At 31.9% G+C, this 60,948-nt stretch overlaps 5 protein-coding genes across 5 annotated transcripts; 1 reads left to right on the forward strand and 4 right to left on the reverse strand.

The window, feature by feature from the left end:
• Nucleotides 1–4,717: 4,717 nt before the first annotated feature.
• LOC123214674 (actin-histidine N-methyltransferase) lies at nt 4,718–8,232 on the reverse strand. The gene is made up of 5 exons (XM_044634612.1): nt 7,859–8,232; nt 6,871–7,037; nt 6,282–6,581; nt 5,915–6,178; nt 4,718–5,229 (listed from the first exon to the last, which is right to left on the reverse strand). Exons 1-5 carry the CDS (start codon nt 8,184–8,186, stop codon nt 4,852–4,854), a joined length of 1,437 nt encoding a protein of 478 aa, XP_044490547.1. The 5' UTR covers nt 8,187–8,232; the 3' UTR covers nt 4,718–4,851.
• Nucleotides 8,233–24,277: 16,045 nt separating this feature from the next.
• On the reverse strand, nt 24,278–25,179 carry LOC123213050 (probable calcium-binding protein CML25). The gene has a single exon (XM_044632381.1). It carries the CDS (start codon nt 25,038–25,040, stop codon nt 24,438–24,440), a length of 603 nt encoding a protein of 200 aa, XP_044488316.1. The 5' UTR covers nt 25,041–25,179; the 3' UTR covers nt 24,278–24,437.
• A 9,528-nt stretch (nt 25,180–34,707) lies between these two features.
• Nucleotides 34,708–38,997, forward strand: LOC123212747 (ankyrin repeat-containing protein At2g01680). Its single transcript, XM_044631925.1, has 3 exons — nt 34,708–35,333; nt 36,648–37,057; nt 37,904–38,997. The coding sequence occupies exons 1-3, from the start codon at nt 35,021–35,023 to the stop codon at nt 38,777–38,779; spliced, it is 1,599 nt and encodes a 532-aa protein (XP_044487860.1). The 5' UTR covers nt 34,708–35,020; the 3' UTR covers nt 38,780–38,997.
• A 685-nt stretch (nt 38,998–39,682) lies between these two features.
• Nucleotides 39,683–46,835, reverse strand: LOC123212745 (protein VAC14 homolog). Its single transcript, XM_044631924.1, has 20 exons — nt 46,471–46,835; nt 46,251–46,364; nt 45,817–45,882; nt 45,218–45,307; nt 45,005–45,124; nt 44,873–44,901; nt 44,603–44,745; nt 44,404–44,498; nt 44,076–44,162; nt 43,809–43,916; nt 43,616–43,707; nt 43,428–43,509; nt 43,017–43,082; nt 42,704–42,819; nt 42,489–42,609; nt 42,153–42,314; nt 41,888–42,016; nt 41,222–41,290; nt 40,672–40,953; nt 39,683–40,158 (listed from the first exon to the last, which is right to left on the reverse strand). Exons 1-20 carry the CDS (start codon nt 46,552–46,554, stop codon nt 40,063–40,065), a joined length of 2,151 nt encoding a protein of 716 aa, XP_044487859.1. The 5' UTR covers nt 46,555–46,835; the 3' UTR covers nt 39,683–40,062.
• A 2,311-nt stretch (nt 46,836–49,146) lies between these two features.
• LOC123213749 (nuclear pore complex protein NUP155) lies at nt 49,147–60,363 on the reverse strand. Its single transcript, XM_044633263.1, has 13 exons — nt 59,992–60,363; nt 59,370–59,539; nt 58,637–58,763; nt 57,054–57,316; nt 55,149–56,817; nt 54,853–55,065; nt 54,432–54,676; nt 53,921–54,335; nt 53,532–53,728; nt 52,490–52,847; nt 50,832–51,050; nt 50,296–50,621; nt 49,147–49,439 (listed from the first exon to the last, which is right to left on the reverse strand). Exons 1-13 carry the CDS (start codon nt 60,148–60,150, stop codon nt 49,322–49,324), a joined length of 4,479 nt encoding a protein of 1,492 aa, XP_044489198.1. The 5' UTR covers nt 60,151–60,363; the 3' UTR covers nt 49,147–49,321.
• Between the last annotated feature and the right edge of the window lie 585 nt (nt 60,364–60,948).

The following is a 60,948-nucleotide window of genomic DNA, read 5'->3' on the forward strand; positions in this document are numbered from 1 at the left end:
CATTTTGAAGCGTTTTATCTAACTTCTTATGACTTTGTTTGCATGTTGAAATTTCCAACATCTAGAACAAAAATTATATCTATTTTGTTACATCATGTTCTTTTATTCGTAAGTTGTTTCTTCTAGAATCATCTTTTTAAGAAAATTTGTCCAAACATCTTCGATAGGGACTAAATGCATCATTTGTCTATCATGCATGGATGAATCTTTCATCTTGTAACAAATATGTCCAAAATCTTTCAAAATGATTTTTCCCCGTTCATTGATTCATGGATTTTGACTTTTGTTTAGGGTTAGACCAAAAAAAATGAATTTTTGATTTATTCTTGTCCCACTAATTATTTCTTGAAAGTTTTTTTTTTTTTTTTTTAATTATCAAATGGGTAAGGACATCAAATTGTGAAGATCCTTCTTGTAGGGTTATGATTGCTTCTAATAACACGTTATCACTCATGTATTATTGTCAACTAGTTGTCGGTAAATCTATTACTACTTAACTCTCTCGCATCCACCAACTTTGAGAAACTTTGTTGCCCACATGAGCTCAAACGCATTCAACTTCATTGGTTCCCCTAGGCATTTTTTCGGTGGCCAAAAAATTTTGATGGAAATGTTATTTCAACAAAGTTTAGGTGAAAAAATATTATTTGAGAAATAAACTAAACAATTAAATTATCTTATCGAATAATAATATATTACTACATTGGTTGTACTTATTAATACCCGTAATATGATTCTTAATAAAATTATTGTGTACATAATTTTAAATATATAAATTAGATATAGAGATGATGTGTCATCATGTGATTAAATAATTTTAAATTAAAGATAAAATAACACTCAATCATATAATAATGTATAATCTGAATAACACGTTATCACCCATGTATTATTGTCAACTAGTTGTCGGTAAATCTATTACTACTTAACTCTCTCGCATCCACCAACTTTGAGAAACTTTGTTGCCTACATGAGCTCAAACGCATTCAACTTCATTGGTTCCCCTAGGCATTTTTTCGGTGGCCAAAAAAATTTTATGGAAATGTTATTTCAACAAAGTTTAGGTGAAAAAATATTATTTGAGAAATAAACTAAACAATTAAATTATCTTATCGAATAATAATATATTACTACATTGGTTGTACTTATTAATACTCGTAATATGATTCTTAATAAAATTATTGTGTACATAATTTTAAATATACAAATTAGATATAGAGATGATGTGTCATCATGTGATTAAATAATTTTAAATTAAAGATAAAATAACACTCAATCATATAATAATGTATAATCTGAATACTCAATTGTATACTTAAAACTACGTGCACGTTGCTATTTGACTTTTATATACTAAATTAAATTAAAAATAAAACAATACTTAATCGCATGAGTATATATTATATATATACTTAATTTTATTTATATATATATATATATATATATATATATATATATGTATGTATGGAGTCGCGTCTAACTCTAGCAAAACATGTGATACCTTACCAAGGCGTTAGGAATCAGAATTCCTTTCCGTCAAATGTTTCATGTGTACAAGCAAGACTAATCAATTAGTTGGATTTGTGCCTAAATCTAAATTGGCTTATATCTTTGAACGTTGAAATTCTAGACAAGAAGGAACACATAAAAGGAATCAAATCTATATAATATATCTACATATAATTGAATACACAGATACTTAAATACACAATTAGATAATCAGATAATTGAGTTATTTTAAATTAGAATAAAATAATATTCAATCAGACGATGATATACATTTTATATACCTAATCATATATTCAAAAGTTTATACACATAATTTTATTGTAATATTTATAGTCATTACTATTAATGTTCTTTGACGATGATGAAAGGAGAGGGAAAAGGGAGAAACCGACTGAGGGAGAAGAAGAGATTTGGAAAGGTCAGTTGATGGCTGAAAAAGAGATGATCATCAGAGAGAGAAAAAAAAAACCTTAAGGGGAAAATGAGTATTTTTTAAACTTTGGATGAGAAAAAATTATTAGATTTTCAAATCGAAAGAGGAAAATATAATAAAATTTTAGTTTTTTAAATTTTTTTGTTAAATAACATTTTATCCTTAATCATAATTATGAATTTTAACAGAAAAGTAGATATTTGAGTTTTTAAAATTTTACGAATGAGAGTTTAAGAATACCTTAAATTTTTAAGGATGACCCTTGAGAATACCCTAAATTTTTTATGGGAATAAGTCTTTGGGCTAAAATAAATTTAGATTTTCCTGTAAATTGTAATTAACTTGTTCCACGGTAACTATATTTTTTAACCAAATTTTATAATTAAAACTCAGTCTTCTCAAAGTTGTAACTTGACCAATAAACCAAGTCCAATTTTTACCTTTCCCATTTTTTTACTCTAACTTGTGCTCCACATTAGAAAAAAAAAAATGACATACCATAAGAAAAGATGTGACAATTAATAATATTATTCATATAATAATTAAAAATAATAATATAAGAAGTGGGGGCAGACTAGTCAAAAGGAATCTTCCAATGTAACCAAGAGACCAGTCAAATTAAGGTGTTTTCCTTCCTCCAAGAGCAGAAAAAATTTGGCAAAAGCCAGCCACCTATCTTTATCTCAGCAACGACCTCGGTCAGCCTAGCCATCAATTTAAAAAATATATATTCGAATTATTAAGTGAATTTTATTAGTTTGGAAATTTTATCTTTTTCTTTCAAAAATAGAAATAAATTACAAACTACACTAAAAAATCTTAAAAAAAATTTGTTACCGTGAAATTTTAAAGAAAAAAATAAAGAATATATAACCCTAAATGAATTATTAAGTAAAATAATTGAAAAAATTAGTAAGAATTATAAAAGATTACAGCCTAATAACATTACTAATATTGTCATCTCTCATCTTCGTCTTGGATGAGTCGACAGAGGAAGAGAAGAGACTGTCAGAGAAAGAGAAAACGTCGAAAAAAAGAGGCTGTTGACGATGGATCCAGAGATTAAAAACTAAACCTTAGAAGATAAAATATTATTTTTTAAAATTTAACCTAAAAAATAATTTTTAATTTTTAAGGTTTAAATAGGAAACGAAATAAAATTCTAAAATTAATGTATTCGATTAACTTTAATATGATAGATAAAAGAATTTTTTAAACTTAAAAAATAAAAACATGAGAAAAAAGGAAATAAATCGTCCGACCTAAATTTAATTGTAAGTTTCCCTTTTATGGTGGATTTTGATAAATAGTTTTAAATTTGAATGATCAAAATAGAAAGTGTTCAAAGAATTATTTCTTTCTTATCCAATAAACAATAATTATAATAAATTAATTACAATAATATTATATTTTATTATTAATTATTATAATTATGTTAGGAGTATCGTGAGAATATAGGAACCGTTGAAAGTGTCGTCTAAGATTGAGGCTTTAAGCTTAAATAAAGAGCTCTATACCCACCAATTTCCACAGGAAGAAAATTTGTCTTTATCATCTCTTTATTTTTTATTTTCCCCTTCTTGTATATATAATTTTCCCTACGTTTCAAACTCCATCAGGATTCATAGCAAAGCTGTTTTGAAAGCTTCTCTCTGTGAGAGTTTTTATAGTTTTCCGAAAGGAGGAAATAAAGAAAGAAAGAAAAAAGCATGGAGCAGAATAAGGAAGGCAGCAAGAACATGAACGTGGCAATTCACAGCCAGGTTATGAAGATCAAGCAAGAGAGTGAGGAGGAGATGAAGCAGCCGGAGATGAGACGAGTGGTTCGTGGAGTCGCCAGGCAGCGGCCACGGTCGCCACTGGGGTTGGCTGAGAGAGAGATAGCTACTGGTTGTTCATCGGTTGGGAGTTTTAGAAATAATTATCTTGTATGAATTGTAAAAATTTTTTAACTTTGATGATGATGTTCGTGTGGGTATTTTTTGTTTTTTGTTTTCTGTTTTAAGAGCTAGAAGAAATCTTGTGTTAGTTTATGGGGTTCCTTGTTTGTTTCACTTGTACATCTCTTCGAAACCAGAACTCCCTTTTTTGTTTCTTTTCTTGTTTCCTTTTGTTTGTTTTCTGGGAAAATTTCACAGGATGAAACAGAAACATCTTCATAAAAATAAAAAATGAAAAAGAAAAACCAGTTTTGACGCACCAGATACATGTATATTCAATCAGAACTCTTTTACTGTTTAGATGGGTTTAACAGTTGGGTATTTGTTTTCATTAAAAAAGGAAGAAAGAAAGAAAAAAGTTGGTATTGGAATTTTTCCTTTTCTTAGTAGCCATTAATATTAAAAATATTTTAGGTTTCAGTTGACTGTGGAAGGTGGGCAATTTTCACTCTAATTGATTTTTGAGATTTTTGTTGGAAGTTTGGTGTACCAAAACCTATGAAAAATGACTGAAATTGGTGGTTGTGTTCAGAGAGTTGCCTCCTAGAGAAAAGGACTTCAACCTGGGAATTCTTCAATACCCTTTATTTTCAGAGTAATAATACGTCTACAAACATTATAATAAGTGAAAAATTACAATTTTATTCAGTTTCCGAAGATGCAGACAAAGAAAGAGCCCTTTTTTCTGTGACCAAAAATACTTGTTCTTGGTCTTTTCATCTAAATTTTAATATAATTTAGCTTTCAGTTTACTAGTAATTCATATTGACTGCAATTTCGTGATTCTGCCAAGGATATATAGATAAGCAGAAATACCAGTTCAACTATCAAAATCTTTCAGGAACAAGATAATAAAATTGCTAAAAGCATCTTAAATGAGTACATAATTAAAGCAAAATGGACAATGAAAACCTACATGGCGAGCAGTAGAAAATGTGGAGCTGTAGATGAATCTCTAGTTGTCGGGTTTCAGCCTTGCATAGCTGTCATTTCCTTTGATGTTAGAACCTTAACCCTCTTCGAGAGATTTCTCATTATGTCTATGATCATAGATTTCTTCTCGATTCTGAACTTGATGGCCAGTTCAGTAGAAGCTGAAACTCCCTGTTTCAATAGGGATTCATCTTCCATAACTTTTGTAGGAAAATGTTCTAGTGCAATCACACATAACGCAATAAGGGTGCGGAAAACAGCAACTTCATTTGCAATCCCAAGGGGAGCTTCAGCCGATAGAGATTGAAGTGTGTTCAAATCATGCTTCTGCACTGTTTCCAAATCACTTGCAAGTAATACTCTTAAGGCTGCCAACAAGCGTCCCTCTACCAATTGTAGACCTCCTAAGCTTACCTGTATGGATAAAGGAGAAATGTGGTCAACAGTATAATAGTTTCTAATCAAGACTTTCATCATTTTTCTTAAAACTGTGTTAAAAGTGTTATAGTAAGCCGTTGATGGTAGTATACTAGTATTCCATTGCTCGTAGAATGCTGCTTGCAGCTTATAGCCAAAAGGATTTGATCTAAAATGTGACATTCAGTACCAGCATTTTGTTTGAGGATCAGGGTACATTCTTAAAGTAGTTATAAAGTGAAAAGAAAGAAACAGATTAGAAGATGTGATCTGTTTCTTAACGGTAAAGATTCAAGCTACTGAAAACGTTTTTTCATAGACGTTCTGTCACAAATTTTTGAAAATAGAGTAAAGAGAAAACGAGTACAATAAATTACTGGCAGAAGTTTGTAAGCAGCACAAGGTGGTTGCCTAGGACTTTTGACCTTTGGTAAATTCTGACAATAGATAAAGGCATATAGCTGCTAAGCTAATAACTTTCGGTTCTGACCTAAGTTAGCCAAACTTTAAGCAATTCTCACGTTCTAAAACAAACTCGCCCTTACATAGAGAACTATGTTAACCGGATGTTGTGAAAGTGCAGATGAGAGAAATCAAGCTGGCCTTATCCATATACCACTATAATAGTATGTGTGCCCTTCAAAACGAAACAAATCATAACAAGACAAATTTATTTATAAACCTTGGAACTTGAAGCTTCTCCATCTAAATTTAGCTGGGACAAAAATTTTTGCTGCCACACAGCTGGAGTGGAGAAGTTTGGTGATGAAACCCCAGCGGCCATACTTGCAGCATCCATAAGCGCTCCATCATATCTTAGCTCAATATTGTCATAAGGATTTGAACGAATCACAAATCCATAATCCAGCAAGAAAAGATCATTGTTTAGGCAACCATAATTAAGAAGTAAAGAATCATTTTGTTTGATCTCTGTTTCTGCTATAACCTGTCTTCAAGAATGAAAAGCTTTAGTTCTAATGTAGCAAAGAAGTGTTTTTTCAGAAGATATAGGAGATCAAGGAATACAAGGAAGCAAATTAGTAACCTGCCTTTATTAGCAATTCTGTGTCACCTGCATCTTCTTCCTGAACAATTTGAGCATTTGGATTGAAGCTATGGTTGCACATATCTATAAGAGGAAGCATCATGGGGATTTTGTTGCGGGTTCCATCTGCAAGCTTTTTTCCATGCAAGCGAAATGCCCTAGACGAGACTGCTGACATTGCCCATCCAAGAGCTGATACATCTATTGCTTGGCCTCCAAAAGGATGATCATTTGGTTTCAGACTCTCAAGAGCACGTTTGACTTCTTGGTCAAAATCAAGAAGAAAACGACATCTTTTATTTACCTGATTTACAAAGATAAAATTTAACAAATTACTGGTAATTTTTAAGCTAATTGAAAATCTAGAGCTGTTTAAGAATCCAAACAAGGATATATATATTCCCTTCAACTGACCAGGATGGTCATGAGTCTTTTGCAGTGATTCAGAGCAAAAGAAACTACATCAATTTCTTAGTTCAGTCTGTCTTAAGAAGCTATAATTTCAAATTTCAGGCACAATCATAAAAGTTTCAACTGAAAAACCTCTGTTATTCAGCACTTAATATTAGCTAAGAGTTGATCAAACACTGTACCTGGTAAAGAAGAGGGGCATACTGCAAATTTTTAATATCCTCCCCTTGAAAGAAGATTGGAACACTGAATGTTTCAGGAAGATTGCTAATATATGGCCACCAGAAGCTTCCCACTTTTGCTCTTTCTTGCAGAAGCTTCAAGCCCAATTTCATTGCCCATAGTTCCTCTGCCAAATGCTCCCACAGTGTCCAGTTTACTCAAATTCAAAACTCTAAACAGCATAATTGACAAAACTTCAAGTTACCGACCTATTTTGAGTTTTAAAGTAAATTTATCTGACATCAGCAGAGCTTCATTTTATCAAATGGTTCATTAAAATTATGATAAACAATCCCATCAACACCAAAATAGTGATTAGGCATTCTCAAAGCATAAAAAGGGAAATCCGTCCCAAGTCTTCCTTACTATTCCAAAAAATGTACACAAACTTGGCCACAAGTTTATCAAATTTGAATGAACAGCCAATTAAACCTTAAACACTATGCTAACTAGAAGAAAAAGTCAGTAACATAAACATTTTAATACCATGAAAAGCACCAGAAATGAGCTCAAAACTTCATCAATATTCCAGGATTCTGTAATCAAGTTTAATGATATCAACATTTAAATTAAGTTGAACTAAACAAAAAGAAACCCCACTTACGCAATATAACAAGAAAAAATCATTAAATTTCTGTCAATTTCATGTTAAAAGAACCTAATCATCATCAAGCAAGATAATACAAGACAAAGAAAACTTATAGGCCAAAAGATTAAGCAAAGTTTCCATCAAAATTATCACATTTAATCTTACTGCTCTTTTCTTTATCAAAAATATTTAAAAAAAATTCACCTACCACGTATTTCTTTATAAAGCAAACCAATAATACTTCTTATTAATACAACAAAAAATTTAGAACAATGATAATTAACTCTAAAGCACAAAACTTTGAAGCAGAATAAGTTCATAAATGATCAAATAAATCAAAAAGTGCTCAAAAAACAAACCTGGAACTTGGCGGGCTAAATTGACCAAAACAGATTGAGCTTCATCTCCACCGTCAGATTCAAACCTCAACGGTACATGATCAGGAAGAGCAATAAGAAGAGACCCTTTTGGAATGTCTTGTGAGACGACCAATCCAAGGCCGTTGCTGTCGTCATCTTGTTGTGGTGATATCTTGACGGCCTGGTGCACGAACCCGCCTTCTCTCTTGACCCACTTCAGCAGTTCCGGCGGTTGCGGCACCAGTCGCGTATGGTAAGAGGCGAAGCACGTTATGGGGCGGATTTTGTGGGTTAGAGATGACATTATCACCATCTTTGAAGCTGCCATTGCTGCTTAGTCTCAGCTCAATTTCGCTGTGTGAAGATAAAATGCTCAGCGTTTTGTGTAGGGTACTGTCGGCCCATGTTTTTAGACCCGCTTTAAAAGTCCAGTCCGCAGGTTTAACGGGCCAATCAGTCGGGTGGGCCAATAACATTTCATCATTAAAATTTTTAAATATGTTTATTAGATAATATAAATATTACACAATTTTATTAAATATACTTATTAGATAATATAAATATTAATTATTTTTAGCATAGGTGTGTTCGTGCTTCCTTACATCTCGATTTTGGATTTAAGTCTTTTTTTTTCATCTTTAACTTTACGGTAGATGTTGATGCAGAGATGACAACAGGTTAGACCATATCATATTATATTAATGTCAATTTAATCTATCATTGTGACCTCTCCTAACCATTGGGTGTGTTACAGAAAAACGGCATGAGTTCCCCTATTTTAGAGGGTCCGGGGAATTTTTTTTTCTTTTTCATTATGCCCTGTAACACTCCCAATTAACAATTCACACAAACCAGTCCTATCAACCGACTGGATTTTCATCAACTTAATCACAATTAATAAAATAAGTACATAATAATAACCATTATAAAAATTATCACCCACAGAACTTTATAATCAATTTTCATAACTAGTCATATATTTATACATATCCACCAGTATCTACATCAAGTATATATATATATATATACACGTATATATTCACATATACATCAAAACATATATATATTAATAAAAATATGGTGCCTTCCTCCCTTAGCCTCATGTCTCATTAGTGCTCCTCGGGAACCTTTGCTGCATTTCTTTACCTGTAAAATATTAAATTAAATGGAGTGAGCGACTATGGCTCAGTAAGAAAATCATACTCAACACTTAAAGTGTTTTATACCAGTACTAATCTTTTTCTAATCTTTTCCATACTCAGCGTGTCTGAACTATTTACAACAAAATAATTGACACAGGACACGCATTTAACACATATCATAATTCTCTTTTTTCATCAATTTATTCATTTTCTTACTATACAGATATGATTCATTCGTTATGATTTATGCATGTATGAGTGTCATGACTTTTCTATTTTCTGATCGTACATCTTTCTCAACTCTTTATCAGCCACACAGGCTTGTATGCATAATTCTAATGTAAATGACTTTCATAAAAATATTTACTAATTTGTTTCTCTCTCTTTCTTATTGACTGGTCTAGACTACATATGACAGTACTTGCAGTCACCATACAAAGCATAATTCTCTCTTACACGCATATTTTTTCTTTGCTGTCCACACAGTACAGCTAATATTTTTCTTTTGTTGTCCACACAGTACGGTTAATATTTTTTTTTCTTTTGCTGTCCACATAGTACAGCTAATATTTTTCTTTGTTGTCCACACAGTACAGCTGATATTTTTCTTTTGCTGTCCACACAGTACAGCTAATATTTTTTTCTTTGTTGTCCACACAGTACAGCTAGTTGTCCACACAGTACAACCGATTATTTTATTTGCTGTCCACACAGTACAGCTGGCGTGTAAGAATTTTTAGTATGTTTTCTGCTTTCCTGTATCATATGAGTCATTATAAAACCAAAAATACTTGTTTTCCATTTTCTAAAAGCATGCATAACTTAGAAAATATTTTTCCTCTTTCTTTATTTTTTTCTAAATCATGCATATGTTATGATTCCTCATGTATGCATATATAACCATAATATGAAATATGCACATTTGTTATTTTCCCTTATTCTTTTCATTTCTTCTCAAACATCATATTATTTTCTCATGCATTTATATATATAAATATCATGCCTCAATTTAATTTCAATTATACAATATAGGCTTAATATAAGGGTTATTTCACACATTTTATGCACATAATTAAGCAAAATTAACCTATATCACATAAAATGACATTTTTACCCTTATGGCCAAAATTACCTTTTTACCCTTATGGCCAAAAATTACATCATGAATCCTAATGAATTTCTTTATCCTTTTAAGCATAAATCACCTTAATTCTAATACCTTACACACTTATATAAGTAAAGGTTATTTAAATAACCTAACTCAAATTTACTTCAAGTATGTAAAGTATGAAATTCTTACCTTTTCTTTGCTAAATAGATGATTTAAGCTTATTCACCTTCTTTTCTTCTTTCTGGCAACCTTAATCAACCGAAAATATGATCATCCATCAAACTCCCAAATTTCACATATCTTAAAAATTAAATTTCTTACCTTATAACTGACCAGAATTGACAGATCTACACTTTTTATAAATGGGGCCTCTGGAAATTAGGTGGTTTAACTAGATTTTTGGACGAATTTTGGTTAAGGGAAGTTTTTAGCTCAAACAATGGAGGTTCTCGGCAAAATGGAAGAGAAAATGATTAGAAATAAGTTTATAAGCCTATTGGACCATTTTGCCCTTAACCTTTTCCATAAATTACTATTTTATCCTTAGCCAATTACCAAAAACCCTTAGCACCACCATATAATTTCAAGTGTGCCCTTCAATTTTAATTCCCACTTTGTCCCTTAAATTTTTATAAAATGACCATTTTACCCCCTTTGAAAAATATTGCTCATTTAGTAGTTTTCTCTAATTCTTTTGCAATTTCTTTACACAACAAGTTATAAAATCCAATCTAGGGGTAATTTTGGAAGTGGAGTTTACTGACACACCTGAATTTGGATGTTACAATCATGCTTGCTAGCTGTAGTAGACCAAGTCTAATATAAAATAAAGGCTCACGACATGACCTAAGATCTCCTAGATAGTGCTATTTTGAGCCCTTAATAAGTCAAATATTTTAATAATTTTTTATTTTTTACTAATTTTTCAAAAATTGTGTTAAACTGGCCTATAGAGTGTACCCCAAAGGTCTTAACACAATTCATTACAGTAGTAAATCATGCTCTTGTGAATAATGCCAAAATAAAAGGATTTGGGTTATGCTCCAGGCTACCCTGTCCCCTTGACATATCTATATGATGTGAAGAGCACAGTTTAACTAAATTGATTTAGTAGATAATATAAATGGGGATATTAATTAAAATACCCATTTTTTTGTCTTTTATACATATATAATCACTTTTTTTCTCATTATACAAATATAGTTTATTTTTTAATTTGATGTTATCTTTAAAGGAGAGTATTCTAGGATTTGGGGTTAGTTGGATAGGTTGAATGGTTGGTCAATTAATTTTTAAAAATAAATTAGTTGGTTAGGTGTTTGGGGGGCCGGCCAACTACCTAATGAACCAATTTAAAAAAAAAAAAATTGGTTGGCTAGGTGTTTGGTCGGCCAACCAACCTTCCCACCATTAAAGTCGTAAAAAAATTTCATATTTTTATTTTATTTCAACTCATATCTTAACCTTGATTGGGTGAATGGGTGAATGGGTGAATATTTTTTTGATTGAGTGAGTTTGTGTTTGATTGAGTAAGTCTTGACTAAGTGAGTACAAAACATAATAGTATTTTAAATATTTTATATTTTAGGTTATATATATATAAAATAAAAAAATGATTATGCACGTACACAAGGGAAAAAAATAAACTATTTTAATTAATATTTCAATATAAATACTTAATTGACCAATTTTGGCTCTTACTTTTGTTTTATATCTTATATACAATTTTATAGGTATTATGCTTTGTTTTTGATTTTCTTTCAAATGTTATGAAAATGAAAGAAATAAAGTTTGTTATACATTAATCAGTATAATTTATTTTAAAGTAACATGATGTGTACAACTAATAAGTATACATGATAATATATTATCGTATGATTGGTTATTTTTTTATTTTTAATTCAGTATTATTTAATCATACAATAACATATTATAGTCTGTATACAAATTTATACATATAATTTTATTATTTATTTTAATGACTAAAATCAATTAAATATTTTATAAAAGAATATTTATATTTTTGTGCTCAATGATTATTAATAAAGATATTTTAGGGATATTGATTTTTTTACCTTTTTTTTATCCATGTATACATATATGTCGTTCATCTCAAATCTTAAATAAAAATATCACAACAGTAATTTATTCTCCCAAAATACCCCCGTTAATATAACTCATACAGAAAGAAAGAATACCACAATAGTAATCTTTCTCTTTTTCCTTAACCTTCCAGTAATAGAAGAAATCTCTGCAACATGAAAACAAATTTTTCATCAGAGAAAACACCTGTGATTAAATAATAAAACCCATGAGAGAAAACTATTATAAAGGATTTAATTTAAACACAAGGGAGGGAGAGATGAAAATTATCAAATTTCTTTAAAGAATTAACATTTGTTACAAAGACTTCACAGCAAAAGCATTCACATTCAAGTCAATTTTGATTCAAGCTCTTGTGTTATGTGTTTTCTTGATGAATAATTGAAAATCAAATAATGTATAGTAGATTCATGTTTATGACTTTATGTGAAATATAATTTTGTTGTAATTTCATATTATTAGATTGTTTAATATTATGATTTTATGTTGTTGTATTGTTTAATATTGTATTGACAGTTAAAAAATATAAAAATTCAAGTTTGGATAAAAGTCAGACAAAGAAGAGGTTGGCGGAAGCTAGGGGTTGGCAGAAAGCCAAGGCTTGACATTAACGCTAGGGTTTGGCTTTCCGTCAACCCCTGGCTTTCGCCAACCCCCGTGAATTTTTTATGTTTGTTTAAACACAGCTTCCATTTCTCTCAATTTCTTTATCTATTCTCTTGTGTTTAGGGAGTGGTAGTGAAGTTCCAATTTGGTGTCATTTTAGTATGTGTATTGTTTTCCTTATCTTGACAGAGAGTTGCATAAAAAAATTACAGAATTGTCATTATTGTTTTCTTCCATTTTTGATTGTTTTGCCTTGATCAATATTTGTATATTACTTAATGATATGATAATTTAATATATTATAAATACATGTGTATGAAGCTTAGTTGCATTGGTATTGTATTCAGGGCCTAATTTGAAGAAATTATAAAGTAGTACAATTTAAAGTGAATAATATTTTCTAGCTCGCCGTTTTTGGATTTTTTGCTCATGTATAGTGTTATGCATCAGTTTGGTATCAAAGTATTGGTTGTTTGTGTAAGCTGATTATAATTTTCTTCATTTCGAAGTTACTGTTCTTTACCAAAAGATATTGTTCACCAATAAATACTATAACATATAAACTTTACCTAAACACATGCGTTTTTATGTTTTCAAGGTTATTTTAAGTTAAGATGGAAAAAGTTATATTTGAAATTCGCTATAGAGGACAATGGATTAAAGGTGACGATAATGTGACAAGATATGTTAGTGGGAATGAGAGAGGGATGTGTATTGACACAAATGTTGATTTGAAAGACTCATTGTGAGAATAAGCTATCATTTAAGACTTGATCGAAGTCAGTCAAATGTGCAAGTATTTACTTTGAGTGATATGGTTCCAATGGAGATTGTAGAGGATAATGATCTGGAGTTTTTTATGGTTGAAGTAAGAAGTTTACGAGGATTGACCAAACTCTATGTTACCGAGAATCCAATTGATGAAAGGGACAATTAACAAGTCGAAGATCTTTATAAGGAAAAAATAGAGGATCATCCAATAGATGAGTTGACACATCCATAAAGTTTTCAAGAGTTTAGTGAGAATTATGGTCATAATGATAATGATGATGACATGGATGACGATTATGAAGTAGAGGGTAATGAGGATGATAATGATATTGAATTCGCAAGGTTTGATGAGGATATATACGGTGTTCCGAACTAAGACGTTAGCAGAAGTCGAAGTTATGCTTGTAATGAGGGCACCGAATATAGCATGAGACGTCATGACTCTATAAATATTGGAGTATATCCAAGTTACATCTATAATCAAAATCCATTTCAATAGGTTTTTGAGTTTATTGTTGATGTTGAGAATATAGGTATTAGCAAAATTAAAAGTATTATTTCGAACATATGTATTAGAGACAAGAATTCAATGGAAGGTCAGTCACCCTAATAATATACAATATAAGCTTAAGTGTGTATATCCACAATGTAAATGGCGGACAAGAGCAATGAGAGAGGAAGATGGAGACTATTAAGTGTTACGACATATAGACAAGACACACACTTGTCTATGAGATCAAATATTGTCACACCATATACAAACTAGTGCAGAGTCTTTGAGAAACATACTTAAATCAATGTTTATGGTTGATTGCATTTATCAATTGAAGAAAATTATTTCAAACATGACAATCAGGTACAAAATCGACATTTTCTACACACAAGGATAACATGCTAAAACATATGCACTAAATATATTACAAGGATCTCCCAAAGAGTCTTTCATACTACTGTGCAAGTATTGTCATAATTTAAAGCTTAAGAACCTAGGAACCGAGACACATTGATATCGATTTGAAAAATAGGTTCAAGTTTTTCTTTATGTGTATGGGTTGTTTAATAAGAAGGTTCCAACAATTATGTCGTTCGGTGATATGCATTAATGTTTCACACTTAAAAGAAAAATATCTTGGGTCTCTTTTTATCGCTGTTACAAAGGACGATAATAATCAAATTTACTCGCTCGCCTTTGGTATTGGGCATAAAAAGGGAATCGATACATGGATACCCTTTTTGACGTACCTACGCATGTGCATTGGTGATTTGTTAAATTTGACCGTTATTTCTTATTGTCACATTGAATAATTACGTCTGTGGCGAACGTAATGCCTCATGTGCATCATGGATTTTGTAATTCCCATATAAAGGGTAAAATACGTATGCAGTTAAAAAAAAACATATTGAAGGATCATTTTGGAAAGCTGCTAAAACATATCGCCTCAGGGACTTCCAAGCTGCCATGAGTAGAATTGTCTGAGTAAATCCCACTAGAGCAACCTATTTAACCAACATTGAGTATGAAAGATGGGTATGTGCCCACTTTAAAGGATAGCGGTACAACATCATGATGACCAATATTGTTAAATCCTTCAATACTTTGACACGGACCACTTGCGCTTTGCTTGCCACCATATTAGTTGAGTTTTCTGAAGAGCACAATGCAATATTGGTTTTTCAATAAACAAAATATAGTTGGTACATATAACTAAAATTGGTTTGATGTTTCTTTTTTTCATTGTGTTTATAAGTTATTTTTACAGGTCAAAGATCTTACCCGTTAACACTATGGGTTAATAACAAGTTTGTTGGAGATGTACTCAAATATGTCAATATAGTTGTTAAACCAATCAACATGCAACAATGCAAAATTCATGATTCACGACAACAGATGTTTATCATGAATATACTTTACTAAACTTGTGACTATGAGAAATTTCAACTTTCTTATATTCTAGGTGCACACATCACAGTTATTGCAAGGTACAATAACCTTTTGGACTTTGTAGAATGGGTTAATGCATATTACTCGACGGAATATTATGAAGGATGTATAGAGAAGATATTAATCCACTAAAGGATCAATCAACTTGGACACTATCAAATATGCATACGATTTATCCTTTAGTGATAAAACAACAATAGTCCAATCATCTTTCCACCCATACAAGAAGACTTTACAAAGAGAAGAAGTATGACAACAAAACTGTAATCGATATCATCAACCTAACTATAATCATTTGAATTGTCTGAGTCTAGCACTGGTGCCATTTGTTGGTTCACCTACACATCAAGTAGCAGATGAGGACGAGGTTGTCGTAGTCACTGTGCAACCAATATGGTTTAATAAATTATCATGGTTAATTTTCTTTATTGTCTGATATTATAATTTTAAGTATATATATATTGCATGTTTAATTTATCTATTGGGTTTTATCCAAATTTTAATGTATTAATTTTTATTTTCAGGGTCTTACATATACACGATGATAGTGGATCAAAATAGTAGAATATAATTTCCATGACATTTATTTATTATTGTTCATTTTATATATATATTTGATTTCATTGTATCACATCATGTATTTTGTATTAACATATTTTATTAATTTATTTCATTTTATGAATAAGCATTAAGGAATTATCAAAAGGAATTATCAAAAGGAAGTTATGATATAAAATGCAAATATATCACTGAAACAATAATAAAATGAAATCAAATTTATATGCATGTCTACCCATGTCTTAAGTGAAATCCTCCAAAACCTGCATTTTGACAATCCAATTGAATTTAAAAAATAGGACAAGTTAAGTAAAGTTCGAGAATAAATAAATAAACCCTATACCCTAAATACTTACTGAGGGTCTTCTTTTAGAATATGGTTGTGGCCACATGTTTTTTTAGTTTCCTAGAATGTTTCGATGTGAAGTTAAATAAACGATCTCAGACTAGGTATTCTATAAACATAAATAAAAAAAATGTCATAGTCACTGTTTACTACCTCTTGTTTTGGCACACACCTGTATTGTAACGTTGGTGGAGTTTTTGGCAGTTGGGTTCTCTTTGATGTATAAAAATTACTTGTCTTCATTAGGTATGTCAGTGTTCTATATGACATCATCAACTTTTTCATTCTCTTTAAGCTAGTAGTATATTTGGTGGAGTTATATACATACAACTTCTAGTGGTTGATATTCAATACGCCGCACACTTAATGTTAGTTGTAGAAGTTGAAGGGAATGAATACCTGTGAACCAGTTAAGAGAAAGAAATATAGTTATCGATAACTGTATACTCTAAATGACTTACGTATGTCAGCCACCTTGTTCACATTGCTTTATGGGTGAAAGTATTCATTGGATTGTATACGTGAGACGTCATTAATTTGATCTAGAAAAAATGAAGGTCACTCCATATTTGCACCTAAACATTTCAACTCATTGTAGTATTATAAGAGATGTGCAACAAACTAGGTCACAACAGTTGCACGTTACTATCTTGAAAAGATTTACAGAGTATTTTCATAAAAGCTTCGATGTATTGTGTACACAAATAAGTTAAACCATTAGTCGAAAGTGATAACCAATATGAACAAAGACAAAGGAATGATACATACCTTGTTTTTCAACCATTGCTCCTAAGTTTACAATTTAGGTTCACCAGGGTTTGCTCATAATGGCTATCATTTCGTTTGGTCCCCCGAGGTAGACATATCGACTATCATTATTTGAAGCGCCACTATACCACAATAAAAACTCTGAGTAGTCTTTAGCCAATCGCGAGTCTATAGGACGATCCTCAAGTATAGGTTGTTATTCTTTCGCATCTTTATGGGATCTATGAAAAGACTTACCAACTACTTTCCTTTTTATAGCACATATTCAAATGCATACACTTTTTTGGTTGTCGATGACTTCTCAATAGTTGTCGGTTAGTCCTTCCCTCGTTATTGCATATCATCGTGTGATGAGTCATCCAACTAGAAAAAAATTATGGTTTTCATTATTCTGTAACACAACTAATTGAAATAATAAAAAAAAATATAATGGATAATAACTTGTAATGATCCTGATGCCGAAACATATGAATCCTTAAGTCTTATAATTCGATGTTTTAACGAGGATTAGAGTTTCTGCATCTCTTACCAAAGCATCGACGTCTACTGTTACCACTACTCTTGTATCTCCCTATGAAATATCAATGCTTGTTGTTGCCAATGTTTATGCATCTCCCTATGAAATATCGTAGCTTGTTGGTTCCATTATTCCTGCATCTCCCTACGAAGCATCGATGTTTGCCCTTATATCTCTCTACAAATCATCGATGCATGTTGCTCTTATTCGATACACATTATAGCAGTATATTGATCGAGTTATTGCTATATTTGAGAGTTGATGACTTTTCCATACTCCGTTAAAAGTTGTTGAAGACGGTCATACAATACACCATTGTATGAAGTCCTGTGAATTAAGTGTCTTACGAGAGAGGCCCTCTGATACTCTTGAGGATAGGAGGCATGAGAGATAGACATTCGTAAAAGAGATGCACATACATTACAAGAGGCTCTTTGTAACTCTTGAAGGTGCACGATGTAAGAGGATGACACCCTTGGAAAGGATGTTTGTTTAATACGAGAAGTGCCAGGAACAACGGGTTAAGGCTCTCATGATGAAGATATCTGTACAAAAGTGGTGGAAAACTGAGGGCTGGTTATATTAGTAAGGAAAACCTATACCAGAGGGGATGCCATGGGGATATAGGGGACTTGAAACCTAACAGTTAAAAATCACAAAGACCCTCTAGAGGTTGTCTAAAAGGTAGCGAGACGAATCGACCAGGTATCATCATCATCTTTTAAATTTGTAGACTCGTCATTTGATAATGCTGCTTGTGCCTATTTTCTTATAAACTACAAAGCTCGTATGTACCACTCAGAGTTGCGCTCAATCTTAGTCGGACACAATGTAATTGTAATCCCCTCCTAGAACATAAAGAAAATTTATAAAAATTAATGAAATAATAAATGGAATAATAAAATATAAATCTACTAATAAGCGACTTACTGAAGAAGCATCCCAAAGTATCGATATATCATCTCCGATCAGTAGTATAATTGTCTTCCACTTTAGGATACGAGAGACTTGATCATTTGCTTCCAGATAGACATAAGGAGATAGATTATGAATCGTCTCATAAATCTAATATTGCATAATGTACAACATTAATGGTTAGTATTTTATAATAATCGGTATGAATGTTAATTTTATCCATTATACGATACGTACCGAGAAAGTAATCAGGTTTTCCAAAATATTGTAGCTAAACATTGGGAGAGGACTTATGTACGCAAATAGTATTGTACACATACTGATATTTGTTATGCATACCCTTTCGCATCGATTCAACTATTTTATTCCATGTCACTATCCGCCATGGGTACTGACTAAATACATCTAAATTGTCGACTAAATACAAAAAACAATTGGGTATTTGTGTTTTGTTGTCTACCTTTAATAATTTTTTAAATGCAAAATACAATACATTGAACTTCACTACGTCCTCGTCATTGTCTCCCCAAATTTGATCGTCAATTGTTTGTTTGATCTTCTCATGGGATAACAACCTATTAATATTTGGGAAGTATTCATCTCTCAATTAAGGCATCTCGATACAATCAATGTAATTGGACACCTTTGTGTCCTCCTCAAATATCGGACCAATGACTAGCACAAACTTAACAAGGTTGAATCTGAACTCAAAATCATTAAATTTTAACCATATTTCTCTCACTAGATCTCTATGGTTAATCATACGAAGTAACGTCGCATGCATCAAAACAGCACTAAACCTTAGCTTCGTCAAATCTAATAAGTGTTCGAAACATATTGTCCAAAAAATAGCTCTCTAAATAAGCATTAGTTTATTCCTAATTATAATCACAGTATCTATCTTTGTCTGAAACAACATGTATACTTGGAATTCTTATATCTAATGGAATTTGTATCCCCTTTTGGTAGTTAATTACAAATGTTTAAAAAATATATTAATTCGTTTATTACATTAATTAAAAATTAATGAAACATAATCATTTTAAATCAAAATTAATCAAACAAACTGGATTATTATTAAAATTAATATAGTTAGCGTCAACTAACTATATTTTAAAAATTAATAATGACCTTAAAGTTATATTTTAAAATGAGTTTTTTTCATAAGTAACATTTTAAAAAAAAAAGATAAGTGAGATGTAAAAAAAAAATTGGAATTAAAAATTGGTGGTTTGGTAGAAAAGGTTGGCGTCTCCACCAACCGATTCCCCTTTTACCCACCAATGAATTTTGCCTTCAATTAGTTTGAATTAAACAATAATTTGATCCTAGTCAAATTGAGATTACATTGAATTACTTAATTGATAATTTATATTGAATTCAGATCGAATTAAATTTAATTAGCATTGGTAATTTACACTGAATTACTTAATTAAATTCAGATTGAATTAATTTTGGTATGATACAATTATGTTTCTATTTTTATAAGGAAATCTCACATGTCGTCATGTTATTACGTTGTCATTGTCAATCCAAGAAGTTTTGTCATTGATCGATGAAGTTGTTCATCGAATTTTTTTCGTGCGCAGGAAAACAATCTGATGATTTATGCTATATATATTTAATACTCTCATGCTATATATTATATAATCTTCATGGGAAAGCAAACAAATAGTTTTGCATAAAATAATTGCAAAAGTATGCATATTCACGTAAATGAACACATAGAAGCAAACAAGCATATATAGTACTCTCTATAATATTCTATGCAAATATTTACTGCAATGCAAATATTCTTTGTTTCTTTGCATATTATATTATATTTGCTTATTTGCATATTTTTTGCACTATTCTACCCCAAAGCCTGAATTCTTTGCTTCTTTGCTTCTTTACTTCTTTACAGTATACTGAATTCTTTGCATATTCTATGCGAAGACCTTCATTGTGTACTCTTCACGGGTGGCTTATTGAATTCTTTTTCCATATGACACTTTAATATTAGATTAACATCAACCAAAATTTAGAAATATAATATCAAACAAGCATGTACATTCACATGAATAAACGAATGGAAGTAAACAAGTACACAGAGTATTCTCTACAATATTCTATGCAAATATTCTCTACAATGCAAATAGTTTTTGTTTCTTTGCATATTATATTATATTTTCTTATTTGCATATTTTTTGCGCTATTCTACGCCAAAGCCTGAATTCTTTGCTTCTTTGCTTCTTTGTTTCTTTACTTCTTTACAGTATACTGAATTCTTTGCATATTCTATGTGAAGACCTTTATTGTGTGCTCTTCACGGGTGGCTTATTGAATTCTTTTTCCATATGACACTTTAATATGAGATTAACATCAACCAAAATTTAGAAATATAAGATCAAACAAGCATGTACATTCACATGAATAAACGCATGGAAGTAAACAAGTATACAGAGTATTCGCTACAATATTCTATGCAAATATTCTCTGCAATGCAAATATTCTTTGTTTCTTTGCATATTATATTATATTTGCTTCTTTGAATATTCTTTGCGCTATTCTACGCCAATGCCTGAATTCTTTGCTTCTTTACTTTTTTGCAGTACACTGAATTCTTTGCATATTCTATGTGAAGACCTTTACTGTATGCACTTCATGAGTAGTGTTTTGGATTCTTTTTCCATGTGCTACTTCAATATGAGATTAATATTAACCAGAATTTAGAAAGATAAGATCAAACAAGCATGTACATTCACGTGAATGAACACATGGAAGCAAACAAGCATACAAAGTATTCTTTGTAATATTTTGTGCAAATATTTTATGCAATGCAAATATTCTTTGTTTCTTTGCATATTCTTTGCGTTATTCTACACCAAGGCTTGAATTCTTTGCTTCTCTACTTTTTTGCAGTGCACTGAATTCTTTGCATATTCTATGCCAACCCTTCATTGTAAGTTCTTCACAAGTGGTTTATTGGATTATTTTTTCATGTGTTACTTTAATATGAGATTAACGTCAATTAGAATTTAGAAAGATAAGATCAAACAAACATGTACATTTACGTGAATGAACACATGGAAGCAAACAAGCATGCAGAGTATTCTCTGCAATATTCTATGCAAATATTCTCTGTTTCTTTGCATATTATATTATATTTGCTTCTTTGCATATTCTTTGCACTATTCTAGGTCAAGGCCTGAATTCTTTACTTCTTTGTAGTACATTGAATTCTTTGCATATTCTATGCCAAGGGTTTCACTGTATGCTCTTTATGGGTGGCTTATTGGATTATTTTTTCATATGTTACTTCAATATGAGATTAACGTCAACCAGAATTTAGAAATATAAGATCAAGTGAGTTTAAAATTTTTTTAGATTTAATCTAAAAATTTAAACTCAAAAATTTTTAAATTCACTTAAAATAATGGTGTTACCTTATTTGGTTTCTCAATGTTGAAGATAAAGACAATTTAGGTATTCCAATATATAAAATAGTAAAAATGTTTAAAGTGTGAAAAGTGTGGTATAAATGTATATATGGGCTCAAATTAAGGTAAAAAATTCAATATCCAGATATTTCGTTTTATTTCACAGGTAATAAATTTAATATGAAATTTGATGTTAACCATGTATTTAAAAATATTAATAACTATTGAAATTTATTTTTTTGTAAACTAATCATTATTATAGTAAATAAACGAATAGATAAAATTGTGTGCACATATTACTATGTGATAAAGTGATTTTAAATTAAGAATAACACAATACTATACATACCTACTTTTGAGTATACACATGATGTGTTAACATGTGATTGAATATTATTTTATCTTTAATTTAAAATCACACAATTACTTAATTACACATATCAAATATCTACCTATTTGTGTACCTAAATTATATATGCATAGTTTTATTGTTAAGAATAAAAGAATACTTAATTACATAATTACATATATGTGTTCTTATTTGTATACTGAACAATGTATATACACAGTATTGCTCTAAATAAATATATGATCCATTTTAAATTTTATTAATAATAAAACTATATACCCTTAATTTTTTATATCTAATTGAATATTTAAATAATATATCTGTCATATCATTTAATAATTTATAATTAATAATAAAACATCTAATTTGATAATAATATATGATTAAATAATCAATTAAATACACATAATAAAAGGATATGACTTAAATAAAGTTGAAAGAAGCTCACAATAACTTCCTTTAAATCACTAGTGAAGAATGAAACTAAAGTGGTCGATTGAAAGTGGGTTTTATGAAAGAAAGCATACATTCATCAATTTGAACTACTATTAAGATACAAAGTTTGGTTCATCGCCAAGAGATTCAATTTAATAAAAGGCCAAAGACTTATTCCCACCCAAGGTATAGGAAAATCTTAAATTTATACCTTGAAATTTTTAAAAATTCAAACACATATCTATTATCCAAAATCTGTTAAACTTTTCTGTTAGAGTCAAAAGTAAAACTGTTATTTTATTAATAATATTAAAAAATTTATAATTTTATCTTATTTCCCTCCCTAGGTTTTGAAAATTAATAACTTCACTTCTGTCTAGACATTTCAAACTTTTTTAAAAAATAACTATTCCCCCCCCCCCCCCACACCGCGGTTTTTTTCTTCTCTCCTTTTCGGCCACCACTTAATCGCTAGCAACTTTCTCTTTCCACCCTCACAGTCGAAATTTTTTAATCGACCTCTTTGGAAGTCCGTACGACAAAGAGACTAAGTCTCTTTGTCGATCTCTTCATCTTAGAAGAGACAGAGTCTATCTCTTCCAAGATGAAGAGGCAACATATCTTCATCGAACAACCTCTTACTATAGTCGTTCAAACAATTCCCACAGTGAGAGTGGAAAGAGGAAGACGTTGATGATGGAGTGATAGTCGAAGCGAGAAGAAAAGAAAAACCTAGGCGTGGGGGTGGAGGGGGCTAGTTACTTTTCAAAAAAATTTGAAATGTTTAGGGAGGGGTGAAATTGTTAGTTTTTAAAACCTAAAAAGAGAAATGAGATAAAATTATAATTTTTTAATATTATTATAAAATAATAACGGTTTTATTTCTAACTCTAATGAAAAAGTTTAATAGATTTTAAGTGATAGATGAGTATTTGAGTTTTTGAAAATTAAAAGATATAAGTTTGAGATTTTACTATGTTTAGGATGGGAATAAGTCTTTTGGCCTTAATAAAAAGTATAAATTTCAATAAAACTTATTCACTTGTGGTAAATAACACACCGTATGGGTTTTATTAGGTTTGGTGGTTTAACTTAATCTTGACCTACAAAAGTTCGACATTAAAACAACCCTTTTGAATGAAGAGTTGGAAAAGCAAACTAATGGAAAAAGCTAATCTTAAATCAATGGCCACTCTAGCATCAACCAAATCGACATAACTCTTATATCGGTTAAAAGTTGTTGACGATTCTTTGTGTCAATATATGATTAGATATTTTTCCTTATTAGTGATCCAACTTTGTGGGAGCAAACCCGAACGATTTTAGCAATTTCCTACAAATTAAACCCTAGATATAAGGAATTAAATCCAAATTATAAAGTAAAATTAAAAAATTAAAGTAAAATACCAACTAAGCATTAAAAAGATGGTTCCAAAATAATAATAATAATAATTGCATTAACTCCAAAATATTCACAGCGTCCATTATCCAAATTAAATCCCAGAAACAGTGAAAACAGAGAGCCCAGAGACCGAAGGACAGAGAAAACAATGGAAACGCTTTCTTGAATCGAACTCGAATCTAGAAACTCAGTGAGTCATCTCTCTCTCTCAATTGGATCGTACTCAAGCCTCGACCCCATCATCATCATTACCTTGAACTCCTCGAAATCAATGGTGCCGTTACCGTCACTGTCAACTCCACTTATCATCTTCCTACACTCGGCCAGACTGCATTCATCGCCCAAACTCTTCAATACTTCGAAGAGCTCCTCCGCCGTTATCGATCCGTTACCGTCAATGTCGTAGACGGAGAACGCGTCCTTCAAATTCGTCATTATTTCTTCGGAATCAACGCCCTTGGTGTTCAGTTCTACGAATTCGTCGAAGTCGACGAAGCCGTCACCGTCGGAGTCGATTTCTTTCATCATCTTGTCGAGTTCCTCGTCGCTGGTGGCCTGGCCTAGGCTGGACATGATGGCGCCAAGCTCCGCCGCGGAGATCTTGCCGTCGCCGTTGGCGTCAAATTTCCTAAAAACATGCTCTAGCTCGCGAACGTTCGGGATAGTGGCAGAGATTCTCGGGTTCTGAAACGGCATCGTTGCAGCGGCGATGGGTGATTGTGATCCGTTGGGGGACGAAGACGACGCCGTTCCGGAACCGGATTTCTTTTTCCGGTGAAAAATTGAACCAAAACCCATGATTATTCAGAGAATGAGAAAAATCAAAAACCGAAATCAAAGGAAATATGAAAAGGTATACGAGATTCCGCAAGGGGATTGCGTATAAAAGAGAAAATATTGAAATCGATTTGATTTGATTTGATTTGATTAGGGTTAAATTTGGAAGTGAAAGGGAGATATTATTTTCATGTTATTAATATTTCTATTTATATATTATTATATTATTTAATTGTATATTTTAAAATAAAAATAAATAAATATAAATTTTTTAAATTAAGACATATGCTTTTTATGTTAAACACGTTAAAAATAGTAATTAAAACTACCTAATCCCACTATTTAAGGAAATTAAGATAAAATATTATTTATTAATATTTAATTAAATATTTAAAATATTTATTATTTTGAAAAATTAATGAAAATAATCGTATTGTTATTTTGCTTAAACTGACCTTATCCGGTAGTTCATATTGTTTCAAATTTATGGCAACAATAAATTCCATCACGATAAATTTTTTTCTTATTATATTTTTAATTATAAAAAATATTATTATTTATTATTTTGTTGCACAAAGACATGAAAGAAATTTTCAAATCTTATCCGGTAATCATACTTTACAGGATAGATTTCATTTAAATCGTGTTGAAAAATTGATTCGGATTTAGATTATTGATTTTAGATTTTTTTATAAAAAATTATTTAAAACAAAAACTAATTGATTTTTTAAAAATAATATAAAATATCAAAAAAATAAAATTACAAAAAATATTATCTTGCTTGGTTATAATAAACCCGTCGTCAGATTTTTCTCAAAATTATTAAAATTTTTCGTAATAAAATTTAAAAAAAAAAACTAATATATTGTGTGGATGGTAATTTTAACTTTTTTTAAATGTATTTCTATTTTTAAAATAAAATAAAATTCGTTCTTTTACTAATCTTTTTGCTTTCGATAGAGGAAAAAGACAAAATAGGACAAGTACTTGAGATTCCTCTTAAAAAATGTAAAAAAGAAATAATTAAATCATAAATTTTTTTAGGGAAATTATATTAAATGGATAAAATTAAAGGGTGTTATGTGAAATTGCCTAAAATTCTAAGGTTTAAGCAAAAATGCCCTCAATTTTGTGAAATGACCAAACTGTCATTATATATAAACCCCACATTTCCCACGGATTTACTATTCAAAATTAAAGCAAAATTTGGGTCTCCTACGAGTTTCTCACGAGTGCAACGGGTTTTCATATTTTTCGTTGATTTTGCGTGTTTTTCGGCAATCGAAAATGACAAATAAGGATAGTACATCATCCCACTTATTGTTTGAATTAATTTATTGTTAGGATTATTGAGATTTGAGGGAGATTTTGAGGTTTGAATGTTTAGGGTTTCGATTTTGAATAATGCATAAAATGTTTTGATTCTTGATTGTTTTGCTTGAATTTCTTGAGGGGTTTTATGTTATTGGATGTGTAGATTTGATTTGTATTGAAATTAGAGGCTGAAATAACGATTTTTGGCCGAAAAATGGGTTAGATCTGCCGGCACTGCGTAATCTTCTACGAGCGCCCGTGGGATGGGGGGAAAATTTAACGTTTTCAAAATTTTAGGGGAAGGGGGAATAGGGGGAGATCCACGGGGGTCCGTAGAAAATTTTACACTGAACCGTAGGGCAGTATGTGAAAACCATGGGTTGGGTGGAAATTAACTTTTTTAAAACTATAGGGTATATATGAGACATACTTTGAACGGTTATAACTTTTGATCCGGGAGGAGTTACGAGGCTTGTAATATATCAACGCGAAACTCGTTTCGAGCTCTATAACCACAATCAGCTTTGCTGATTGTGCCGAATTTGGAGGCCAAAATAAAATTGTTTTACTGTGTATTATGCAGTTTTTTTATTTTATCAAATTTAGGATTTTCGGTTTTTATGATTTTGAGTTTGTTTGTGACCGGGCTAGACTTTTTTGATATGTAATTTTCAAATTTGATATTTGTAATTACGATGTGCTTTTTTAGTCACGTTTTATAATGTAATTACGAAATTTTTGATCAATTTTTTGGTTTTCTCGTTCATAAGCTATTTGAACGTGTAGTTTTTGAAATTCAGATCTGTTTTTTTAGATTTTTGAGTAATTTTTTTATTATTGACATTTTAGGGTATTTTAATATATTTATTTATTCATAACATGTTATTTTCAATGTAGTTTTCATGAATTTATTTTTTTCGATTCGAATTTAGAAATACAGATTTTTTCTTTCCAGACGAACTCGTAGTAATTGATATTAAATAAAAATGAGAGTGAAAGTGAGTATTTAAGTGATATAAGAAATGTATGTAATGAGAGTGAGAGTGAGAGAGTTTATATAAATGTTATGAAGGGTAATTTTGGTATTTAAAAAAAATTATGGTGTTTTTGCTTAGGAATAGGGAATTTGGGCATTTTTGCTTAGAAATAGTGAAATTGGGCATTTTTGCTTAATAGACGGGTAATTTGGCCATTTATTATAATTTCCCATTTTTTTATAACAATTTATGAAAGAGTAATATTATGTGTATAATTTATTTTATATAATTTAAATAGATAAATTATTTGTCATTATATGATTGAATTTTATTTTATTTTTAATTCAAAATCATTCAATTATATGATGACACATCATTTATATATTTAAATTAATAATAAAATATATACATATTATATTATATTATATGATTAGATAATTTTAAATTAAAGATAAAATAATACTCAATCATATAATAATATATTATCTATATATTTAAATTATATAAAAAATATATACATAATATTAGTCAAATATAGATGAAGATATGTGGATATTAAAGAAGGATAACAATAGCTAACAATAGAAGAGTTTTTTTTTTTTTTCCATTATAAATCCAATGAACAATAAATGTTATACCACTAATATATACTAAATAAGTTTGTGGTTGATGTATTAATTTTCATTTTCATCCTCCAAGTAAGTTATTTTAAATACACCAATTTTAAAAGTGATTATTAACGTAAAATACTTTTTTATAGAGAATAAATAATAACGTGACACTCGAACAATGTCATAGGTCATGCTTAGCTAAGGTCTATCATGGTAAACATATTTACGGATTGACTCAACTCTAATTTTGTGTAATTTGTCATACTATATTAAGATTTACGAACAACAGGCTTGGTACAAAACCAAGGTCTAGTGTGTGACTCATAACCTTTTGGATCATGCCTTTAAGGTTTTTTTTTTTTTTGGTTGATTCACTAAAAAATAATTTTTATATATTTTTTAAAAATTGTATGGGTTGTACAAAACCAATGGCCAACTTATGGGCCTTTCTCGAAGCCTTGCACAACCTACCTTGAAAAGAGGTATCGACATGACTCATAATTTTATGATCCATACCTCCTTCGGCCTTCGGTAGGCACGACATATTGTCAAGTCTAATCATGGGCATTAGTTGTTGGGGAACAAACCATGTGCAAAAGTTTTATGTCAATGGGGAAGAGTTTGGGCTAAATGTATGTAAACTTTAAGTACAACGCTACCATTTATCTTATTAGATACATTTTGTGTTGATATAATTAATGTTTTAAAACCTAGATAAGATCAATGACACCTTTAAATAAATACATATCAATAAAATATTGTCAAAAAATGTTATTTAAAAGTAAAATCATAATAAACTATATATCTAAAGTGGATAATGTATTGACAATGAATATCATTGGACTAGGTCAAATTCAAATGTATGTTGATGACAATATTTTTAAAACCAGACTGGTGATTAAACCGATTGTCTTCCTGGTTCATGGTTCGATGAGTTTAACTGGGAATCGACTAGGTCAGCTTATTATTAATTATAATAAATAGATTTTGTTTAAAAATTTATAAAAAAGTAAAATCAATCACAATATTCTTACCTACGAAGATTATAATATATTTTTTTTAAAGAGTAACAATTATTCTTTTGATTTCAATAAAATAATTAAAATACAAAAATTTGCAATCTCATGATACAGAAAAAAACATAATTCTGCAAATTTTATTTATAAAAGACATTTCAATGGATATAAGATATTTTTTTTCTTCTTTTTTATTTTATTTTTGAACTTATTTTTCCTTACAAACTTTTAGAAATTTATTCAATCTAATAACAAATAGTCAAATTACTCAGAAATAATTAAAATTTTAAAAAAATTTCAAATTTTCAGTTAAACATGATTTTGATCGGTTCATTCGATCAAACCTAGTTTTGATTAGGTTTGATGTAATCAATGAATAAATTATCTTTTCATATTAATTGAACTAAACTTAAAATTAATTCTTAATTCAACTGATTGAACTAACAAATCCAATCTAATTTTAAACTCACTAATTGACGATTAGATCATCATATTAATATAAACAAAATTTTGTAATTAATAAGACTTTGAACCCAAACCATGCTGATGACACATAATCATGTGTGCGATCAAATCAAATCCATTTTGACTAAATGTAACTCAAATTTTATATTTAATCATTAAATATATTTTGTTTTGTTAGGCTTACCCATACCACACGTATAATTCATTTTGGGTTAGAATGATTACTTCCCATTACACTTTCACATGTTCAAGCTTTAAAACCAAAACTTTCTCACTTTTTGTCAAAATTCAAATAATAATTTTAATAATTAAATACTATTTTTGTTAGTTTATAAAACTTATAAATTTTATAACATTTTTTTTATTAACTTAAATATTCATCTATTAGTATTGATTTATTATATCATCATTTTCAATTAAAAAATCTTAAAAATAAATTTAAAAATTAAAATAATTGACAACAACAGTCAAAATCATATTAAAAATGTGTAATTCTAATCAAAATTGAATTGGGATGATGTAATTTTGATTAAAATGATATTATTTAAAATAATTTTAATTAAATCACATTAAAATAGTGTTGTTATGATTAGAATCACACTATTTATATATAATTTCATTTAGAGCCACACAAATTATAATGATATTATCTCGATATAATTTTAACTACCGTTGTTTACATTTATTTTTGGTAATTGTTTTACTTTTTAAAATTTATTTTTGCAATGATTAATTCTTAAATTAATATAAACTATTATTGAAACTATATTCAATAAAGTATTTAAGGAAAAGTGTTATATAGTTTAGTTAAAATGAACTGAAAGAAATAAAACGTTTTTTTCGTTTTTTCAGTGTATCTATTCTAGAAGTTAACGAATTTGATTAACAAAACCTGACATAAAATGGGAGAATGCATTTTCAAAGTTTGAGGGTGGAAAGTGTTATTAGGGTAAAAAATGGGTGGAATATATTGTTCTCTGCTTTATTTTATTTTGGCCAAAGGATATATTCCCACATAAGATTTAGTATAGTTTTAAACTCTTATATATAAAATTTTAAAAACCTAAATATCAATCTATATCTAACTTCTGTTAAAAATTTATATTAGAATTAAAGATAAAAATGTTATTTAATGTAATATCTTTAAGTACGTTTCAAAGATATTTATGTTTTTTAACCCTACTTTGAGACATTTCTAGTTTTATATATATATGTTCACATGTATGTGTGTGTGTGTGTGTATATATATATATATATATATATATATTAAAAAGTTTGTATATATCTAAAGAGAGAAAAGACAAAAAAGAGAATTTATGCCTTTTCCATCATCTTCTCTCGTCCATTCCGGAAGTCAGCCTCCTTCATGTTGTTTTCTTTTGTTTTGTAAAGAAAAAGGAAGGAATTGAAGAGGTTTTGGAAGACAAAATAAGAAAAGAAAAAAAAAGGAATCATTTTGGAAGCTTTGGTAACCAAAAGATCTCCTTCTTTTTCCTTTACCTATGTTTATATATCTTGAATGCATATTATATGAATATGTTAGCGTGTTTTGCTGTTGATTTAAGGTGGTTCGGTGATCAAAGAAGCAAGATAAAGAAGAAGGAGCCAACTTAACAAAGATTGGCTTGAAACAAGGTAAGTGATATTATTTTTGGTATGTTTCACGTTTTATGTTTTTGGTTCCTTGCATCTATGTTATAAATGATGATTTGAAGTTGAGAAATATTGTTTTGTCATTTGGGGTATCTATGTATGTGATTTTGTTTATAACAGAGAGTTGGATAATATTTACAGTTTTGTCATTAATTTCATCTCACGTTTTGACTATTTTATCTGATGAATCATGAGTGCTATTATAACTTGTTGGAAAGCTCTTTGAATCCTCTTTTTAATAATATATAGCTTGTATGAATTATAGACCATTTGGACTATTAAATTGTATGAACAAAAGGACTATCTTACCAAATAAATAGTAAATACAATTTTTTGCCACTTATTTCATCCCACGTTTTGATTGTCTTATCTGATGAATCATGAGTGATGTTATAGCTTGTTGAAAAACTTTTTTAATCATTTTTTCAATTATATATAGTTTGTATGAATTAGAAACCGTTTGGATTATTAAATTGCATGAACAAAAAGACTGCCCTAACAAATGAACAGTCTCATAAATAGTAATTTACAGTTTTTGGAAAGAAAGAAAGAAAGAAAAGAAAGAAAGGAAAGAAATGAGAGAAAAAAAAAGAAAAAGAAAATAAAGAAAAGCAAGAAAAAGAATTTAGGGCTCAGGATTCAAGGGTCGTCCCAAGAGTGTGGTCTGGTGGGTTATAAATAGTTTTAGATGGAAACAATATTAGTAAGAGATAAAACACGCATGCATGCTACAAACTATGAGGGGGCACTTTAAGCTACACCACCCGTAGTAGGGCACATCCACAGTATGACACATCCGTAGTAGAACATAGACTCACAGTAGGGTCTACTCGCAATAAAACATGCTCGTAGTAGAGTACAATTTAGATTAAGAAATGTTGTAGTTAGAGAAAGGAAGAGAGCTCGAGTTTAGAAATGTGTCAAATCCCTGTAGTCAGCTTCAAAAAGTATCAAATGGACACCAAATAGGACAAAGTGTGACCCAAATAGTAAAAGATGAACTAGATTATCCCCTCAATTCCTTAAGGTGGTTATAATGTGAAATTGAGTCCCGAAAGTGATTTAGAACAGGAAATAAGATAGTTTACTTAATTCTTTCCCTTTATTGAGTGTTCCTATCTCTAATTTCCTTTTCTGTCATGATTACAGGTACAGGTGATCGAGGTAGCTGCCAAACAAGGTTAGGTCAGCAAAGATAGATCCGGACTAGAGCAGGTTATCTCTGGTTTATGTTACATGCATACAGTCGTATTTTATTGTTGACTTTTGGCCTTTTTCAGATGATTGTATAGTTGTATATGATTTCTCCATGTTTTCCAAATACTTTTTAGATAAGTTTTCATATGTGATATAGACATCTTTTATTCACTTCCAGATTTTCAGTTTTCTTAGAATAATTTCTAAACATTTTTACTGAGGAGTTCATTTTAAAAATTTGCTTTAAAATAATTGCTCCAAATATCAATTTTGTAATATTTCTCCTTTGGAGGATAGTACTTCTAGGTAGAGATGTTACATTTAACCAGTAATATTAAAAAATATAAAAGTTTATATCATTTTCTCCTTTGGTTTGAAAAATTAATAATTTCCTTCTATGATTTAAATTTTGAAAAAAAAAATTTTCCCCCAAGGTTTCAAAATCTTCCATCCATTTTCTCATGACCTTCCATACTCGTTCGACTACCTTCTCTTCCTGTGACTGACGCAATCTATCTTTGGCAACCTTTTATTCTCGGTGTGTGTTGTCTCTAAGTCGTCGTCATCATCATCAAACGGAGAAGGAAAGTCCAGCCATCCTTCATATGAACAACAAAAGATTCATTGTCATCTAAACCAAGATGAATCATCTAACTCATCATCATTCAGAACAAGTTGAATCGTTTGATTCATCGTCGTCTAGATTAAGACAAATAATCTAATTCTTCTTTGTCTTTGTCTGAACAATAACGAATCAAACAATTTGTCTAAATGATGAATCCTTCATCATTTAGATGAAGCCTTTGTTATTGGAGGTAGAAAGAGAGGTGTTATCTTCCATCGTTAGCAGTGGAGAAAGAAGATGGCTCAGTCAAAGGCGATCGCTAGAGAATGAAAGGAAGATTTATAAACCTTAAGGAGGAAAATGTAACTTTTCAAAACTTAATTTGGGAGGAAATTATTAGTTTTTCAAACCAAAAGGGAAAAATGATTTAAACATTTATATATTTTTTTTAATATTACTGGTTAAATGATCTTTTTACCTTTAACCTTAATAAAAAAATTTTAACAAAAATTTGATGACAGGTGAGTATTTAGATTTTCAAAACTTCAGGGTGGGAATTTACAAATGTGAGAATATCCTTTTATTTATAGCTTCAAATTTTAATAGAAGTTGGATGATAACTTGTAAAAATATATCAAAACATCTAGTTTTAAACCCTAAGACTTAATTACTTGTTATATTAACCTATATAATTACTTAATATAGGAATTCTCCAAAATTTTAGCCCTTGGGAAACTAATACCAATCATCAAAAACATTAGATGATTTTTTAGCCCAATAAAGGATTAATTTCAAATATTTTTATAATTTTAGCGAGGTTTTTTATGATTATATTATATATAATTAAACGTTGAAGTTATAGATATGATTCAAATTAAGTGATCAGAAATGGGTTTATGAAAATAATCCATTGAAGAAAAGGGTATTTGTATTAAATATTGATGATAGTTTTGTAATTTTATTAAAACGTGATAGGTTGGTAATTTATAATAACACTCAATGGTTTTCACTAACGAAAGTAGATGATGGGTGGACATAGGGATCTCTCAAACTTGAGGGGTGAAAGGTTATTCAATCAAAGTTCAGGTGGGACATAGAATTTGAACCTTTAAATCTCAGCTTCTCATTTTAGTAACTCTCAGTCTTCTATTTACAATTTTACCATTGTAACAGTAATTACTGCTAGTTTCTACGGCTCTTAAATTTCCTCCTTAGGGATTTGGAACTTCCCATACAAACCAAAGGTTTTGAAAAGTAATAAATTCATCCAAAAAATTGATTATTCTATCCTAAGATATTAAAAATAAAACTATTGTGCATACTTTTTTGAGAATCCAATCGAATACACAGATGATGTATTATCATGTAATTAACTGATTTTGAATTAAATATAAAGTAATACTTAATCATATGATGATAGATTATTTGTATACTTAATTGTGTATTCAAAAGTATGTATATGACATTGCTCATATATTAATGTCCTTTAGAAATGGATTTAAGCCGAAATGGGTCTAGTTTGATTATCGATTCGGCTTGATTAAATTACAAACAAACTCAATTTAGGTGAGCTCGAACTCAAGCTATATCAAACTCAAACAGACCCAAACTTGAGTTCAACTAAGCTAGAATCCACCCCTTAAACCCTTAATCCAATATATATTCTTTTCTTTTCTTTTTTCATTTCTTCAATTTATATTTAAACTACATATGGTATAACTGTTATTTTTTTTAAATATTGAGGAGGAAATTGCCATAAATCCTGGAGCTTTTTACACAAAAAATACATAACAAAACGAACAGTATGCAGATGCCTTCTGGTCATTAAAAAATATGAAGATAATGAAGAAAGAGTCAACTGTCACAACATGTTTGCCGTCAAAAGATTGTAGACCCCAATTTCCTTATCAAAATCTTCGAGAAATTTTTAGTATCCACCACTCAATATTCAATCAGTCAATCATCTTTACCACTCAACCTTGCAAAAGGAAAAGAAAAATTGCAAGAAAGATACAAAGTGGTGCAGTCTCTCTCACATTAGTCTCAGTCTTCTCTTCATTCAATTGCAAGAAGAAGAAGATCCAGAAGAAGGAAGACTTTAATAGAGAAGTGGGTTTGTTTTGTTTGGATCTTTTCTTTGCATTTGTGGACAGAAAGAAACAAGCTTGAGATGAGAGAGAGCTAACCGGGTTGTTATGTAAAGATGGAGTCAAAGTCACTCAGGTTCATCACCCACCAATCTTTTTTCTCGGCCGTCCGATCCGGTGACCTTGATGCCCTGGAAAGGATTGTTGATGAGTTGACAACAGGTGAGGCTTCTGATGGCTCTTCTTTGGTCTCTGATCTGATGGCTATGCAAAATGATGCTGGGGAGACTGCCCTCTATGTGGCTGCTGATAATAATTTTCAGGAGGTGTTTAGTTACTTGCTTAAGTTTTGTGATGTTGATATTGTGAAGATCAAGTCCAAGTCTGATATGGATGCCTTTCATGTTGCTGCTAAAAATGGCCACTTGGGTATGTTTGATTTTGATCTATCTTTTGTAGGTTTTGCTTGATTTGATTTAATTATTTCTTTGTGGGGTGTTCTAATTGGATTAGTTTACTTGTTAGTCATAGTGGTTTTGGAGAAGGAAACTGATTTAGTTGCAAAATTATCGAAACAAAGACTAAGATTTAAGCTAGTTTAGTTTATAATTTGTTTTTGAAGTAGCAGCTCTTTATTTGTTCCCTCTTTGCATTTTATGATAAGTTTGTTCTGATGGAGTGTCAGTGGTTGTTTTTATGCTTCATTGAAGGAGATTCAAAAGCTTTGGAATTGATTTAGTGAATTTTTGTGTTGTGAGAGAACCACTACATTTTGTGTGTCATGAATGTCTAAATAACTGAAATCGAACCTTCAAAACATTAGACAAAGTTTTTATTACATATGTTTTAGGAACCTAGAAGAAGGATTGCTTCATCCGGAAAGAAGCAAGAAAAAGGACTGAAAATCTCAAAAGATTCTTTTCATTGATCAATAAGGAGATTGGCTAAAAATTGCCCAAACATGTTTCATTACTGTCCAATCCCATTTCATAACTGTCCATACGTACCATACATGTTTCATAACTACCCAATCTCATTTCATAAGTGTACTACATATTTTGTATATATATATAGTTATAAATTTATTATATATAATTCCCAATTAATAGCTATGTTTATTTTCTGTAATATGGGTAAGGCTAATCATTATGTTGACATGCTACCAAATAAATTGTTGCCTTTGTTTATAGTAGAATATATCAATGATTGATTAACAATCGACTAGCTAATCTAATTGTGGTTCTAGTTTGATGTTGCAAAATCTTGCTGATAGCTTGTCTTGCTTGAAACACTTGAAAATTCATAATATCATTTCGCATGGTTTCCTCATTTCTGCATTCACAATTTGTTTGTCTTGAAAGGAGAGGCGAGAAATTAGTAATTTTTCTATAAAGGTTTCAGATGCTTAAAAGGTTTTTGAAAAATAACATTACCTTCTCATCTGCTTGTAAATTTGCCCTGGCTAGTGTGACTAATACAGGTTTTCTAATGATAGTAGGTTAGAGAATTGTGATAGAGACCTATTTTATGTAAGGCCAAAAGACTATTTCCCACCCAAGATTTGTTGAAATGACAATTTCCCACCCATTAAGTTTGAAAAAGGCAAATACCCACCCATGAAGTATTCCCATTAATGAAATCTGCTAGAAGTAGGAACACAATAGTCATTGACACCAGTACTTCATGTCCCAGATCTGTGTAGTTTTTGTAACTTGATATGGTCCTGGCTTTTATCCTGTTTAGGGATTGTGAGGGAACTTTTAAGCATTTGGCCTGAGCTTTGCAAGTCATGTGACTCCTCAAACACTAGCCCCCTTTATTCAGCGGCTGTGAAAGGTCATTTAGATGTGGTGAATGCCATCTTGGATGCTGATGTTAGTTGCATAAGAATAGTTCGAAAAAATGGAAAAACAGCATTGCACACAGCTGCAAGGTATGGCCTCGTTGATATAGTGAAAACTCTGATCGATCGTGATCCTGGAATTGTCAGCATCAAAGACAAGAAAGGTCAAACTGCTCTCCATATGGCTGTAAAGGGTCAGTGTCCTTCAGTAGTAGAGGATATATTACTTGCCGATCACTCGATTCTAAATGAACGTGACAAGAAGTGTAATACGGCAGTTCATATAGCTACAAGGAAATGTCGTCCACAGGTATGTTTTGTTAATGCATCACAGTCTCGCGAACTTCTTGTCATTAATTATTTTAAATCTTTCACTCATCTACTAGCACAAAGTATATCAGTATTCTTGATTCTAACACTAAAGGGGCGTTTGGTTTAGAGAATGTTTTATTACCAAAATTAAAAAATTACCTTGAAGATAAATTACTTAAAAGATTATTGGGAATAAATGATTACTATATTTAATAAAATTCGGCAAAAATAAATAATTATTGTGTTTGGTTAAAGATAATTAAGGAATACAAGCAAATTATTTTACTTAAATGTCCTTGGATATAATTATTCTAAAATATTTTTTATATTATTTATTATATTAATTGAAAATAAGGGTATTTTTTTCTAAAAAAATTAATAAATAAAAATATAATTATAATAAAATCAAGATTATCTCGATAATCTTTTAATCTTTAGGTGAAGGTGGTAATCAAATTATCACCTATATTACCTGTCACATTACTATTGATAATAAAAAATTGCCGTTACTGATAAAATAAATAAGGAAGTGTAAGTAATAAAATATATATTACTAAAGTAATCTTTTTTACACATGAACCGAATGACCCTTGAAGGGACATAATTTCCACAACCTTGAATTTTTTATTAACGAACGACCTGCTATTTGGGGATTCTTCAAGCATCCATGATGAAACATAGACCCTGAAATTTCTGGTTTTTTATTTATAAGGTTGTCTCTAGCATATTAAAAAACCTGAAGACCTTAATTTTTTCATGCTTCTGTAGCATCCTCGAGTGAAATGTTCCCTTTCTATCAATTTCGCTGATGTTTGTAGTAGTAACATTTTGTTGTCTGTTTCAGATAATATGCCTATTGCTTAGTTACAAGTCCATCGACGTCAATGCCATCAATAATCAGCAAGAAACTGCAATGGATTTGGCTGACAAACTCCAATATGGAGAATCTTCATTAGAAATCAAGGAAGCTCTTGCAGAGGCTGGTGCCAAGCATGCAAGGTATGTTGGTCAAGTGGATGAAGTGATGGAGCTTAAGAGGACTGTGAGTGATATTAAGCATGAAGTAAGTGCTCAACTCATACAAAACGAAAAAACCAATAGACGGGTTACTGGTATTGCAAAGGAACTAAAGAAGCTTCACCGAGAAGCTGTGCAGAACACCACCAATTCTATCACAGTTGTTGCTGTTCTTTTTGCATCTATAGCTTTCTTGGCATTATTCAGTCTACCAGGCCAATATATAAAGGAAGGATCGGAGGCAGGGAAGGCTAACATTGCTGATCAAGTAGGTTTCCGTGCATTCTGCCTTTTAAACGCCACGTCCCTCTTCATATCTCTTGCCGTGGTGGTGGTTCAGATCACTTTGGTGGCCTGGGACACTAGGGCTCAGAAGCAGCTTGTTTCAGTTGTAAATAAACTGATGTGGGCTGCCTGTGCATGCACTTGTGGAGCGTTTCTGTCAATAGCATTTGTTGTTGTGGGAAACGGACATTCCTGGATGGCTATCACCATAACCCTGATGGGAGCACCAATTCTTGTTGGAACACTGGCAAGTATGTGCTATTTTGTTTTCAGACAACATTTTGGGTTCTTCCGCAGCGACTCACAGAGACGCATTAGAAGGGCAAGTGGAAGCAAGTCATTCTCGTGGTCATACTCTGCAAATATATCCGATGTCGATGAATATAATTCTGACCTTGAGAGGATATATGCTCTATAAACTATATCCAGAAGGCATGAAGTTTGGAGTTTTGTTTCACCATATAAAGCTGGTTGGTGTTTTAGGAGGGATAAATAGTCGGTTTTCTTCAGTTTTCTGTATAATTGACTAGCAGAAGAGTGAAAATGTAAATTTGTGTATAGTAACAGTTAAAATAATGAGTTACTTTCGCTCCCACTAAACTGCTTGTTTGTAATGTCAATCGCTTGTTTCTTCTACTTCATCGTCCCTTCTTTTGTCCTAACTATTTACCACATGGTCAAATCGTACTCTCAAATATGGTGAAATCAATGGTGAGACAGCGTTATGTAACTGGCAAGGTTGGTGACCTTATTGGTCTCAAGAGACCAATCACCCAAAGGCCAGGGGTGTATCCGAATCAAATGAGCTCAAACAAGAATCAATGCAAGCTTGGCTCAAATCCAAAACAAGTTCAAGCTCAAGCTGACCTAAAATGGTAAACAGTAATGCAAGCAAAAACAGTTGTCTGAAAAAAACATTGAAAAAGAAGCCAAAAAAGATCAATTTTCATAGAATAAAAAAATCACTGAAAACGAGAAGTTTTAATAAAGAATTACCAACGAGACCTCAAACTCAATCCGAATGTAAATTTCAACTCAAGGTCAGCTCTTCTGAATCAAATATAGACTAAAAACCCAAGCTGGCATTACTCAAATCCTCCCCTATCAAGACTCGAAGATGACTGTCATGGTTTTGAAGATCATGCCTACAGTCTGTCTTCAGCCACCACAAGAAAAACAAACAGAAGTTTTCCATACAGAGCCTAACACAATATATCAATAAATATTGATAAAATGGTGAAATTTTCAAGATATTCAGATTGTAATAATGGTAGGGAAAGAGAGAGGAAGCCGCGAATAATAGCTGGAAGCACACAACAAATGAATAAAGAAAGATGCATACTGTACCAAAAAGGTCTATGATGTGTACATGAATTTAGCTTATTTGTATAATTTGATTGCTGTGCAGGTAAAACAGATAAACAGAAAAAGGACAAACTGCATTTTCTGAAATTATATATCTCCCTGCAGCCCCATATGGTTCATAATAAAAATAACACAACCACATGGGCATGTTCCAATTACATAGAAAAAAAGAAAAAGAATTAGCTCAGGCTAAAACCTAAGCCTTTTAACTTGATGTAAAACCCAATTTTCATCTTCTTCTTCATCATCATCATCCCAACCTTCCATAACTTCTTCAATTAACATAAACTACTAGGATATACAATTTTACAATTTATACCAGGTATCATTTGGAGGCTAAAGTTGCAATTGCCCTGGACCTTTCTTGGATGATCTTGAAGAAGGCTTACTTGCGTCAGACAATTGGTGTGGTTCTTGCAGTGTTTGCACCTCCTGCAAATTCAACAGGTGACAGTGAAGATCCCAAATATGTCAGTGACAATTGAAAATGTGCCAGTAAATTTGAACAAGATACAATAAGATATGAAAAGAATACTACAACAGAGACATGTTACAAATAAGTGCTGGAAACAAGAACTTCACTGCATTGCCAAATTGCCCCGCCATAGCTCAGATTTCAATTAAAGTTAAGACAATGCATATTGCCGCTTACCAACAATGTACTATTTGCCGCCAATCCCTCATGAACTCAAAGTTTTGTAGCATAGGTTGGGGAAATGGGACTAGTAAGATCATCTCAATACCTCAATCTCTACAACTAAAATAAAATTCCATTATGGTTGAGCTAGGGAAACCACCCAATATATTACGCAAGCAAGCAATTAGGATACCAGCATTTCCTGAATGTGCTCAAATATTATGTTTGTATCCTTTCATTTTGTTATAGATTGTTTAGAACTAATTCACGACTGAAGACTAGCAGATAATAGATAAAACTCAACAAACCTTCAATACTGAAGCAGAATTATTCCGCAACTGCGCTTTTGCTTTCACATGCATCCGATGCTGGTGCTGCATTTGATTAAACTGTTGCAGCCTTGAAGTAAAGTTAATTCCACTGTGTGAGGTCTCCGTGTCTGAGTTCAAGTCACCATCTTCAGTGAATTGTGATCCAGTTGTCAGAGAGTAAGGATTTCCTGAAGATATCCACTTGAATTGCTCGCCATTGAAAGAATATGACGGTACAGTCTTCAAACGAGTCCGTAGTATCTTAAAGGCTGCACTTTGCTGCAATAATGAGTCATGACAAAGGTTAAAAATGGGACTGATTATCAGCAGAAATCACAAATGATAATTGGGCTGGAGTTTTTAATAAAACTATGTTGAATTGATCTTCATATATCTACTAAAAAATAGAAACCATTCTAAAAGCTTCCAAGCAGTAACATATAAAGTTTTGGACCAAAAATATATATAAGCATAGGCTTGCAAGTTTGGTCCACTTCAAAATAAAAAATTAGAGATAGATAAAAATATCAAAATGCCCGAAACATACCTGGGGAAGCAACATAAGAAGACCGTACAAGGCTTTCAATAACCACATATATCTTCCAGGTTCAAGAAGCTGCAAATTACATAATTGCTCAGCCATTTCAGGTATCTCTTGGTCTTGAGAGGACAAAATCAGTAAAATAACTAACAGCTTTACTACCAGATATGCAAAATCATAAACCACCATGGATAAAACCAACTGTTTCAATGTAGAAATTCTTGAGTCTCAAAACAAAAATATTTTTATGAATGAGAAATAAAATAAAAAAATCAACTATTACTTAATGTCGAATTGCTAGTATCTACAGGCAATGACCTAAAATTAAGGCCACAAGAAAAAAAATCATTCATTACAAATGTCCTTAATCCCAACTCATGAAGCTTTCACCAGTGACAGAGAGGGCTTTCTGCAAGAATGTTAAACAGTTCCATGCAATTGTTATTTAAAAAAAAAAACAAAGGAAAAGAAAAAAGCTTTCTGGCAACCTACAGAACAACAAACATCTTTGCAAACCTCGCAAGTAGAATAGACAACTGGAAGAAAATTATGTGCGAAAAAGGAAGACATATTTTGTATGTAAATCTGATTGTGAAACAAGCTCAACATTCACAAGACACTGGAATGACCCAATAGTAAGCGAAATCAGAACATAGTGTTCAACTTGAGCACCTGCAATCTAAGATAAGCAAAGGTAGGAGTTTCCAGCAAACGAATCAATTTATCCAGCTGGACCAAAAATTTTACATTAATATCTTCCTCCACTAGCGACTGAATGACAGTACTGACATGCTGGTATGTCTGTCAAAAAAATAAAAACAACCAACATCATTAGTAGGACTTCATAAATGGCTATGAAAAAAAAGGCAAGGGGTTCACTGGGAAGGTATGACACACAAACAAAATAGACAGATATAAGAAAGTTTTAAATTCTTACCTGAGCTAATAGACAAAGACTTATAATTGCCATAGGTGAATGACACCATGAAGCATATAAAGAAACAAATAATTCTTTCCCAGCAGGGTTGATCAGTGATATTTTTAAGAGATCTCGAAGCTCAGATAATTCTGAGGATGTAAGTAAAATCAAATTTAAAGCCTGAAAGAAGAAAAAAAAAAGTATAGTTTGGTTATAAATGAAAATAAGAATAAAAATACTTAAGTGAAATGATGAATCTATTGAATAAACCATTTCAATTTTTTTTTTTTTCTAATTTTATCTCAGCTATGTCTTCATTTCTGGAATTGCATTGGCCTATGAATAGAGGAAAACCTGAACCATAATACATGCAAAATCCAGGTCCGATTCTCCCTCAAGTATAGTAGAGAATTCCAGGTATACCCTCTTAGCATCTAAAAGTACACAAAGTCGGCGGATTATCAAAGCACCACGCCTAAAGAAACCAAAGAAAGCACAATTACAATAGAGAGAAAGTAGGTGACACACCATTCTACAAGATTAAAAAAACAACAAGGAAAGAGACTAACTTCTCCAGAAGAGAATTATCGATCCGGAAATTATGAACTAAGAAAACAACAAGATGGCGAAAATGCTGTTGATCTTTTGCAATGCATGCATGAACCTCAATATCCAGGAGCACTACCTGGGAAAAAATCCAAATTTCCTTTTTATTTAAGTTACATGATGGAGAATAATGTCAAATAAAATACAAAAGTGTAAGGTAATTATTTAAGTCCCAGGCAAAAGAAACATAAGTAAGTATATGAACCAAGTTTCATAATAATAAAACTAGAAAACCATACTGGAAGAACAATCAGAGATTATGGAGAAAAAATTTACCTCATCAGAAGGATCTGACAGTGCTTTTAAAAGGGTGTCAAAGATTTCATTCAGAAAACACAAGACCTGTGAAGAAATTGAAACTGCCCATTATCAACATAAAAATCATTTTCAATAAAAAGGACACAAACACAATTAAGTCAATACTCCAGGTATGCACAGTAGTTTCAGGTCTGTTTGAGACACTGAACTAGTCAAGAAACCAAACAAAACTGTGTATCAAAATGTCAGATAAACTAAGGCAGTATATTTTTTAATAAGATCAGCTAGTTTAACAGTTATGTCATTTCACTAAAATCTAATACACATTATAGTATTGTCTTACACAATAAATTATAATATATAGGCAAATGACATGAGAACATGCACGCACCAGACGTTCACATGATTAACAACCAAATGTCCAGTTACCTCAGCTCGATGTCTATTCAAAAGGGTTGATATCCAGTGCAATGCTTCAATCCGAGTAGCCTCCCATTCGCTAGATAGTTGCCTACTCAGTCAAAATAACTAGCAATCACTTCAGTAATCATTTATAGTTAAACATCATAACTCACTCATGAAACTAGATTTTTTTTTCCCAGATTACAAAACTACACCTCCTTGCAATAGAGAGGATTGCTCCAACATCAAATCCTTCTGCTGGATCAGCCTGAATTGCAAGAAGCTCTTCATTGGTTTCACGAGCAACCTTACAGCAGAAAAAGGGGGGAGAAAAGTTCATTCACCAATATACCCAAAGGCACTGCAACTAATTCTTTAATTTATCACAGAAAAGGTAGCTTATATTACCACTCGAATTTTTTCTTCTTTGTCAGATATACAAGGTAGAATGGCTCCTAGAATATCAGCATAGTAGGGAACTAGCTGGTCCCCACCAAGTTTTACAAACTCATTTATCTGTTCAATCAAGAAATTGAAAAGTTCGACTATTTATATATGAGGTGCAAATAAGAAACAGTAAAAGCTGCCAATATTCACTGTTTTAGAAGAAAGAAAAGTAAAGAACTTTTATTTAAGAAAAAAAGGGATTGGAAGAAGAGACTGATTATACTTTACCCAAGTGATGGCTGTTAACCGAGTAAACTCATCTGCAGAAAATGCCCTCTGAACCAGTATTTCAGCCATGCGACCATAATCTACAGACTTCAAGAGTAGCACTGCTCGAGTCAGAAAATTAAAAATGAACAAAAGAATTCATGACAAAAAACTTGATGCATATGATCCACTAAAAAACCATTTTCCGTTGGCATCACAAATCCAACATAAAGCATACGACCCTAAAATGATACAAAGAAAGAAATGCTAAAAGGCAAGTAATCAGAAAGCAGATATCACAGCAACGAATAGTAAAATCAGAAATTTGAAATTTTAGTAGAAGTCTTACTGGGGAGTTTTTAATCTCTTGAAGAAACTCTGAAAGGGCTGAATCAGCTTGTTGCCGTATTTCATGACTAGAATCACTTAACATATTAAACAAACCTGAAATTTATCAAGAATTTCTGAGTTTAATCTCAAAATAGAAGAGAAGAATACTTGAAAATCAGGAGGAAAAAGGCAATTTTTAAATGTTATATACTATTTACCATCAAGAAAATCAGGAAGAAAACCCAACATATCAATATCTGGAACACTGTCCAATACAGTGATCCATCCAACCAAAAACTGTCGGACATAGGGATTTAGAACATTCATCCGCTCTCTTAACAAGGGTATAAATTCTTCAATGCTGAGGAAAATAAACACCATAAAACAAAAAAAATTACATTATAAAAGCAGTTGCAAAATTCTTGTTCCACTTTTCGTCTCTAAACACAAGAGCTTGCAAGTTATATTTGAGATAGAAGATTGAGCACCTGAATTGATCACTTTCAGTGACAATGTCCTGTTTCACATAGTAAAATCTGAGAATTGATCCAACAAAAATGAATTCCTACTTCAGAAAATTACAATAAGTTAAATATTTAAGGCAGGGATGGGGAATCCACCTTTACAAGGCGATCCAAAAGATGTGCAGCACTTTGCACATTGGCATCTGAATCTGCCGAAAGCTTACATAATGCATCAAATATCTGATTGAAGAATATGATGAAATCTCCTCTTACGACCTGTGGTGCAGCAGCAAATGAATAACATATAAATCTCAATAAATTTATGGGGGATGAAGCCACAAAATGTAAGTTCACCCAATCAAATCTCACCTTCGCAATGTTATACAGAGCTTCACATGCATAGTAACGAACTCTGCTATCTTGATCAGAGAAAGAACTAAGCACGGGAGGCACTATTTGCTGTAGTGTCACACCAGAATAATACATAAGAAAGAACCAGCAAAGAAAGAGGAAAACCAACAGACAAGAAAATTTGATACCGAATAATGTAGAAGATTATATTAATAGAAATCATGAGTATAAGAATGAAGAACATGAAAAAGGAGAAAAATCAGCACACAAAAGAAAAGTATTCAGTAATAAATTATACAAGAGCATCATTGATATACATTTTAGAAGTATAAGGTTTAATTAATCTAGTACACACCCCTTCCCCTTCTGCACTCTGAAGATGAACACCACACTCCACACATATGTTATAAACAGATGACTTGACATATGTTATAAATAGATAAACAAATAGTGACAAAGAGAATATTATCCTAAATGAACATTAAATAATAGCTACAACTATCATTCAAAAGGTTGGCATTAAACAACAACTCAAAGTTTAACGATTCACACATAAAAATCTGAATTAGATTAAATGAACATCACAACATTAAAAAATAATAAAAAATAGAACTCACCTCAAGATGCTGTGCTGCTTCAGAAGACAACCCAACAGTGGCAGCGGCTAATCCTATCAATCCTCCCTGCACAACACACAATTTCATTCATTCATTACAATGAGTCAATAAACAACCCAAATTCGATCAAAAATAGAAACTTTATAAGTACAGTAATGTAAAGACTCAGTAATTATACGACTTGCACCAAAATAAGAAATCTATCTGTCATTTCAATTCCAGTTACCGAATGTCATTACTATATATTGATATGAATCTGCAACTTCTTACATCTAAGCATAACAATTCTGTATTTTCCACAATTAATTACAAATTTAAAGTTAAATGTCACATGAATAATCCTTTACTTTAAAAGCACATAATATTTTTATTTACTAAAACTCAAACATAGAAATTTAAACAAAATTAACAAACTAAAGAAAAAAATCTAAAACCTTGCGGTGGTTCGTTTGGGGAGAGTAGGTAAACTCGGTGGTCAACAAATTGATGACCGCCGTAATCTTCTCGTGTTCGCCCGCCATCGCCAACTGCTTCACTATTCCTTCAATCTACAGACACATACAAGACGCTAGACATCAGAAAAAGACGACGAATTCAACTACTTTCTAAAGATTCTGAGAAATTCAAGAAAGAAATAACGAAAATTCATTTCACCTCGAGGGCAGCATTTTTGCGCTTCTCGTAGAGCTTATCGGCGAGATTACGAAGGACTCCAGCAGGAATCGCTGTCTCCGCCATGAAAATCGCAACCAAAACCCTAACAATTCAATCCTTATCCTCGGTTCCACGATTAAAAAGCGCAGAGAATCAACGACGTCGTTTCATGATCTTTCCCTCTTCGTGAAACAAAAGACGAATTTCAAGCTCAGATCTGGCGATTTAAAGAGAAGGAAAACAAAAAATAAGAAAAACGAATCGGCGAAGAATTGTTTCGGCTATTTTGCGTTTTGTTTTGAGAGTTTCCAAAGTGAAAGAAGAATACTGCATGTTAACAGAGTGATGGATCTGGGATGATTGCGAAATGACTAAAACGCCCTCGTTTTGGATAATTTTTAAAGGAAATGCGTTTTTAGGGATTTTTAATTGAAAGATATCTTACCGTGTAGAATACTTTTCTTAGATTGGAAATTTCTTTTAAATATAATTATTTTGAAAAGTATTCGAATTACTTTTCTTATTTTCAAAAAGTATTACTTTTTTATTTCAAACTTATACTATAAAGAAAATATAAATAATATTGTTATCCATTTGAAAGGGATTTATTGGTATAAAAGCATTTTCCAATATAATAATTAACAAAATTATATATTTGTATTTTGAATATACAAATAAATACATATTTTATATGTTTTATTATATTATTGATTGACTTTAAATTAAAAATAAAATAATATTTAATCATGTGATAACACATATAAATGTATACGTATTTATATACTCAGAATAAATATATATAGTACCACTCTATAATAATATAATATTCAATGATAGTTTCATTGAGCTTCCTCATGTTTGCTTTTTTTTTTTTTTAAATAAACAATTATTGAAAATATCATGAAATATGAGAGAAGACTTAGAACAAATTCCATTTTTCTTTTTATATAAACTAATTTTATTTTTAATTTTAATTTTTTTGCAAAAAAAAATTACTAACTATTTGTATTTAGAATAAACTCAAAGGGTTTTATAATAAATATAATAAAATGCTCAATTTAAATATTGAAATAATTTTTAATAATCCCAAATACACTCTTGATCTTGACGATTAAAGGCAAGCCACTAAAAGGCTTCGCACAAAAGATGAATAAAAATTTGAAAAATGGGCTCAAGAGTCAAGATAATAATAAAAATATAAAAGTGGTTACTTATAAAAAGGAATTACTAGTATAATATTTGTTTAAATAAGAGAAATTTTCATTGATTTAAAGCGTTTAATCGTGGAAAAACCATACAATGTAAATAGAATAATGAAAGTCGTGAGCTAAATGGTATACCCTTATCAAAAATATACATAATTCAATTTAAATCATAGAATTAGATCTAACTACTTAAAAATTACGATTTGCTTTAATTTAATTTATAAAATAATTTTATTTGAGTTTATAAATATCTTTAAAATAATTTTTAATTTAGAATATAATTACATCAAATCGAACTATACACACTTTTATCGTTTATATTTTTATTTTTTTGAAGTGTACGATATAGACAAATCTTGTTAAATATTATATTATTAATTAAAATGGGGAGGTGTATTTGAGACAAACCTAAACAAAGTCATCTCAATCTCAAATAGCTTAATAAGTAAGCAATATCACTAAGGAAAAAAAATCATCAAAGAAGTACCATCAATAAGATAATTAGATTAAACAACAAAAATTAGATGAGAAGGTTTGTGTCAGATTCAAGAAGCTCATATCCACCAGTTAAAATGAAGGGAACTTGCCCGAAAAAGATATTTCAAACAGTTTATCAAATTTAGTATTGTCAATGCCTTTCAAGATCCCATATATTCTATTCTCAATTTTATGAAGTGATTTTGCCATGAAAAGATAATGAGGTTGATTTGTTGATTTTAATTTTAATTTTGTTTTTTAATTTTTTATTTTTCGTCTGACGTCATTTATATGAATTTAATTAGTATAAAACATTAAGTGTTGTAACATAATATCCTTTTTTTATTTTTTTATATCGTATAATTGAATGAAAATATAATGAACCATACAAATATTGAGCAAATTTATGGTCAACATTTGCCTACTTTCGGCATAATTTAGCAACCCATTAAACCTTGATGTAAAATAAAGTGTCACATGCTAAGTGTTAATAGCCACCCAAATTTAAGACCACTTTAGATTAGCTAGGAATCTTCAAAGATCAAAACACAAGCAACGGAGGACATTTGGCAAGAAATTTAAGCCTTTAGTGTGAGAGATCTAAACAGCCAATGTAGTCAATTGGCATGCTTCAAATAAGGCACAAAAAAATTAAAAAAAAAAAAAAACCAAAATCAATTAATAAGAAGCAAGAGAGATGTACCTAAACAAACCAGTTGTGAGCTTGTTACCATTGTTGCTCACCCTAGCCCGGCACCTGGAAATCAAGAACTGTAAATTAAAACTGGAGGCTGCCTCACCCTTGCCGTTAATCACAACTGTAAGCTCAAAACATTTACTGAAACTTTCTCCAGCTTTATAAATTCGACAGGCCAAAACTCCAGATCAGACCAACTTTCCACTTAACCAAGGCACAAGGGCAACACCAATTCCCACTGAGGAGCTGGTACCAAAAATAAAGGCATTGCAAGTCTTCAATTTCTTACACAGGTCATTTAGGAATGAGAATTCACGCTCTTGATACTATCTGCAACTTTTACATTTGGTCTACTGTTAAGCTAATGTTACATGACCACTTCCAATTCTGAACCTAAAATACTTTTTATTGGCAAAATTCATGTGACAAGGAAAACATTTCATCATGTAATATTACATTAAACAACAAACAATCAAAATCGAGTAAAAGAAAGAGGACTTATAAGGGATTCCTCTAGTTCTCTAAATCCTCTGTAGACAGCCTCGGTCCGGCTCTGTGGAAGGGGAAGTCTCCGTACCTCTGTCATAAACCTGAAACCACAAATTAAAAGAGAACACAATTAAATGTGGTCCAACAAGTTACATCAAAATCAGAAAACTATGAAATAAAAAGGAAAATTTTTACAATGAAAAAAGGGGAAAAATTGCTGGCATTACAGTCACTGATACGGCAATTGAACACTTGTACCCTTACAAGACAAATCTGCTTCCAGTATTTTTAATTTTTTTTCCCTTTCTTTTGCCCCAGTTCAGGTAGATATAGACACTAATTCCTAGAAAAATAAATTTGGGTTAATCTAAGAAAACTGTAACACCCTTGATATTGCTTGCTTCTTCAAAGAAGTGTTTCTGCATTATAAGTAAAAGTGGCAGACAATTGTGAAGAAAACAAAACTGGAGAGTCTCAGGGAACTTAAAACTTCTTTTAAGAATATGTCTATGGCAATGGTTGATGGTTGATGGTCCAATGACTCCAGAGGTTAACAAAACTTGTGGAACATTAAAACTTCTAAAATAAAAATCTGAGTTTAAACCCCTGTTACGCTTGTGAAACCCTAACTTATCTAGTGCAACAATTGTAAATTTAGTAATTGTATCCTGAGTTTACCCATTTGACCAAACCGAACAGGGTTCCCCAGTTACCAAAAAAAAAAAATGGTTGATGGTCCAACATTCCAAGTAAAACAAGTTTGCAGAAAATGAATATTTTTCTCAATTCAAGGCTTTTTATCCTTAGTGTAAACTAAAATCTCCAGAATATATATAAACCTTATAACTAAAAGGGATGACTGGAAAACTTCTCATTTTCATCCACATCTCATTTAATCTTTGTACAAATGAATACACCCATATATTATGCTGCATGAGAAAAAAGAAAGAATTTGACCTGTTTGCTGCACTGGTGATCTTATCTCGAATCCCTTGGTTTATCACAGTTGTTTGCTCCTTTGAAAATGTTCTGCCTAATATTAGAGAGGCTCCAGTTGCACTCGTACCCATTCTCTGAGCGAATACAGACATTGCCCACTCTCTAAGTACCACTAGCACTGATCGAAGAAGGTGTAGTCTGAGGTTAGGAGATGGTAAAATAGCTCCGTTCGACAATAATTGGTCATAAGTGTTTAACACAGGTTCAGCTGCTCCTTTGCAAGCTGCTAAAAGAGCCCTTGGCACATCATCTCCTACAAGTTCAGCTCCTGAATCCAACCTCTCCTGCAGAGATTTTTTTTCAAAAGAAAAACAACCCAAAAAAATATAAAAAAAAAAAGATCAGAAACTACAGGCAACGAATTTGAACCCCACTCCAAGAATACCTTACAACATAACAGACAGAGTCGGGAAATTTGAGACTAAATTGAGCAGTTTGGAATAAACATATATAAGACAAAGTATGCTTAAATACAAATAAAATGGTAGTAGTACCAGTGCAGCTTTCTCAAGGTGTAGACATAAAGAGTCCAAAGGTAAAACAGCTCCATCCCCAGGATATACATGCGAACCAATCCTCTTCAGCACTGAACAGGCTTCAGCAATGCCACCCTTCGAAAGAGCTTGATCAATAAGTCTAGCCCAGGTTTCTCTTATAATGCTACTATCAGTATCACCAGAATAGCTTGCAAAGTAAAGCATTTCCAGACATATCTGAAAGCAGAAATGAAAAAAAGATGCATTTGTTTCATGAAATATAACATTAAATTAAGAAAAAAAAATCTAGGAATGGTGTTGTTAATAAACTACTCTACAAATTCAAAAGATTCGCTAGAAAATAAGAAACAACCAAAAAGATCTATAAAGAGGTAGACAGAACAAGCAAAGAAGGTCCTTAATCCAAAATGTATACATTTAACAAGCGAAGGTATAAAAATAGCAAGAGAAAAATGAAGAAAAAGAAGCGCACAATCTTCTCATGGAAATTTCACAATATTGTTGCTCAGAAGCTTCTAATCAGCTGATCCTTGAACAGAGCCCTTTTTTTAATTATTAACCAGGTACAGGCAGACATATGGAAAGCAAAGTTCAAAATTACTCACCCGGTTCCCACCTACAAAGAATAAATAAAAGGAAGATATCTCTTGAACTCCTATAATTTCACCCAAAAGTAAATCTACTCAGTTAACTTTCCAATAAACAACCCACCACAACACACACACAAAACATACAACAAAAAAGGCCATAAAATCCTCCTATTTATTTCAAACCAAATGACCCAAAATATGGCCTCCAAATCTTTGTTCCTCTCAGCTGTATACTGAGAAGCTTTCCATGATTAATGAAATACTTGAAAAAAGGTTCATCTCAAAACCAATTTGGCTTCCCTTAACACAACATGCCACACCCCAAAAGTAGTAGAACAGTGATGATAAATACAGTCAATACTTTCCACATTGTTTTTACTGATAATACACCAATGAGATGACAAGCACAAAGGCCCATTTTTTTTATTTAGCATCACAAATATGTAGCCTCCCCTGGGTGATACACAATGTTTTAAGGCTAACACATAGTAAATGAATCTTAAAAGAGAAGAAAGCAGAAGAGCTAAATATCAATAGATAGAAGACTGAGCAGAAGGTCGTGCAGATATGTTCTTGTTTCCAAACATCACATCCTCAAATAAGCAGAATTAGGGACAATGAAGAAAATAAAAAATAATTAGACAGCATAAGTTTCAACCAAGTTTTGAAAGCACTATTATATATTTTGCAACTTAAAAAAAAGTACAACCACAAAAAGGTTATATCATAATATGAAATGGTTACAACAATATAAATGTCTCATTCGAAACATGAATCACCTGGGAAAGTAATAGAGGGAAAAACTAAACTTATCACGTGATTTCAAGTTTATTGGAAGAAAGAAAAGATTTCAAACTTGTATTTATTTTCTATTTATCTCCTGAATTTATGTAATGGGTTTTCTGACAAAAGGTTTGAAAGAAAAGAAAAGAAAACCATGGTCTTTCCAGAAAGCCATCAATTTACTGAAGTTTAAGGGACCAAAAGAGAGACAAACAACTATCAGCAATCAACTTGAATGCAAATAGTCATGATAACAAGAATAAAAAATGATGAACGATGTACCTCCCAAAGTTCAAATGGAACAGCATATTCATTATACAATTGAGTGATGTTCTTCAAATCTAATGATAGATCTTTGGCCTTTTCTCGGACAGTGCTTGCAAAGTCAGCATTGTTAGAAGAATTGCTATCAGGAGCCAGTCCATTTTGAGCTGACTCAGACATGTCACCTGATGCTTCCAAACTGGAGGCCATAGCCTCTAGTTCCTCTTTTATTTTTATTTGAAACCTAAGGACAGTGAGCTTCCCTTCAAGTAAATCCAACAATCCATTATCAAAAGCAACCCGGGAAGAACCTACTAGACCATCACTGTTACTTGCACTCTTGGCCTGTAGAACTGCATTACTTAGGTACTGTTGCCTGACAGTGACAAAAGGAGAGCAATTATTGATGGAAGTTTGAACTATACAACGTAGGAACCAACACAGACAAGAACTAGCATTAATGTGGTTTAATTTGTTTATCTTAAAAAATTAATCTGAGATGTGATTTAAAATGAGAAGCTAAGGTCAATTCAGCTACAGGTCATATAATCCCAAAGGTTGGCTCAAATCTCTAAGGCCTTTGATTTCAAACAAGATGTCAGTGGTTCAACTCCCCCTGGGGCCATCGATTTGGATAATATATCCCATAAGTTTCTTGACTAACAAGGCTGTAAGGTCTAGAAATAGATCCCATTTAAAACCTGGAGTGAGTGTAATGTGTAAAAAGGAATGAAGGATTTCTGCAAATATATTCAACTAGGCATATCACAGCAGATATATTGAATTCAAGGTTAAAATTAAAATGTATATGCTCCATGATAAGCACCCACTTGACTCATGAGGCCGGGCGCTATGGGTTAAATGAAGCCAATATCTGTTTGAGCAATCAAATCCCAAACCAAACTTAACTCAGACACTTGACTCATCATTGTTGAATACTAAATGGTAAAAACCTATTTTCCATTCAACTGCAGGTTGTTGCCATTTTGGCCTTATCCACAGCATTGTCAGCATTTAGGAAAATAACAAAAGGAGAAGAATGAAAAGGAAAACTTCAGACCTCTGATCAAGAGTAGGAGAATCCTTTGAATCAGTTGATCTTCTTTCAGCAAGCCTTAACAATACATGAGCTGCAAGTAAATGCTGTCGTTTCAAGACATAATATCGTGCCAAAAGATCAAAGTATTTGGCTTCATTTGATGGAATAGATCGACCCATCAGGGAAGTTGCTGATGTTAATCCAGCCACAGCACGAACCTATAAGCAAAAGAGAGAAATTAGAATAACAACCAATGCAACCTTGTGGTGATAAATGCTCTTAACATTTCAAATAAGTAAACAACTACAACTGTAAAAAGTCCAGTGCAAACAAGTTAAAATATTTTGAGAAATTGAACAAGCCAATTCCTTTACAGTTAAATCCAATCACACAATTGAAATGATAAAAACCTCTCGTAAGGGTTCACGACCAGCACTTTGCAGAAAAGGCACCAAATCAGGGCCTCCGTACTCCAAGAGCTCATTTTCAAGACCCAAATCAATCATAGTTCTGTAGAGGTACTCATGAAATATTCTATCAGGCGACTGGACACCTAGCTGAACAATCTGGCATATATATTTCTTCCGTGAGGCTGGATCAAGGGTAGATCGTGCAGCAGCAGGCCTAACAGGGGACCCAAATTCTCTAGGAGAAGAATCACCCTTTAGAGATCGCAAAGCACTGGTGATTATCTCATAGCACTGTTCACGCTGTGCAAGAGCATAGTCCCGGGTTGCTGCATCAACTTGATCATTGAAGGCATCGCCTGCTGGATCAAGAGTCTGTGCCTTTTGCAGAGGTAAGCGAACCACAGCTTCATAAAATCTGCAGTAAGCCACAAAATTTTTAAAAAAATTAAAATTAGATTCAAGCATACACAGTAAAAGGACCAGCTCTACCTAGAATTGGTTCATAACTGACCTTAAGTCTTCAAAGCGTTTGCAAACAGTTCGTAAATCTGCAGATTCTGGGATTTTACTTAAGAAATTGAAGGCCTCTCTAGCAAGATTCTCCTTCTCCGAGTCTGAAGTTGTAGCAGCCCTTTCAAGACATTCCACAGCTAAAAAGAACTTGTAATCAGATTCCTTGAAATAGCTTGGGCATCCTTCTCGTAATCTTGCACTAATTTCATCAACTGTTCCCCTGCCATCTGGACCAGTATAATACTGGAGGAAAAAATAAAATATAAACATCAATCGATGAACATTAGGAAGATGGAGAATTGCAACAGCACATAAACCTAATCAAGCTAAGCAACACTTGGGAAGATAGGAAGAAAGTTTTTCAATGAAAATAGCTTATTTGAGTGGGACTTGCAAGATCCAATAAGAGGTAGTGTTACCTCCATCAAAGTAGAAATAAGCCTTGTGGCAAGGCGGTCACCCTCCTCAGAACAAACTAGTTGACAAAATGTCAGCTGAACCAACTGTTGCTGTAAATTAGCATCAAAACCTTGAACCAAGCGAGTCACATGATGTTGAGAAAGAAGTTGGAGCAAAAACAGAGCTTCAGCAGATCTAAGAAGCAACTGCCTGATACATTCCATAGCCCTTACCTGCAGCACAGCAGACCAGAAAGTTGCCAAAGGAAATAAAAAAGAAAAGTATCACATGATATCATCAAGCTATTTCATCACACCTCCATTGCAGCCAATTCAGTGGGAGTATATGGTAACCGCTGTCTTTTATTTGATGTCCCAGAACCATTAGGCTCAACGTTTCTTGAGTAAGCACCAAATAAGTTTCTAACCATACTCTGGTCACCAGAGCCCAATTCTGAACCAGTTCCATACAAAATAGAACCAGTCAACTCACCCAACCCAACTACACAGCCATAAAGACCCCTTCTCTGGTTTTTTAAACACCTTAAGAACTTCTCCAATGAACGAATCTTATTTTCCAAGACTTGCATAGCCCCAACAGAAAGTCTGCATACAACTACCCCATTCTCAGACATAGTATCATTTGAACTTGGACCTCCCTTTATGACCATTATGGGAAGTTCCCAAACAGGGAAAAGCAACCTTGACGAGCACAGGCAGAGCCCCTCATGTGCACCAGAAAATACAGGCTCCGCTTCCTGAACAACCTGCCCCATGCTGAATCCCCCTGCTGCTGTTCTAGCATTTGCCAATGCATTACTACCTTCAAGTTGTGGCATTCCAACAAGTCTTGGGTCCTCAAAAGCTTCAGCAGCCTTTTCAGCAATAACATTGCTTATAAGATTTTCAGAATGAACAATCCTTGCAGCTAGCATCAAACACATTGAAGCTGCCTCGCCAGCTCCAAAACGGTTGAAAAAATCTTCTATGATTGATCTTGGTGAGTTGCATTCAAACAACCTTCTCAAAATGTCAACAGGCCTGTTGAAAACTACTTCCATCATGCCCATGGTACTAAAAACAACAATTCTCCTCCTCGGCAGTATATGTTGGGTTGAAAGGTCACCTCTTGCCCAAAGTTTTACAGATGCCTTTTCACAGGAGTCCCCCATGCTTTCAAGTCCACAAAATTCAAGTTCTGAGTAAAGGGATAAAACAGTCGAAGCAGTATCTGGTAAAGGTAGAACATCAGCCACAGATAGCATTCGACCTTCAACAGGTAGTGAAGACACAGTTTCCCTAAGAGCTCGAGAAACCCTAGCGCTTGTTCCCAAACTACCTGACAAAGATGATTGTGAGCTTGCATCCTTGCTTACCATAAGAAGAGAAGACATAGTTGGTGGTGATGAATCGGAAAGGATAAGGGTTCCAGCTGAGTAATATGCTGCTTCAACCTTCAATGACAGATCCTCACTCTGATTTCTTCCAGGAAGAGATATAGCTCCATATCCAAGTCCTCCACCAACCCCTACAGGAGGAGAAGGCCTAGTTGTTACAACTTTTAAACAACTTGGTCTATGCTGGTGATTGTTGAATCCCCTCAAACCTCCAACACTGCCACCATTACCACTAGTTGGAGAAGTGGAAAGGTACATTCTTCTTCCATCTGATAAGACGGCAACAAGGTGTAGCCACTTTGATTCAAGAGTGGATAAAGGTGAAATGCAGACTATAGATGGCTTTGTCGATCGATTTGAGGCTCTTGGTACTGTTGGTTGTCTACCTCCATAATGAGTATCCCTCTGATTGAACAGATTCCTTTCTTCAGCTACCTTCTTTAGTGGACCTTCTCCATTTGGACCCGGAACAAAAACCTGAAGTTTCATTTCCTCAGTTCTTGCATACAAAATTTGTCTTTCATTATCAAAAACCATTTCAACAATGGGGTCAACAGCTCCAAATTTAAATAAATTTGGTACAATCCACCTGGAAACCATAAAAGCACAGTTTTCAAACATGGTGTGAGAAAACCTTCACTTGCAACTACCAAAATTTGAATGCAAAAAACATTAGTTCATATTCTCAAACATCACTCGGCAGAACATGCAAATTCAGAAATGTGATTAAATCTCGTGAATTAAGACAATCTTCAAACATCGCTATGAAATAACAAGCGTGCATAAATGGATTATTTCACTCCATACAATTAATGATGTAAATACCTTGAAATTACATTTCCAACACCTGCAGTAAGGCATATTTTACGGCAGCGCCTGTACCAGCCAGAACCAGTTGTGTAATGCAACTCATAGATGTGGCCATCACGGCCTGCTAGGAATATACGCCCCTTATCAGTACATGTTAAACAAGTCATGGTAACTCCGTCTGATGGTACTGTATACTCTGGCAAAGGCTGCAGTGAAATTTCCGCATAAGGATCTGAACCATCACCTCCTCCAGAACAGCATACGCCAACAAGCATCAACTGATAAAGAGAAATTGCTATTAAGAAACAACAAGATCATGAACAAGAATGCTACAATTAATTACAAAAAGAGACAACTGTGTGAAACATCATAAAATGAAAAAAATGCTCGATTTGGTGAGAGAAACAGTAGAAATATGCTAAGGAAGGTGACAATAAGTCATGCCATGACAACTATTTAATAAAACACTTAAGATGTATTTGTGAAGAAAAAAAGCTGTGACCATAAGAAACTGAAGGAAGTGATGTCAAATGATATATTATTCAAAATGCTTTGGGGGTAGCTCCAGTTTATTATATTATAGTAACTTAAACTTTTAATTCAGGTATATGTCTGCCATCCACACCAAAATAATTGGGACTATCCTGAAAACCAACAAGCGGAGGAAGACCTCCAAAGGATAAGAGACATCAACTAAAGAGGGTGGCAAAAGAAGTGTCTTTGTGTATAATCCTGCAAAATGTAGAAGGTTATCACTTCCAGAACGTAGGTAAGGTGACATGATGCAAACAGAAATACCTAGATTCTTGAAGATCTAGAATAAAATATAAGTCATCAATCTTGGATCTTTATCACTTGCATCTCCCACAATTATTCTAGGAGCTATAAATATCCATTTGACCTATGAACGAATATGCTGGTTGGATTAATAAAACTCTGAGTTCGGTATATTACAAATTCAAAACACTACGGCAGGTAGCTACATTCCTGAGTAAGTATGCATTTTTTTAATATCATGCGTATGTCAGAGCATCCTTCTCTAGTTTTTCAAACACAAGCCACTAAACTTGTCCATTCACCTCCAATTATCAAAATCTAATGGCATAATTACTGTATTAACAAAATAGAAGCATCCTTGGGCATCCATAGTCATGAATTTGACCAATTAATAGAGAAAAGAAATAGCGTTATAGCTGCTCAGATTATATGATTCCTAATAAGCATTTTTCTTTACTTGATCCAGCATCAGATCTGGTTCTGTTCAAAGTAACATGACCAAACAACAAAACCCCAATAAGTAGATTAAAATGGGCCAGATCACATGCAAGAAGTATATCCTTAAGATAAAATATATAGCTCATCATACCATTGGAAAACAAGCAATAATTTTGTTTCTCCCACTATACATAAATTTCAATTTTAAAATATTAAAACAAGGATGTAAAGATTCAAAATGTGCAAGAGAAGAACAGCAATATCATTTTATTGCTACAGAATAAAAGTTGTCCAAGGATATAAAAGAAATTTCTCTTAAACAATTATCAATAAAATAACATTTTCAGAAGGAAAAAAAGAGAGAGAAAAGCACTAGCAACTACCTCAACTGGTGTGGCTAAAATTATAAGGTATTGGATAGCCTCAACAAAAACTCCAGGTCTAGATTTGGCAAGACCAACAGCACAAATAACTTGTTCCTCTCCAGTGTATTCAGGACATTGGCCATCCCTAATCATAATATCACCATGTAAATATAATCTGTGGATTAATTTCCAACAAATTTACAAAAATAAAGGAGAAAGCAGGTAACAATGATACAATAGGGAAAAAATCTTCTCATGAATACAGAGCCATATCATTAGTGCACAACTGATAAAGACATGACAGATATTCATTTATTCTATCATTCATTTATCTAAACCAAAATCATTATTATCATTCTTAAATTTGTACATCATGCAGGATTTCATCATATGCAGATATACAGAAGATATTTTACAACCATCCCACCCAAGATTCCCTCACTAGCAAAAGTGCAATTACGTAAGACCTTCCATTAAGCACAGCCATTGACACAAGCATTTCAAATACTTCCCATCAGCCTTTTTCAGATGAATTATAAGCCTTAATACTAAGACATATTAATTTAACAAATCAGAATATCATCTTATAATACTTTAGTATCTCAATGGCCACAAAATTGCATAATAATGAAATCACTTTAGTAACAACCTCTGCCTTTTCTATTAATTTACATCTTCCCTGTTTTACATCAACAACCCTCTAAACATGGCTATTTCATAAACATTACTTTAATAAAACAAAAGATCTTACCATTTGTCAAAACGCCAAAGAAATAAAGAATTATCAACTGATGCCCACGCTCGGCGTATCTCCGGAAATATTCCACATAAAGCATTCCCTTCACCACCAGCCGCATTATATCTTTGAACAAGTACCGTAGGCAAGTCCAATGTATCTGCCACCTCAATCAGAGGCGGCCACTGAAATAAAATTATCACACTGCATCATCATGTGGCACTTTCCAGTACTACTCAGTTTCTATATAAATTTGAAAAGGAAATGGCTACAATTAATTGGTTTATTTTCACTAAATACTTTAAATTTAAGTAATCTCCCACATTGCACAAATTCATTGCATGATATGGACTAATAATGCTCAAAATGCATGACTTGTATCTAGTACGATTCCTTATTATTACAATTCATATTTCATTAGCAATTTAAAACTAAATGCTACAAGTAAATCACAAATTTTAACTTTGCATGTTAGTAAATCCTATATTAGAAAAAACAATCTCAATTCAAGTAAAGTCGCATTCCATTATTACATCTATTTCCTGTATTATAAACGTAATGCCAAAAGTTTTCAATTCAGTCCACATAAATCACACAAAAACAATCAAAAAACCAATCAAAATCATTATCATCCTACCTCTCTAGGATGAGTAGAGTAGGGATGGCTAGCGTATCTCGACGCTTCTAGGGCATCTTCAACGTCGAGCTGAGAGGCAGCTTCACGACCAATGCGGTCGCTGACAACAAGCCCCGCATTGGTGACATCACGCATAACAATTTCGTCCCCCCAGGACATACTGAAAGTAAAATAAAAACCCTAAGGTCAAGAATCCAACGTGGAGTGTTTGAATTCAAAATTGGTCCCCGAAACACACAGAAAATTGTAGGGTTTTTCTTGCGGTGTCTCGGGAACCAAACAGAGGAAGATCTACTTGAGTTGAATTGAAAGAAATTTAAATTAAGAAGAGAGAGGGAGCGGGTTTTGAAGAGTTAATTGTGTAAATAAGTGAGAATTGGAAACATAGGGTTTTTAAGGGGTTTTTGCAGTGGCGGGCCAATTCAGTCATTTTCGAGCCCGGTCTTGTCGAAATTTTCAGTTTATTTATTGATGTGTCGTGACATCATTATTCATATTTTTATAAAAAAAAATAATACAAATCTCCTATTTTAATTTAGAATATTATACAAATTTGTAACCCTCATTATTTTATTATTTAATTTATAAATAAAATTATATATAAATAAATGTAATTTATTTATTTGTAAAATATTTTTAATTTAAATAACTTAATTATATATTACGGATAAATTTGTAAATTTTTTTTATTCATTCAATGTTACTATTGATTTATTATTAATCAATATTTTTAAGTAAATTTTTTATTATTTGGAAAGTATTGAATAAAATCTTCATTTCTCACCTTAATTTTGAAAATTCTTTATTTTAAAATTTTATTTGAAGGAAAAATAATTTATCCTTATTTCTCACCTTAATTTTGAAAAATCATAATTTTTTCATTAATTTAATTTTAAAAAATTATTTTTTCACCCCCGCCATCTAAGATTTTCATATTTTAATATTAACAACTACTTC

The sequence above is a fragment of the Mangifera indica genome, chromosome 4 (assembly GCF_011075055.1).
Source record: "Mangifera indica cultivar Alphonso chromosome 4, CATAS_Mindica_2.1, whole genome shotgun sequence".
Classification (NCBI taxonomy): domain Eukaryota; kingdom Viridiplantae; phylum Streptophyta; class Magnoliopsida; order Sapindales; family Anacardiaceae; genus Mangifera; species Mangifera indica.

What these genes read in the sequence shown, in the direction of transcription:
- LOC123212745 (XM_044631924.1), bottom strand. Translation starts at nt 46,554, where the DNA reads ATGGCGGAGACAGCGATTCCTGCTGGAGTCCTTCGTAATCTCGCCGAT. An exon ending in TGTCAGATCCTTCTGATGAG is followed by an intron (nt 42,820 to 43,016) that starts GTAAATTTTTTC and finishes ATTTTTTCCCAG; the next exon opens with GTAGTGCTCCTGGATATTGA. An exon ending in TTCTTATGTTGCTTCCCCAG is followed by an intron (nt 40,954 to 41,221) that starts GTATGTTTCGGG and finishes TCATTATTGCAG; the next exon opens with CAAAGTGCAGCCTTTAAGAT.
- LOC123212747 (XM_044631925.1), top strand. Translation starts at nt 35,021, where the DNA reads ATGGAGTCAAAGTCACTCAGGTTCATCACCCACCAATCTTTTTTCTCG. An exon ending in TGCTAAAAATGGCCACTTGG is followed by an intron (nt 35,334 to 36,647) that starts GTATGTTTGATT and finishes TATCCTGTTTAG; the next exon opens with GGATTGTGAGGGAACTTTTA. An exon ending in CAAGGAAATGTCGTCCACAG is followed by an intron (nt 37,058 to 37,903) that starts GTATGTTTTGTT and finishes TGTCTGTTTCAG; the next exon opens with ATAATATGCCTATTGCTTAG.
- LOC123213749 (XM_044633263.1), bottom strand. Translation starts at nt 60,150, where the DNA reads ATGTCCTGGGGGGACGAAATTGTTATGCGTGATGTCACCAATGCGGGG. An exon ending in CTGAATTGGCTGCAATGGAG is followed by an intron (nt 55,066 to 55,148) that starts GTGTGATGAAAT and finishes GCTGTGCTGCAG; the next exon opens with GTAAGGGCTATGGAATGTAT. An exon ending in GTCGTGAACCCTTACGAGAG is followed by an intron (nt 53,729 to 53,920) that starts GTTTTTATCATT and finishes TTTTGCTTATAG; the next exon opens with GTTCGTGCTGTGGCTGGATT.
- LOC123214674 (XM_044634612.1), bottom strand. Translation starts at nt 8,186, where the DNA reads ATGGCAGCTTCAAAGATGGTGATAATGTCATCTCTAACCCACAAAATC. An exon ending in TTTAGCCCGCCAAGTTCCAG is followed by an intron (nt 7,038 to 7,858) that starts GTTTGTTTTTTG and finishes AGCATTTGGCAG; the next exon opens with AGGAACTATGGGCAATGAAA. An exon ending in GAGAAGCTTCAAGTTCCAAG is followed by an intron (nt 5,230 to 5,914) that starts GTTTATAAATAA and finishes TTATCCATACAG; the next exon opens with GTAAGCTTAGGAGGTCTACA.
- LOC123213050 (XM_044632381.1), bottom strand. Translation starts at nt 25,040, where the DNA reads ATGGGTTTTGGTTCAATTTTTCACCGGAAAAAGAAATCCGGTTCCGGA.